The 60,948-nt window shown below is 28.1% G+C and overlaps 2 protein-coding genes across 2 annotated transcripts; both read right to left on the bottom strand.

Moving 5' to 3' along the window:
* Positions 1 to 572: 572 nt before the first annotated feature.
* On the bottom strand, positions 573 to 19,663 carry LOC129958817 (uncharacterized). The gene is made up of 2 exons (XM_056071514.1): positions 19,328 to 19,663; positions 573 to 1,935 (listed from the first exon to the last, which is right to left on the bottom strand). Exons 1-2 carry the CDS (start codon positions 19,333 to 19,335, stop codon positions 825 to 827), a joined length of 1,119 nt encoding a protein of 372 aa, XP_055927489.1. The 5' UTR covers positions 19,336 to 19,663; the 3' UTR covers positions 573 to 824.
* Positions 19,664 to 50,131: 30,468 nt separating this feature from the next.
* Positions 50,132 to 56,354, bottom strand: LOC129958645 (NADH dehydrogenase [ubiquinone] 1 alpha subcomplex subunit 2-like). The gene is made up of 3 exons (XM_056071248.1): positions 56,076 to 56,354; positions 53,493 to 53,599; positions 50,132 to 50,318 (listed from the first exon to the last, which is right to left on the bottom strand). Exons 1-3 carry the CDS (start codon positions 56,162 to 56,164, stop codon positions 50,227 to 50,229), a joined length of 288 nt encoding a protein of 95 aa, XP_055927223.1. The 5' UTR covers positions 56,165 to 56,354; the 3' UTR covers positions 50,132 to 50,226.
* Between the last annotated feature and the right edge of the window lie 4,594 nt (positions 56,355 to 60,948).

The following is a 60,948-nucleotide window of genomic DNA, read 5'->3' as shown; positions in this document are numbered from 1 at the left end:
ATCCAGAGAAACATTTTTACATAAGTAAATTCTTTGAATGAGAATGTATCACTCAAATATTCAAAGAAAATCTCTCTTTTTTTTTTCCAAAAATTACTTTTTGTTTTAATTTCTACGAGACCCTTGTGAAGAAAATCAATAACTTTTATACAAAAGTTAAAAATCAAATAATTACCATGATTTTTAGTGATATTCAGTTCATCCTTTTAAAAACCAGCTTATGCCATGCTTAAGTTTTATTTTATTGATAGTAATTTGCATGAGCATTAGTTATGTTTCAAGTAGAGAAAAAAAAGGAAAGATAAAATTTCAGTGCCATTTTCAGGAATCATGATTTAAATTTGAATATAGTATTCATTGAAGGTAATAACTACTCATTTCGGAAAGATGTTTTTCATTTGAAGGAAAGTACAACGTTAAGTTTTTGTAAGATTAGTTGATTTTTTATTTCAATAAATTAACAGTTGCAGTCAAACGTTTATGAAGAACACAAATGCAAATGAAACAAATGTGCAATTCGATAAATTATTTTTTTGTTTAAACTACTTAAAACATAAATGAGGTTCATTAAAAAAAGGGATGGAGTATATTTTACAAATATTTTATTTTTAAAACAAAAAATTAGTAATAAATAATGTAATGAATAACATAATATTAGATTCATAAATAAATATAGAATGATATTTCACGTTTTGCTCAAAAGTGATGAACACCATCTGACAGTATCTGAGGTTTCATGTCTTGTTTCTCGACACAACATCGTGAAACACCAAAATGGCACTACCATCCATTTTTATGAAAACTGGACAGTAAAATTAAATAATTTATTGAACTTCGGATTCCTTTAAAGCCCTGAAGAACAGTTCTGTTAGTTCCTGAATTTTTGCCATGTTCTGTGGATTCAAGTACCAATCTCTAGGCTGTCTCTTCAAATGAGCTGGGCCTAAATTTTGAAAGTAAGCGTTTTGATTTTGAGGGTTATTATCCAAGGGTCGTCGAACAGGTAAAATTGTCTGGGCGAAATTGTTCAAGAATCTGCTCATGTTGCTGAAAAACTGTAAGAATCCATTGAAAAGCAGCAAAGGGGCCAACACGACGCCTATTCCAGCCCCTACAGGTGTTAATTGTTTCAAGAGTGGTTGCATCAAAGTTGACAAAGACGATCCAGATGTTTCTTGGACACTTGAAGACGAACTTGATGTTTTGAGTGGTTTAGAACTGCTGCCGCTATTATGCGACGATGAAACTGAGTGTTGAGCCATTATATGGTGCATTGAAGATGGTAAAGACGAATGCTGCTGATAAATTTGTTCCATGGAATTATAATTAGTATGAGAATTTTGTTTGGTGTTCGAGGATTCAGGTTTTTTAGCCGAGGAGCTACTTTCTGAGCTACTAGGTCCTTTTTTCTGGGTATGAGTATTTTGAGCTATTGCCATCGCATGGAGACGGTATATGTCATCCATCGACGATCCTTGATCTTTCTTCTTCGTTGCCGTGGATGGTGTGTTTGCTGCATGACTGGGGGCTATTCCATGTGATGCCAAGCCATGCATTTGATAAAGTCTGTTCATGATTTCTAGAGGAGAGAGAGTTGTTGTTGTAGTCGGTTGTCTATTACTTTGTTTCCTCTTTTGGGTGGTAGAGGTCCTGTTTGCATTCTGTTTTGTTGCTGTATCGATTACCGGAGTTGTTGAAGACGGTGCATTCGTTGTAGTTCTCTTTGAATTCTTGGGTCGTGGAGTATTTCGAGAATTTGATTTCGAGGTTGTCGAACGAGCTGAAGCTACTGTCGTAGATGTTGCAGATACTTGTGGTTTTACAGTAGCTTTAGTTGCTTTTGCTGCAGCTCTCTTAGTTACGGAAGATGGTTCCACATTCTTTAAGAAAACGCTGATTAACAGGACGCTCCAAAGGAAAACTTTTAATCTCAACCTAAAAATAAAACGACAAATCAGTTTATTGAAAAAACTATTAATTGCAAAAAGTAACTATTCATTGTATTAATTTCAACTTTACTCGTTAAATGAAATAAGAAGTAATTTTCCGAATTGCTTACAACTTTCATAGCCAAATGATTCTCTTACATACTTAAGGTTAGCATTTGAATTAAACTTTATCAAAGACTTTTTACAGAACTTGATCATAAAAATATCTGACGCATCAAAAACAATAACATGGGCCTGATAGAGGGATTATTTTTATTTAATTAAATTGATTATACAAATGAACCTAATTTAAATATTGCCAGATATCTCTTTCGAAAGAAGAAATGTATAATTGCATTTAGACTAATATAATTTTATTTTACTTATTTCAGGTTAATTCAATAGATAATCATGTATTATTAAAGAATTCCGGCATTTTCTAATGAAAATGATTCTTATTAACTCTATATGCCAGATAGATATTCCCTCCATATATCTAAGATACACGAGCATAATTTGTATTGTTCTTAGAAATTATGGATGAACTAAAAATGAAATATTTCGTATCAGGTTAAATTTCAGTTGATGCAGAAATTGGTCCAAAGCCATAAGAATGCTACTGCTTTCTAATTGCAAACACGAGAATGTACAAGTGAATTCAATGACCAAGGAATCTAAAATTTGAATTCTGAAGTTTATATCTTAATAAGCAATAAGTACATAATTTTCCAAAAATACTGCTCATTATTGAAATTCAGATAATCCTTTTATTTTAAATACCATAAACAATTTATATCTGTATGAAAAATGTTAAGTTTCATCTTTATGACATCGCTAAAAGTGGCAATAAGAAGGCATAAGCATGCCAAAGTGTATTTTTTGTAAGTATTTTGATATTAAATTTAAATGATATTGATACAAGAAAAATATTAAAACAATAAACAGTTACCCGAGGAACATAGATGCTTCAGTGATAATTACGTTACTTTATTCAAGGCTAAAACTAATATGTGTAAAAACATTAATTATGTAAAATGAATAATTGAAGGATTTTATTATAAAATGAAATAATAGTCTTATAAACTCTTAAATAACTTTTGCTGCACTGTAGTTATTTTACTGTAGAAAAACCCAACTAATTAAAATTTTGCAAAATTAGAAATGTGCAATATAATCAAATTTTTATGCAACTATAATAAATAAAATTATCTTTGCAAAAGAATAGTAATAAACTAATCTTTACGTAATAAATAAAACTCTACTCTTTAACCATTTAACTGCGGAATTTATTTTTTAAGTCTGTCAAATCCCAATTTTAAAAGTCAAACATATAAACGTTAAGCGCAATACAAATGATTGCATAGTAAATTTTGTAAAAATAACAATAAAGCGAATAAAATTTCATTTTTTTTTAGATAAAAAATTACACAAATCAATCGCTTCAAAATGAATGTTTACACGAATGTTTACATGTCCAAAATGAGTGTTTACACGTCGAAAGCACTTAATTGCTTAAGTATTTATAATAATAAATAAATCTTTATGTAATAATGAAAAAAGAAAGAGATTTTTATCTTATCGTCAGACTTCATATAGTTAAAACTGATGAACGGCTTTCATAAAATTAGCTCAGAACGGAATTGTTTGGTTTCTATTTCTGTCTTTGTCAAAACGTGTTTCGCTCTGCTGCATTTGCTTTTTCTGAATAATAATTCGCCAAATAATGTTCTCAAATGGACCGAGACCTAAGCTCGCTTTCGTCACAGTTCAAGTACCGGCAAAAAAGAATCAAACACGTGTTTTCAGTTCTAAGCAAAAAAGATTATTTCGCTTGATTGAAGGGACAAAAGAAAGTGTGTTTCTAAGTCCAGAAATAATCGTTACATACGTAAGGTCTTCTTTTCTCTTGGAGGCAGTTTTCTAGGGCACTTTTGGTCGCACCCTTCAGGTCGCATTTTATTTTCAAAAAATTATGATGATAAAAAAGTATATACGGAGGCGTCTATGATAAAAGAAAAATTAACAAACGACGAGGTTATGAAATTTAAGCCAATGTATTGTACTATGCTTTCAAAATTTATTTATCTCTTAGTTTTGGAAAACGTATACTCATATTCGCAACTAAGCAGGTGGACTTTAAAAGCAATATCTTAACATTAATTCGCCAAATACTGGTGTTTTCAATATGCTATAAAAAAGAATTGTCTGTTAATTTGAATAATTAATGTCGCAGTTTGATGTCATGCCATAAATGAGTAAAAAGAAAACATTCAAGTTGGTCAGATAAGCGGTGGAATATCATCTAATCCTCTGAACTATAATGAGAAGATTATGGGATTAGCTGCCTCTTTCAAGGACAAACATTTAAAAAGTTTAAATGATTCAACTATAAAAAAAGAAGAGATTATAATTCAGATAATGTAGCCATGTCATAGAAATTTCTGTAAACTCTCAGGGAGATTCTAAATTGCCAGTATACGTCTTTGAAGAAAACAACGTATTTGGTAATAATATGAATATATAAATACCTTCTGTTCTAACATTAAGCAAGTACTTCCAAAATAATGCAAGCTATGACGATCTGTTTTCAATAAAATATGAATGATTCAATTAGTTCAGATTTTAGACTATCTTCATTTTTTTGTAATTAGTTTCTATGGAATGAATTTCTACTGAATGCCACAGATTCTCTGTGTCATTCAGTATCACATTCAAGTACAACGCCTTGCCAAATGCATCCTTCAGTTTTCAAACAATAGATGTAACTTTATGTTAAATTTGCATTACAATCTAAGTAAGAATTCATCGCATCTCAATTAAGTTCCTAAAGGAATTTAAGTATACTATAGTTTTTTTTTCCCTGTAGAATCCACCATTTCTCAAAGTGCCATATTTTAATTCATTTAAATATGTTCCTGTCAAAATGTAGAACCCCATTCCATGACATCAACCATAGTTATCAAATACAAACATTAACTTGTCGGTCATGACAATTTGCATATTTATATTCTTGACAGTTTGTTATCATTTGTCATGCTACTTGTCACTTCAAAATACCAATTAACTAAATAACTTAACATACCAAAGATTCTGTAAAACGCTTTGTATTTTAAAAGCACTTACATGAATGAGAAGACATGTTAATCTAAACTATATTCAGTAGGTTAGTGCAATGAGAAAAATTGTTGGAATTCTCCTTTACGAATTAGTTGCAACTGAGGAAAAATTTGCTTTATTTTTAAATCCTCTTAATTGTACTTAAATCCATAGCAAATTTTTATAGAAGTTACTTAAAATTTTTATACTTTTTAATTTCGCTTCTATTGGAATTCTTGTTAAAAAGACAACAGCTTTTAATAATTTTAGCCTATTATTCTTCTAATCTATTATACTTTAATAAGCACCATATTTTGTTTTGTAATTTTCCCTTAAATAAATTTCACGGATATTTTCGATGGCATTTCACAAGAAATACATCTCCAATGAAATTTAAACAAAAATATTTATCAATATTTATAATAAGAAATAAAGAACTTCAGATTGTTCGAGAGAACTGATATTGCTTTATTTGTATTTCAATAAAACCAAAGTGTTAACTTTTTATAATTTTTGCTTTTTTTCGCATCTTTTCAAATAGAGATGTTTTTTTGGGTATCATGTAACGTTGAAAAGAATTAACGGAAATTATCTACTCTTCTTGAAATAAAAAAAAATAGCATTGGAAAACCTTTAATAATTTTGAAATAAATATTTTCAAACTTCCACTTCTTTTTCTGACTATAATGAAAATGCAGTGCTTTAAAAAAATTAATCTTCCTTTCGTTCAATCTTTCATTCTTCAGAACCTTCCCTTATAAAATATAAAGTGTAGAATATAAAAGGAGCAGTAGTTAACAAATACATGTGTTTTCGCACATCACAGATACTACATAACTAAAATATTTCCTGTTGTGATTTTAATTACTACAAAAATATTTGAAGACATTATGCTGCGTGAATAGAAAATATGGGATGCGTCTTTTGCTTTTCATCAGTGCCTTTTTTAGGTGCCTTCAAGTTAATTTATTCAAGCTAATTAAGCAAAATATTAATAAATATTTTGTCAAGTTAATGATACTTCAAACTAAATGCGTGATTTTTATTATTCTATTCCGAAATATTTAGCATGCTTCGAGTTCCTTGTAATTTAAATGCCTCTAAAATGAACTTTTGTAATTTGCAAAAAAATTTGAATGGATATTTAATACAAGCACCGCAGAAAACGCATATTGTTACAATAAAGAAGCAATAATAGTTTTCTTTAACACTGGAAGCATGCGAATAAAGATATTTTAATGATTATTTGTAGGTAAATGCAAAACTTGAGTGGTAAATTGTAAAACTAAGCACACCTTAACCTAAGTGACACTTTAAGGTTGTGAACAGCGAAATATTCACGGATCAATAATTATTTAAATAAATAATATTATAATGAATATAATTTAGAATTATTTCAGTAAATCATATATTTTATATTAATTAAGAATGGAAACCTTTCAGAGACAAAAATGAATTTTATTTTTTTTAAAAAGGATTTTAAATTTGAACTTGATTACATGCTTCAGCGCCATTGGGTTTTAAACTGTTCCATATTTAAACTGTGGAAGAGTTAAAAAAAAAAAAAAAAAAAAAAAAAAAAGAACGGCAGATTCTTGAACTAAGAAAAAAAAATCTGAAGGAAAAAAAACAGGGAAATTTTTTAAAGCATACTTCCAGAAATTATTTTTACAGTTGCGAGTTTTTATCGGCATCCTTACATTTAATACAGCCCTGCATTTATGAAAAATGCATTCTTAAATGATGAAATACAAAATATATTAGTCAGGCTTGAAGCGATTCATTTAATACTTTATAAATATAGACGCGCAAAGCATTGAAACGAAGAATTTGAACTCTAGATGCACGAAAAAATTTAGTTTGATCTTTATTGAATTTTAATGCATTTCTTAGTTATTGGTGCATTTACAGACATAGTTTTAAAGGTCAAATATAGAAGTGCCCTTTCCAGTTACCGATGATGGTAGAAAAATACTAAAATAATACGCTTTTTAGGTTAGTGTAACTGCCTAATAATCAGAACTGGAACAAATCTGCACGAAAAAGCATCCAGCATTTCATTTAAATCGTAATTTTTATTTTAGAATACCAAAAATACTACAATTTTTAATTAGAGTAATTGTCTATCATAAGAATACGCATGAAAATAGCTCTAGTATTTCATTTTTGTATTCACTCAATTTCTATCGGTTGAAATAATTTACAAAAATCTCTACTTTGATAAAAAAAAATTAATAAAGTATTAATTGCACCATAATGAGTTAACCTCCTTTATTTTAAAAAGTCACTTTTATACTTTCTTTTAATCGTTTGATCGTTTATGGCAGGTGCGAATTTCAGCTGCAGATCTTTTTATCGAGAGGTTCTGGAGAAACAGGGAATGGAAAATATATTCAGCTGCTCAGTTCCATGTTTATTGGGATTTGTATAATTCGAATATTTTTATAACGATGATCAAACGGCGCTTTTAAAATCTATTATTTTTTAAACGTGTTATTTTTTTTTTCCTCCAAAATAACAAATAATGCTGCTGAAGCTTCCGCTAACATTTATGAAGTCCTTAAAGATATTACTTTAAATGAATAAATTATCCAATAAAAATTTGCAAAATTTTAAATAAAATTCTGTACAGGAAGATCGCTCAAAATGAAAACTGCAGTGGAAACGTTATTGCAATGGTAAAAATTAAACATTTAACACGTGACTGACCTGAATATAGTTACTATAAAACAACCACTCGAAACTCAAGCTGAAAGTATGGTTAGTTTTTGAAATGCATTTTAAACATCATAACCATACATACTATTAATGAGCACATGAAGATACTTTCTAACTTTCAAATTATCAAATTAATATCTATAATATTTTTACAATAACTTCATTTATAATTGCTAGAATGTTTTGTCTACATGCATTTACTATGCAAACTTTATCCAAATTGAATTATTCTATATCATTTTATTCATGTTCAACACTTTCATGAAAAGTTTTATCACAAGTTTATTTTATTGGTTCTCAACATTTTAAATTATTTTAACAAATATTTTTTAAACTTTACAAAAAATTATTTCCGTTGTAGAAAGTTTCTTGAACTGAATTTCAAAATTATAAGTCTTTCGGGTTTACATTTGCAACTAAAAGGGAAGTCGTAATAAATGGGCGGAAACCATCACTATCTAGTCATTTTTTTTCTGTATACGTATATCAAATCTCGGAGGCGAGATATGATTCAGTTACTGAATCTTATATGATTCGATTACTGAATCTTCATTGAAGTATTGTCATAATCTAATCAATAATCCATTGAAGTTTGTTAAAAATGTACTCCACATGACTTTTCTTTAAAACAAAATTATTTAAAGATAAAAATAATTAAGATTTTAAAAATAATTGTGCCACAATAAATATCTAGAAGAAAATTTGTTTCATATTTCTCCAGTTTATTGAAGTACTTGTTTCCGCGTCATTTATCGTCAAATATTTTGATACCCTTTAGTAAAGTCATATAGAAAAATTTGGTTAATCACATGTCTATTGCTAAAAAAAATCTTAAAGCAGCGTTTTATTCCTGTAATAAAAGGTTTCTCTATAAACACGCTGCAATATTACTTTGAAACATTCTTATTATAAAACATATAACAGTTAATAATATCAACAAAATCGTTCAAGCATGACGATGTTAATCTCAAGTTTACCTGTGACATGTATCTTGGTTCAAGACTTTACATTAATTCTTAACTTTTATCGTGTAACTTCACAAGTGGATAATCAGCTTATAAAGCATCTATAAGAAATTAAAAATGATTCTTTTTTTTTCTATTGAGTTATTTAAAATGATTCATTTACACATGCTTTTATTTATTAAACATGATAGGAGAAACATAATATGCAAGGAAATGGATGGCAAATTGATATTAGGCTAATTTGAATTTTGTTGATCATTTATCAGTCTTTTCTTATATTTGATATATGCAGAAGCATTTATTTCATAAACCCATGTTTTAAACTTTTTTCTCAATTTAGGGTACGGGGGGGGAGGGCTTTTCACGCCAGATATTCATGCAAGCGCCTGACAAGCCACGCCTTAAGGCATGACGCGCTATGATTAAATATAAACATCTTCAGTGGATTTATGAAATACAAAGACCTCTAAGCGATGTAGAGAAGAAGGTGACGGATTCAAATCTCTAAACATAATTTTTTGTATATAGCCCGTTTATCTTTAAAACAACTTCGACGGAGTTTTCTGAAAAAGAATCAGAAATTTCGATCAATTTTTATCCAAAAAATCGACAGGATATTTCACGGATGACTGATTGCTTTGATCTCGAGCACGTCTTATGATCAGTTGTTAAGAAGAAGATCAAAAGTGTGCAAAAAAAAAAAAAAAAAAGATTTACTGTTTTCAAACGGAATAGTATCTAAACTCTGACAATTATTAACATCCTTCTTACTAGAAATAAATGATAGAGGATGTCAAGAATCCTGATTACTGTACTTCTTTGTTGAGTTCTAAATATCACCGATAGATGGCACACCCGTATCAGTATCTGTCTATTACTGAAAAACCTTAGGAATCGATAGTGTTGCGACCGGGAGGCAACAGAGTATATCGCCACTTCTAGAAATCGGTACGGAGCCGAAACCTTAGAACGTTGCTGCATTTTAAAGTGAAATCTAACAAAAGGGGGAAATAAAATTGCATGACCCGAGCACTTTTTGCATTTACTAGGCCGTTCTGAAAGTCGGTATTTTGACCCTGTAGGAATTCTGTCTTCTCAGGATTTAGGCTGTCTAATTTAAAGTCCAGAGCCGAAAGAAATATCTCCCTGACACAATATACTCAAAATATAGATTTATTTAATATCTGCAGAAAATAATTTAAATATATGATTCTGTAAGCTATTTGTAATACTTTGTTCTGAATTTGACACTGATGACAGATTTTATTATTAATTTTAATCTTTTTAAAAACAGCAACTTCATCAATCACTCATGGCGTTATTTTTTTCACCTGAATAATTTATAATTGAAAGCAATACCATTTATAATTTTTACTTTCAATTTCCTTATCTTAGGGAAAAAAAATTAAATCCTCAAATACAAAAATTATTGTAAATATTTTCTTAAAAGTATTTTTTTAAATATTTACTGAAAGCATGAAAATAATATCGCTTTAAACTAAAAATTATTTAAAAATTAATTAAAATGCTCAAATGAAGTCGTTTTGTGTGCAAACAACAAACTGGATATTCCTGAGGTAGTTAAAGATTTTATTAAGAAATTGAAGTATAAATTCACTTTAATTTCTTTGCATCTTTCTAAAATCTACAATATAATCACATTACATTCTCAAAAATGGAATTTCTGTGGCGAAAAAATGTATCAACAATATTATTAGTTCTTCTTTTATAGACTTTCATTTTGCATTATGAACCTCCTTTAATATTCTCACTTCAACCGAAAAATAAAATTTCCATCCCCATTTTTTTTTTCTTGGTCATTGCTTTTGCTTCCTAGATTGTATTGAAACATTTATTTAGTTTTATAACATCAAAATCGTTTTATCCTAAATATTATTAGGTTTCGATCTAAAATTTAAATAAATTGTCCTACATAATATATTGATGTCTAATAATACCTCTGAATCTTTGACTTCAAAAATGTGCATTTATTATAACAACTTGATACATTAATGACGAATCGATTTCGTTCTGTCATAAATGAGACCTGATTCCAAGAAATTATCGCCAGTAATGTTATAGAAATTTTTTTTATAAATATAAACCATAGAAATATGTTGATATGAACGTTCTGAGAATATAGTACAATGAAGAAGAAAAATATGAAGATCGAATCAAAATGAATTATTAATATGGCTGTTGTTTAAAAGAAATTCACAACTTTTAATTTATAATGTATGTAATGTTCGCCTATTTAAAATATTAGTTGGTTTTCGTTTTTGCTATTTCGTTAACTTATTTATTTATACGAGCATGAGATTCGCTTCTCAGCATATTTTTAATAAGCGAACTGAGAAATATTTAAGCGTCTTTAATAATTTTTAATACAGATTTTTAAAAAATAACAATACATAGCAGACATAATAATCCTTAAAAGGCATGGCTTATTTTCCTCTTATTTTACTAACGGATGGCAAGCCCATTCGTCTGCAGCATTTCGTTCAGGATTGAACTATAGATCAAAAGAGATTATCAGGGGAAACATTTACAGCGAAAATGTTGTTGATAAAAAAAAGAACAGGTGTGTCGAAAGGTAACTGAATCGTGTCACGCCAGTGTTAGTTCAATGTCCCTCAGGAAGTCGGTGAAGAAGCGTGATTTCAAAGATGTTTCCTATCTGTATTATTTGATTCGCAAGAATTTATTCTTTTCTTTATATATAAACTTCTTATCAATTTCTTTCAAATTTTAATATTCCTCCTTAGCTGTGCTGAAACGAAATGAAGATTGATGGACAAACTATCTGAAAATAAAGGGATATATAATAAGCCCAATAATTTTAAAAACTTAAATTTTATTTTTCATTAGATGAATTTTTAAAATAGTTGAATCAATGAAAAAAGGTTGCTTGTAGCTTTTAAAAATTACGGTAATCTATTCAAAAGCATGCATTTCAGACAAAAAAAATATTTATAAAATATTGTAGACTTAATTCATACATCAATTTAAAAAGAATAAGGGGATATATAATATTTTAGGTTCAGCGTACCTAAGAGTAATTATGGATTTTAAAAAATTCAAACAGATTATAATGAGTTTTAATTATAATCGTTAAAATTATTTTATTTTTTTGCGAATAAAATTTTCGGAATTACCTTAAATTGTTACACTCTTTTTTGTACATTCGAAAGTGGAATATTCTTTAATAATGATATATCTTTCTGAATGCATAGTTTTCATAACAAATTACAAAAAAAAAAAAAAAAAAAAAAAAAAACCCTTGGGGAAAACTTTGTAATTCCTTATCGAAAGTTTTTCCATTCTTTTGATATTTCTTTTTAATATTTTTACGTTTAAAGCATGTGAAGAAATAACATTTTATAATAAAACATCAGTATGAGTGGTACACAAGCACATAAAAAGACTGCATGTTACACAATAACACTTATTTTAGAGTACTTATCTAAAACTTAAATCAGCTTAGATTTATATTTCTTCGCAAAAAAAAATCATCATTTTCTATTTAATTAAATTTGCTAGGAAATTATTTGTTATTTAACCATAAAGTAACTATATATATATATATATGCTAACCAAGTCATTTACTTTGTTAAGTTCATTGAGTTAAGTTTGCATTACGCAACCTCGCTTTCTCTGCCAAACCTACACATACAAACCGCCATGAAAGTTCATATTTTGGAGCTGGCTTTACCTCTGTTACCTCAACGACCTTATCTTTACAGGTATGAAAAAAAAAAAAAAAAAAAAATCACGAACATTCATCCTTGACCTTTGTGGAAATTTCTCCCCGTGGAGAACCTCACAGCAGTAGACCTTCCGCTTTTGATCTCAAATTACATAGTTCCATCCGTTAAATTGCATTTTTTTTCCTTCTTCCTCGTGAACTTCTTGTCTGTCCGTCACTTTTAAATTGTATTTCCTGGAGAGTTCTATAATTTCAAAATGTATCAAATCCCCGTTATTTCCCTCTATCATTTTGTAACATTCTCATCAACCGGGAAAATATCCAAGCAATGTAAGAAGTATCTTTCAGGGTATTTACTACAGTCACGTGGAGCAAATGTACTGATATAAGAATACTTTTATACTAAAGAATGGTAAAACGTAAATAACTAATGTTAAATAAACGATTCTGGATCATTTCTCTGATCTCTAGATGATAGGTTATCTCTGAGGAAGAATCTTTGATTAATGATCAAAGGACCTTGCATTCGGGTCTATAATACATCGCAAATTATACTTGAGATCAATAAACATTAAAAATATTGTGCTCATATTGTGTCGGAGTTTAAACTTTAAAAAAAGATCTGGTTTAAGCTCTTTTTTTCGAGAAGAATTGTGATCATTCAATTATCACAGTTTATTGTAAGCATTCTATTATTCGGCTATGATTTACAATGACCTACAATTCAATTAAACTGTCTTAATGTCTTAATATAAATTGGATGAAAACGTCCTATATTCTTTACAATGATATCTTGTATCTCGTTATTGTTCGACTATTGATAACCACAGTAGATAAAGAGCTCTTTCATCTACAATCAATTAAAGCATCTGTCTGATGTATTAATTGAATACATAATTGTATAGGTCTTGATGAAAAAACATAGATTTATTACTCTTAAAAACAACTTTATTTTTTTAACATAATAATATCGGTATCAGCAGAGTAACGAATGAATGTTCCGAGTAACGAAAACTTTAAAAAAAAATTATTTATATACAAAGACTGCATAAAGCATTAACTGTTTTGAAAAGCAGAAGACTTCAAGTTCGAATCGTTATCGCTGAAAATACATTTAATAAAGCTTTAAAACATGCACATAAAAGATATGCATTAGTCCTGTGTAATGAGGCTTTCTGTATGTGAGTTAGTGAATGCAATAAGTTGTTCTGCTTGCATATTATACCATTTTCTTTACGATTATCTGCAACTAAGTACTTCAAACTTAAAACTGTCAAACGCAAATGGTTCAAACTATCAGAGTAAAATTACATTTCCTTTTCTTTTAAACATTTTGATTTTTAAAGTGAATTGAGCATGCAAGTTCCTGTTTGAAAATAAGCAATTCCACTGTAACTGGAGATCATCATCATGATGCTCGCACAGGCTTATTCCTCTAAGAAGATGGAATTGAGTACGTTATGCTTTCAGGCTGATACAGAAAATAAAGCTTCACGTTTGTTTATTTTATAAGTGATAGTTCCCAGTAATATTTGCTATCCTAACAATTACTTCACAACGAATTAATCGTTGAATTTCTGTTAATCAAAATGTGGTAAGAAAATCATCAAATAAAAATAATTTCATTTTTTATAGGGTATGCTGCTATAATATTATACATATTAATGGTAATCAAGCATCTTGATGAGTATATTTTTTAGAATAGAAAAGTTTCAGCTTTTGAAAAGTAGAAGAATCGCAAGCAAGAGAAAAAATATTGTCTAATATTAATATACGATTAAACTAAAGAAATATTATCCTGACCTAAACTTTTTGGGTAAAACATTAAAAAAAAACACCTCTAAATTCCTTTGAAACTTGTTAAAGTTAAAATGCAATCTGTTCTCTTCTAAGGTATTATCTAATAAAAGTAGTCGTAATTAAATCTAAATAAACCTCATATGAAATACATATTACATGAAAATATGCAATAAAGGAATTTAAAAATATTTTTATTAATCCTACATGGTAATAGTAAGGTTAGAGATAAACGCAATAGCAGTCGATAATTTTCAGCAATCCATTAATTATAAATAAAGCATGGAAAATCAAAAATTAAGGAAAGGAATAATATTTATTAAATTCTTTCAAATAATTTAAATAAGTAACATTTAACAACCCAACAGTAAAAACACAAGATCAAAATTATTATTTTCTGCTAATAAAATTGAAGTACTTGAAAGTATGCATTTTAGAAATGTCTGCAAAAACATTCATTTTTATCACATATAATTGATCTAATTATTGCCAGTGCAATAATATAAAAATATGTGAATAAAGTATGCAAAAAAGTATCTAGAGTATTTATATAAGCCCTTTAGTCATTAAAAAAATAATTTTCATTCTGCATAACTTCTGAACCTTTTGGATGTTTGTATTATCTATCATTAATTCTTAGTAAAATAGTTTTAAAACACTCACCAATAATAATTTCATTTATCAAATTTGTATCTGTAATTTAAAAAAATTATACTATCGTTAATCAAATTGAGAGAATAAAATTTTTTAAAAAATTGCAAATGAGTAATCGTGAACTTTTTAATGTGAAAGCGAATTCAGATAATTTTTTAGCAATCATGTACAGGTTAAAACGAACAAGAACAAGTGAATGAACCCGGAAAATATTCATAAAAGTGTTTCTTCGTGAGTAACCAATTTATTTCATGTTTGAATAAATAATTGAATGAATTTTAGCTATTCTGTTGTTATTTTTGATTAAAGAAAGGAATTGAACTGTTATATTGTATATTTCTAAGACTTCATTCGTATTTTAGGATCTTTCAAATTCAAGAGAAAACAAACTACAGTTTAAAAGTACACCTACTTTTCAGGAAGCACGTAACATCTGCTCTCCTCTATAAAGCTCCAAACCCATATTTACTAAAACCCATCTTCTTTGCAATCCATCCATGATTCATCATCTGTTTGATTGACGTGATTTATTGGTTGTGTCGATAAATACTCGAAGCTGTGTATGGTTGAAAGAACACTCTTTTGCATGTAGTGAACCGTAACCAAAATCAGTTTATTAGGAGAAAGGATAAATGAATAGCCGGAGAACTGAAGAGCTCAGAATCAAAAAGAATTCGTCTAAGGTCATTCTTGAAAGGGATAATGCGAGACGGATAAAAGGATAATCACGTGGGGATTTCTAAATCCTGATAGGGCACATCTTGAATTATTATTTAGGATTACAGGCATTTTTAGTTTCTGAAATTGAGATTACGAAATAAGTATAAGTAAATTTAGAAAATAAAGGATAAAGGGATATTTTCATATATAGCTAAAGCATTTGTTTGAAAATTCTATTTTTTAAGTGAAAGTATGCTATATTTTACATTATTTGTTTCAATTAATAAAAATAAACTATATTTCTTTTTGAATAGTATTCCTCTCTTTTACATTAGTTTACAAAAAAATTGTTATCAAAAGTTATCAAATTGTTATTTGTTGAATTGAAAAGATTTGGAAAAGCACGCGATAATCATGAAAATATTTTGGAATACTGAGAAATAACTGTCATGATAGAGACAGTCGAACAGTTAGTTTCATGCATAACTTCATTAATTTTTTTTTCTTTCTTTCCTTGATCACACTTTTATTAAATTTAAAAAATATTTAAATAAAAAAATTTATAGAAACAGCTGAAACTATTTTATACAAAACTGTGTACATTTTTTTAAAAAGTCTGAAAAATGTTTGCATAATGTCCTAAAGTAAAATGAAAGAAAATTTCTGTCAATAATATTGAATATGGTTGTTTCTGACTGTGCTATTTAAAAAGAATTTATTGTAACATTACATCTAATATATAAAAATTTAATTTTGGATAACAAAAGAGGATGAAAATTCACAGGATAAAATATGTATTGTTCAACGCAAAAAGATAAGTTTAAGCACGCAACCAAAAATTGTAATAGATCGAGACGGAAGAAGATGCATTCTCATAATAATAAAAATGTAATCCATCCTGCATTCTCATTTACCCATCTCCTTTATTTTAGCATGTATATTGATTTTACGTGACTTGCAATTTTTAAGAGTCGAACTCTTATCTCAAATAGCCTGGAATGCTAAAAGCCACTTATGCAAACGATGTACCGAAGCATTAAACTCGTTCATAGTAGATCTTAGCAGCATAATGATTAATTAATTTTTTCTGCTGTAATAGCAATCAGAAAACAGATTAAAAAAGAAATATGGGAGATCCAAGGGAAAGACGAACGACCGTATTTTTATGATTATAATGTTTGAAACCCATCTATTAACTTGATGGATGTAGTTGTGAAATATCTACTTGAAAATGAGAAGAATGATAAGATTACATCAGAATTACACGTTTCAAGTATTGCACAACTAGGAGAAAACAATGACAAAAAACTTTGAGTTTCGTTTCTTGTAAAATTTATAAAATTCTACCCTCATTGTTATTCTCTTGTATCTTTTATATAAAACATTATAATATATTATCAGTCTACTAAATTTTAATCAAGCAATAATGCCACCCAGCTTACTTTCTTAATTTGACCTTCATAACAGAGCTGAAAAAACTATTTTAACAACAACTATATCAAAAATCCAGTAATAATTCTTACGCGTGATTGTTTATCCTTTAATTAAATTTCAAAAAAATCGGCGGAAGAAGTTGAAATGTATCAATTATAAGTGATTTTCGATGTCCCTAAACAGTTCATTCAAAATTTCAGATATTCATGTGACAGAATAACATATGAAACCAATAGGGGTGTTCCCCCTGAAACTTTCTCGCATACTCACCAGTTATGGTCTTATTTCTTCCCCCACTTAAAATTATGGACCTTGGATAAGATTGCAAATACCTTGCACGGCAATAGCGAAGAGTAATAACGAAATACAGATCTTTGGCGTGAATCAAACATTTTTCCTGGATATATCGCGTGAATATGTATTTTGAACACCTTTTTGCCAATCAATAAAACCAAAATCTGACACCGAACTACAATTGTAGTCACAAAATAACATATTGAATTTTATTGATTTAAGTCATTTCATTTATTAGTTTTGCGTTTACATGTATGCGAATGTACAAACCAACAGACGATCGATTCTTCAACAAATTTGGTTTAAAACTTGATAAGAATCTACATTTTAGATGCTAAACCTGTGTACAAATTCTTAGCATTTTGGAGCTATCGAGTTCACTTGTAATCGAACATCCAGGCCGGCAGACTTCCTGTTAAAGGATTTCGTACAAAATTTGATAAAAATCTACAAATTCTGTTGTAAGCCCATACACCAAATTTCATCCTTCTAGCTCAAAGAGTTTGTGAGATTTCGTGTTCACAGACATACAGACAGGTAAAATGCTAAAACTCTGTTTTTTGAGATCAGAGGGGTTCTAAAATTTGGAAATTCGTCATTATTTCGAGTTCGAATTTTTTGATGACCACAATATTCCCTTTATACTTCGTATATGAGAAACTAAAAACTGCTGAATAACAAAGTAATAATAGCACAACTTAATTGAATAGCATATGAAAGCTATGGAATGAGCATTAATTATCACGTCAAATTTTATTAATTTTAAACGGAAATGTCACTTGAAAAGTGACAGAAAAACGTGTTCCTTATCTTGATATAATCAAATTCAAATTAATTTGGGAATTCTTTGAATTAAATTAATAATTAAATAACAATGTACGCATTTCTGTAAGATAATAAAATAACAAACACTTCATTGAATGTAGTTTAAATTTTGTTAGTTAGAATTCTGGAACAAGCTAAAATTCATCAATGAATGCGACAAATATTATCCCGATGTAAAATTTTTATAGCAAAATGCATTCAAATAAACACTGATTTCACTTTTGACAAAGAAACAGTAGTGAAAAAGTATGTAAAGATGAGACAATATCATTTTTCGCCTTTTTGCATCCGCCGAATCAAATGTAGAAGAAAATGAATTCTAGCATAAGGACTGCATTTAATTCTTCTTTATATACAAAATTTTATAATAATAATTTACAGAGAAAAAAAGAATGAAATTTAAAAAATAACATTCCATAATATGTATTACATTTAAGTCTTTTTTATTATTATTAAACATATTTCTTTTTACAAAGTTAAAAACTTCTAATTTTGTTGTTTAGTAAAAAAAAGAATGAAATAGCTAGTTAGTTATTTCCTCATATAGGATGAATGATTTACTGAATATCAATTCACTCTTTTTAACTGCTGAACAAAGAAATCAAAAATGAATATACAATTTTAAATATGATATATTTAAGTATATACATGTTATGTCAGTTTCTTATTGAAATATATCTTATATTTATCCTACATTTTATACTCGACTTTGATTGAAGCGAAATAATTCAAAATTATTAATTGAATTAAAAATTTTTCTTATCAAAAAATTTCTTTCCAAATTACAACAATTAAATTGATCATGCCTCCCAAAAATCTCATGAATGAGTTTTGTTCTGCAAAATTGGATATAAAATCATCATCATTCACCTTTCATATCAGAAAAACTAAAAATTTTGATGGTGAATCGAATTAACAACAAAATCAAGTGAAAATGCAACATTAAAACATGCATTACAAACAGGATTATTTCTATTTAGCAACTTTCGTCTTGAAATACAAAAACACACATAGTGCAATTTTGTGATAAAATGTTGCCATTTTGATGAAAAATCGGTTGTCAATAAAATGAAATGAATATGCAGTTTTAAGATATGCAATACATGTAAGATTGCTTATGTTAAACAACAAAAAAAATTCTACAATTGTCACAAAAAGGAAGAAAATGAAGTAATATCAAATTATTTATATCTAAACTTGTGGAATGATTCTGCTTGAGAGAAAAATATTGAATGTTATTCATTATTTACCTTTTCATGTCGGGCGTTTTAATTCTAAATCAGTCGACTTCCTGAACAACACTGCGCTGCTTTCCAGCCGAAGATAAGTTCCAATACTGTTCCAGGTATCCGAATCGACAAGCGATGATGCTTGCCCAAGAGTCTTTCCCGCCGTTCTGCTCAAACAGGCAGCCCGCTTCAGGTGCACGATCCGACGGCCCCGCAGGCTTTGACCGAGTTGAGGATCTCAAGTTCGAGCAGCTTAAGCCGGATGCTTTAGAGAAATAAACAAGAAGCCAACTCTTTCCTAGGCCAATGTCAAGAGTAAGGTCACTGGCGACAATCCCGTGGATCGAGTGAACGGCGTTTCCTCCAATTAAACTCGAATCGCTAACGGAATATATAAGTAGACTTCGCTGACACATTTTTAAAATCAGAGTAGTGAGAAAAAAAAAACCGGGCAATGGATACTGGGAAGACAAAGATCAAGAATATGAGGTTGGGCAAGAAACGGATCCAAAGAAAAAAAAATTATACAATTGGTTCCCAAAGCTTATTCGTGATTTTGAATGAACTGATTTTTTTTAAGTTCCTTTTGGATCACTTTATTTCTCCAAAGATCGGTTATTGGTTGATTATTAATTATTAATATGTGATTGGTTGAATATTTATACTGCGACATGAATTTTATAAAAGTAAAACTAATTAAAGATCTAGGAGAGGAGAGGACCTATACAATTATCATTCACAGCTTTTCTTTCTTCTTTTTTTTTTTTTTTTTTCTAAGTTCCTTATGGGTCACTTCGTTTCTCCGAAGATTTTTTATAATCCATTTCTTAAGAATTTATATCGTTCATTGGCCTCCGAAACTCGGAAAAATTATTTAACTCTTTCCATCAAAGTATTAAAATCCTCGCTAGTTTATCTATGTTTTTCCCCTAAAATACCATGCGTGCTAATTGAATCAATACAAATATTATCTTCTTTCTGAAAGAAATGTACCTATTTGGTAAATCTGTTACGCAGTTTTAAATAAATAAAAAATTTCAAGGTCAAATACTTGGTAAACTTGTATTATTTGTACTTAAAAAAGTCTTATTATTCTGTAACTTTTCCATCTACTTCTTGTCCGAACATCAAGAAATGATAGGGTTACTTATACTCCTTCTATTATAATACTCATTTTTCGTATTTCAGAGAGTGGCTGGCCATGATCAGTTTTCTCACTCTAAATGAAGTAAGAAAATTTACAATTAAAATTAAAAGAGTAATACGATGATATTTGAGTTATTTTATTCAGAAATACAATTATTCTTAATATTTTTTTGAAATTCTCTGTTTGAATAGAATGACATTCTCAATTAAAGTTTCATAAAGAATGAAGACTAATCAGTGAACCAAATTAAAACTGTTAAATATAGTTCTATTTCGTCGTGGTATAAAATTATGAGATTCATACCCAATTGTCTTTATCTAGTTGAAAGCGTGATGTTAGTCAATTATTTTATCTGTCCTCTGTAAGTGAATATAATAATGCAAAAATTTTATGCATTCAAAGAATATTTTAAATATTGTAAGGGCTCTTTGTTGAATCAAAACCATAACACATTTCTAAAACGAAATTAGATTCTAACGAAAATTGAATAGTTAAGAACTTAACTTTAAAAAATGCAAATAAAAGATAGCAATTGCATAAAAATATTAAAACCGATTAGAAGCTGCCTTTTATGAGTATTTTAGAACATTGTTTTCTGAGTAGGGAGATGATATATTAAAAAGAATATTGTTTTCAAAAAAAAAAAAAAAACGCTTACTTTAATTCGAAAATACTGAAATTTTAGAACAAAGAGCGAGTTAATATTAAGACAACGAAACAGCCTTTCGCAATATTTCACATCAAAGAGTCTTTGATCATAGTTCAAAATTATTAAAACTTTCTCCAGAGATTCTTGAGATCCTTCAAATCTAGGTTCTAATTTAACAAATTAAGAAATCATGTTTAGCCATGCAAAAATACTTACATCTATACAAGCTTGACTGAACTGAAAAACGTGATGGCAAACATTTAAGAAAATCATCTTTTAAGTATGCCAAAGCAAATGAGATTCACAAAAATGGTGGAAATATAAGACATCAGTAAGAAATAACTGAATTTTCGGATAAAATAGTCGGTTGGTTTTAAGAAAATGGAGCTGCAGTTCGGAATATCCGAAAATGTAGCCGCAGCAAAAACCAGTAAGAAGAAATAAAAAGAAATTCAATGGCACGTGATCCCATCTACACGTGAGAAAGAAATCTTACGTTAAATAGCAATGGAAAATCCCTTTGTTGGACAAATTACGTTAGAAAAGGAAACAGAAACATCGCACGTGGAGAAACGTGTTCACCTACAAGTAAAATTGAGTTGAGCTTACTGTAAGTTATGTATAAAACCGAAGTTATAAATGTGTTCCGAACAAACAAGACTAAAGTGGGCCAAAAATGTCATGGCGTGGGACGCAGAAATGAAAACAATTGCTTTCGGACGAAAACAAATCTGAAAGGCCCTAATCGAAATGAGTATGACTGCCCCGATTTGTGAAAGGGTCTGGTAGCCTTTTCAGTGATAAATGTGAGGTGGATTAGTTGTTATTATGGGCAGAATTTTTCGATGCGGGAAAAAGTGACCTGGTTAGTGTATCCGGCCAGTTAACTTCTTCAAACAATGCAGAGCGTGTTTACGAACACTTCATCTTGTTTGATCTTTCTTGTATAAATGTATACGATTGATTTAAAACTCTATAAAAAATGTTTTGCTTGGATTTAGTTGAGACCACATTTAAATGATGTTACCTTTAGTAGAGATAAGATCTGAAGTTAGATAGCAATTGCTATTATGAGTAAATTGGATACAAAATTCGGCTCAAATTATCGTCAGCAGCAAGCAAAGTCTTGGAATCTTACACAAAGGCCAAACGGGAAGAGGTACGTAGAGTTCGTTCTTAACATGCACGTTCTATTTCTGTTCACAAAATTACCGAACAAAAACATTAAAAGAATCCAATGATTTCTTTATTATGATAGATAAGAGATAACTTTCATGTGAAATATCAGTTATGGAAAAGATCCATTACCCAATATTAATAAATATGAACATAAGAAAAATTTTAAAAATCAAAGAATCCTCTTTTTTGCATTTTTTAAGACAATAATATCAAGAATGAAAAAAAAAGTAATTTTGTACATTCATGGTAGCTATAATGTACCTATATTCTGACTTCTATGTTATTTTATGCACTCTATTTACAGCATTTCTACTCTAATCATGGCCCAACAGCTAATTTCTAAACCAGTAATGACAAGCATATACTTACAAGTATAAAAATTTCTCCAAATGACGCAAAGGACTATATTTCATGTTTGAGCCAATGTATGAACTTCTGAAAAAATACAATATCTAAATTTTTATGCATCTCCCCAGTCCAATCTTATTAGTCATATTTAACAAAATATTGCTAAGACACTAATACTTTTAATAAGAAAAATTACAATTCTATGAATTAAATTTACCAAATTATGTCACTTTGAATATGAATATTTTAGATAATTTCAACTGTCTAAAATAGTGAAATTCAAAGCTTAAAAAGTTGGCGAATTCTGGTAGCAGGAGACTTGAACTTTTTTGTTTAAAATACTAGTGTATTAGGAATAACTTACTCACTCCGCGAAATAGAATCGGGGGACTGTATAAAAATTTTAACATCTTAATTTTTTTCAGAAGTTTATTCATTGACTCAAATAACATAATTTTTCCGTCGTTTAAAATCGTTTACATACATGAAGTGTATAGAAAGTAGCTATTGGGCCCCGATTAGAGGGAACACCCTACTTAATTACATACCACATTATGTGAAAACATATACTGATTAAAATAAATACAAATATGAACTATAGAATCATAACTCATTTATACAATTACGGGACATGTCTCATCCACAGTGATAAATATATTATTTATTCTTTTATATTATCTAAAATTATAAATATTTCTAATTCTGGATCATCTGCTAATATTTTCTAATTTCGGATTCACCTGCTTCAATTCACATTGCGTGTTAACTCTTCCGTTTGACGTGAGCACGTGAGTCTTCTCTTAATCCGATTATAGATCCTTACCTTATCACCCACTGAATCACGAGAAAACTATCTTTTTTTTTTTGTATATTTGTGAATAAATTTCCAGAACAATGTGTTAGCGAGTGTAACCCACAGGCCTACTGTCTTATGCATGAGATAAAGTCTTCATAAATAAGTAAAGAATCGTTTATAAGGTCATACAAAAGGCTGATGCAAAACTACAAATAAAGATATAATCAAAATGTCAATAAACAACTTTAATTATTAGATATTTAATATTAAATATCTAATATTATTAATTTAAATTTATTTGAAAATAATAATCTGAAAGTTTTTAAGTAATTTGTAAATTATATTACTGCATACACTAAAAAAAATTAACTAAACATTTTTCATACAAGTGAAAAAAAAAACCATAACTTTATAGCCTATCTTGAGTATAAATTATACATTTCGCATTTTATACGAATCAAATGCATGCTTAATTAAAAAATATTTAATCATCGTCTAATTTGCTTGTTATCTGTGAGCATTAAGTATGACATTATGAATCGCATTAAAGTCTTTTAATATTTTCACTTTCCCATATACAAAGTATGGAGAAAGTATTAGAATCTTCAAAAAATTCAAACTCGAAATTTTGACGAATCCCCACGTCTTAGAACCTCCTGAGCTCAAAAAATATATTTTTGACATTTTGTCTGTCTGTCTATCTGTCTGAAATTTGGAACATGGATTTAAAACTAAATTCGTAAATTTCTATCAAATTCTGACCGAATTACTTTCACAAAAAATCTATCTGTCTGGTTGTTCGAATACAAGTGAATACGATAACTACGAAATGGATAAAATTTGGTACATTTTGGCCTGATGGATAAAATTTGGTGCATTTTGGCCTGATGGATAAAATTTGATACATAGATTTCTTATCTAAAGTATAAATCCATATCAAATTTAGGACCCTTATGGGATTGACCATCCTTGGGTCTGTATTTTTGCATGCATGTCAGCACAATAACTCATAAACGCAATGATTTAAATCAATGAAATTCGGTATGTGATCTTGTGATTACAATTTTAATTCGATGTTAAATTTTTGTTTCAATCGGTGGCCAGAAAGGCGTCCAAAATACCTATTCGCACTATATGTTCAGTAAAAATGCTAAATCCACGGCGTATATTTCTTAACTATTGTTCGCAAATGCTATACAAGATCCACGATTTTATACGAAGGGAGGGAGATAAAGAGTTTTATTAAAAATAATTAGAGAAAGTTTTGGGAAGATCACTACCTCTGGTTTCAGTAAGTGTTGACAAAAAAAAAATATCAATGAGTTCATAGCGTTTTTAAATAAAGGGAATAATTTGCTCACCGTTTTCTTCATCATCCCTTAAATCAGTTCTAGAACAATTTGTCTTCCATTAATTCATCAGTTGAGAATAATTTCACTGTCATAATAACGCATCACAGTTCATATATTCCTCAAAAGTAATCTCAAAACGAGAGAAGACAGCGACGTGTAACCGAAATTTAGAATCCTTTGCGTTGTATAAACGAAGTATTTTATCATTACAATATTTATGAAGGAATTGAGACTGTCATGATATGACGTATAAATGAGAAGCGTATAAACGGTGATTTACTGTATATTCAAAAGATAAAGATATGATGTAAATTCTCTACCAGCATTTGACATTGAGCCGCCAAAGTATTTCTATACATTTTTTGTTATTTATTCTACTAAAAGATGAAACCATCTAAACGGATTGTTATCGTTAAATTTTTTAAGCAAATTATTACATTTTAAGCGCTATTAATATTTGTTTCAATATTAAATTTAAAAAAGCAGATTAATTAAATTAAATTTATTTTTAAAATATCATGTACATATTAATAATCACGTATCTGAAAATTTTGATAGATACCACTAGTTTTCTAATAAAATATTTCTCTATTCCAAACTTTCTTATTCCATTTTCTAACTATTTAAAGAGTCGGTATGTTTTTGGAAGAAAGGAGGGGATTAAATTAAGTTTCTTAAAAGTAAAACAATACAAGGTCAATTGCATTTATCTGTAACTTACAAAACTGTTAATTTTGAGATAAACATGTAATCAAATGATAATTATATATCAAAGCAGCAATTTTAGCAGAATTAAAAAGAATTCTTCGTCGGACTTTTGAGGCATAACATATTATTGATGAATAGGAAACTTTTTAAACAGCTCATATTACAGCTAATTCTTTTAATTAAAAAGAAAGGAACTTGTTTCACTCGTCAATGAAGACAGGCGATCATATGATAATAAGACAACGAAATCAATAAAAATAAAAATTTAAAAATTTCAATAGAAATTTAAATTACTAAGTTGCATATATCATGGAAAGTGTGTGCTATTAAAGTCCTAGTTTTAAAGCAGAGAGAGTTATTGGAAAGGTTTCCTAAGATTTTGCGCCATAATCAGATAAAAAGAACGTCAAATAGGCACTGTATCCATTCTTAAAATTTCTACACCATACCAACGTGAAAATGTTCCCTCATGGATGATAGATTTACTTGAATCATGCTTGAACGCGCTAACATCTCTTCCTAAAGTCGCACCAGCCACCAAGAAGCCCTTTGTGTGTATCTCTTTCTATTTTTATTATTTTTTATATTTTTTCTTCTTTATATATAATAAAATCTTATTAAAGTTATCTTCTTTATTCATAACAAATATTTTTTCATCATTTTAAGATACCACTTTTATTAAAGATTATTATCTAAAATTGCAAAGATAATCCTACTAAAATGTTTAGTGTTATATACTTAAAAAGCCACTTTTCTTGGTTAAATGTAAGCTCCTCCACAACAAGCAATGCTGATTTTTAGGATACGCATACATAAAAAACTAATTTCAGTATTTCATTAAATCATGTAATTTTGAACAGTATTTTACCTTAACTTTTTCGAAATTCTTTTAATCTTAACCTCTTTCGTTAAAAAAAAAAAAAAAAAATGTTTGGTAGCATAATTTGATAACATTCTGTGAAAACATTGAAATCTCCGTCGCCATAGATAGGACAAGTAATCACAGCTAACAAACTTTCAAAGGAATAAAATCCAAATTCAAAATACAAATTAAAATTCAAATTTAATAACTCTTGTGGGTCTGCCAGGTAAAGACAGAAGACGAATCTTTACTTGTGTTTAGTTTAATTATATTATTTCAAATCCATACGCTGTTAAACTGGTTACAGAAGCATAACTAAAAGCTGGGTTAATTATTATTAGATCCATTCTTTTTCTTCTGAAGAAATGAATAATCAAACAGACAAAACTAATTAACAGTATAATAAGATAAGCAGATCACACTGTAAAAGAAAACATCTTACGATGCTTTCAACAATTTAATAACTGATTACGCAATGCAAATGTAATAACTGATTACGATAGTTTATTGTTTTATACGATACTACAAATGTTTTATACTTAGACTACAAAATGAGCATATCATTCTTAGACAAAAACAGACCATATCAACAAAGCATGTGTGAGAGAAAAAGGAAATAATGCATCAGCTTGAATTTTAAAGAAATATAGTTTTGTTGTAAAAAAAAAAAAAAGTGCTGTGCAAAAGAATAAATATAACGGTTGAATAAACGTTTTTTTCTTAACACTTGGCTTGTCGTCTCTGCTACATTTCGGATACATCAGGTATTTCAGTCGAAATTAAACCAAGCTGAACATCAGTAATTCTGGATATCTCAGAAGAATGACTTCATTTCAAAATTTTATGTAAATGCCCTCACAGGTAACCATTTCCAAATACTGAAAGGCATCCTTCCGTGTGTTTAAAAAACTAGCTGACAAGTATATTGTAGCCCTTGAAGAACAATATTACAACTCAAAAAATACGTTTCCAAGTTTTGATGTGCAGCGATTGTGATCGAAAGAACACCAGCATAAAAACACTTTGTATTTGTTTCTGTTGCTTCAAATTGGTTACTGTTAGTTTAATTAAAGTCGCCAGACATTCCAGGTTATTCGATAAATACCAAATTTTAATTTAAATAACCAAATTTAAACTGCCTTTTTTTATTCTACCACAAAATAATCAAAATAAAAATTTTATTTTCCATTTTTAAATTTTTTCCGAATATCAGAAAAATCATCCTTTTTAATTTTTACTACACATTATAGAATAAGTTCATCTTAAAAGGTTCATTGTGAATGAGTTGATCTGAAAAAGAATTAGGCATAGTAGTAAAAAATATTACTAATGCTCATTTCTCCCATGCATTTTTTTTTTTAATTTTCGTTGATAGATTCTTTAATTACTTCTTAATTTTTATTTTTATTATTTTTCTGTTTGTAAACATATATATTGTTCAAAATTTTTCCTAATTCTCCTTAGCCATCGTCCCAGATTGAAGATCAGAATATATAGTTATTAATTTAACTTACAAACTTTTTTATCAACTAAGACAGTATTCATTTAGAGAGACAACACGTAAAATTTAGACATATCGACTTAACAGATTTGTGGACTACGAAATGGTATCACACTCAATTCCACATATCGTTTTCTTATTAGTAATTATGATTCAACTTCTATTTATAAAAAAATAAGAAGAAGACATTCTAATATTCTAATAAATTAAGAAAAATTGTCGTTTAGAGGTTTAAATTCTGCAATAACTGTTTCAAATTCAATTTTAGGACTTGAAATTTTCTGTATATTTTTTATATGATACAGTTTGATAGAAGCTTCAATAAAAATTATGTATAAATAGAAATTCATAAAACTAAATATAAAATATGGCATTTTCATTACTTCGGTCGGAGAGCTTAACCTGTTAGTTGTAAAATTTGCAACAGTAGATCTTGAGCTGTTCCAACCAATAATTTAAGAATTTATAACGCAATATTAACATTTCAAAAGATTCTAGACAACAGAAATATAATTATTCCAATGTATTGTTACCACTAAAAAGTTGAAAAAAATGCATTTTTGAGATTCGCAAATGTATTCCTGAAATGTGCCGACATTACTAAAAAATTCTGTGAAGAACTGAAAAAATTAGAAGTTATTTGGTCTTAACTCTAATTCTATGTTCAAATTAAATAACTAAAACGATGAAAATTGCATTGAACAGGATGAAATATTAAATGGCTATTCGAAGAGGAATTATTTATTATATTTATTCATATTTCATTTCAGGGATAACGACGTGATAAGACAAATTAGGACAAATATTTTCACTTATCAAGCTAAAATCATAAAAAAAATAAATGTCATCAAATACAGATTTTAAAACCACACTTTTATTAATGTACTAAATAAATGAATTTTTATTTAAATTATTTTCTACTTTTTAACATTGAAACATATTGATTCTCAAACTCACTTCCAGGTATGATCATTCAAAAATTAGTTTAATGAGTGTTTAGCAAAAATCAAAAGCTAATTTTTCTAATGATTAACTGATATTTAAATTTTGAAAACATAAAAAAAAGTGCATTATCACTGAGAAAAAAGAAAATTTCAAAACTTTAGCACATTGGGAAGTGAATGAAAAATCGATTATAAAATTCCGTCTTTTCAAATATGAGTATTAAATAAAAGTATTTAATAAAAAAAAATTCCAGAAGAATATTTACTTTTAAATTTGATTTACTTTATTTCAGGGTAAAGTATCTTTGCACTTTTAAGATACAGAGCGGAGGATCTACCCGGTATACAACTTCATTAATAGATTCAGGTAGATTTTTATGGACTTTCAAACTATTGTTAATAACAGTTTCTAAAAGGAAGTATTTATTTTTAATAGATGCCTGAGTCCTTTTTTTGAAAAAAGTAACCACCGGAATATCCACTTTTGTAATATATGTATATATAGCTACATCTGTGTTTTGTTTAGATCTGGTTTGGTACAGTCTGCTCCTTCGTCCGTTCGTTTGTTTGTTCAAGTAGGATGAGTTAAAGCAGAAAATAATAAAAAAGGCATTCTTTCAAAAGCGGTTAGATTCGGCTTGTCAAAGTTGAAAGGAGGATTTCGTGCTCAAGAAAGGTTGTTAAAGAGACTAATTCTTCGCCTATATATTTCGATAAAAAATATATATATATTTATATACGATTTATATGTATCTAACAGATAGTGAATTTAAAACAAAGAATTATTCTAAAAAGTGCTGTAAAATATTAAATAAAAATTCTTAATTAAATTTTCTTATTTGAATTGTTTTCTAATTATTTAATCTTGTTCTTATTCTTATCATTTATTCATTAATTCGTAATTGTAAGTAATATGAAAACTCGAAATTTTTTTCTCAAATTAACTGCCATTTAAATTATAATTAAGTTTTAAAATATTAACATGATACATTGTCAATGAGAGAACACACAAGAGTGAAAAATTTTAAAATCTACAACATAAGAAAGTGCGCAAAAAATCGTTTACAAAATTTCATCCACACGTAAATGAAACAAATCAAGTTAAATCATAGTGTTTAAAAATGGATTAAATGCTTTAAATCCTTTGATAAATAGATAGAAAAGGAATATGCACAGATTTTGAGAACTGGTTAGAAGTATTTACACTTATAAACAAATGCATTTGTAATATTATTAATTCTTTACTTTCCACATTATAGAATTCTGTTTATTTGAGAATTATTGTGTTTTATTTCATTTTTTTTAATATAATTTGAATCTTTTTTCTTTGAAACTTCCTTCCATTGCTTGTGAATATCTGCTTCTTTCTGTAAGTCTTGTGTTACATTTGTCGGCATCCAAAAAATGTTTCCTCCAATGTCTCATAAAAAAGTTTATTATTTACTTGTAAAAGAAACCAACAAAGTTATATGAAAAAAATTTTTAACTTTTATTCAAATACAAAAAAAACACACACATTTGTGTGATTTTAGCAATTGTACATTTATCTAAGTAACATAGAAAAAAATCAACATTAAATAAAAGATGAAAATATTTTTAAAATTTGACTTGCTCGTATTAACTCTGTCAAGAAAAAGATTGACAAATGGAGCATTTTAAATAAAACTCCATGAATACCAAGATGTAATTGAATGTTCTGAAACTAATTCAAGTGTAATAAAAAATATTAAAAGCAACTTATAAATAATCCCAAGTTTTTATCTACGTAATACTGCTTGAATTATATCTTTACGTGTAGTAAGCTTTTATTTTTTCGCTTTGATATGATTCATCCAGAAAATTTTCAGAAAGCAATTTCTTGAACTTAAATATATTTTGAACTAGCTTTTTAATAAACAGGATCCAAATATTTAAAAACATTTTATATATTTATCGTCAGAAAGGAAATTGTTAAAGAGAACAGAAAATAAATTATTAATTATTCAATATTTAAAATTCAATAAATAAGAACCTACCAAAATAATAATACAGATATAATTATTTTTATTAAACAATAATACTGAATAAAATTAATTTTAATTTTTTATTAAACTATAATTTAATAAACATCTGAGCTTAACGAAAAATTTTTCTCTGCGTCATTTTTTTCCCTTCCTAATTTTAATGGAATCAATGCACGTGACGTCACGGTCACATAACAAGTGATAGAACTGCGCATGTCATCCACATTTAGCTGTCTACTGTCTTATGCTATGCTATATATAATATCCTTCGTATTCTATATATAATATCCTTCGTATTATTATATAAGATATGCAGTGCATTCTAAAACTGGCCCACGCATTTGATGTATATTCGCGGGAGCTTGAATGGACTCCATTAGAATCATATTAAAAGCTGTATGATGTAAATAATAAAACCCTGCTTCTATCTTTTTTCTGTCTATTTGTTTATCAAAACTATTTCCCTAAAGAATTGAAAGGCTGCAACTATATTAACACGTCATTATGTAATCCGACCTACTTACTATAACTTCTTCAAGGGGCCAAACATATAAAATCATCAGTATTCTAGTACATACAGTATCAAAATTCTAGCAGGAATTCACGTAATCAGCATCACTTACATGGTGTCCAATCCTCTCCTACAGCGGAGGACCTAAAAATAAATTTTAATTTATTCTTTAAAGGTCCATTTTTATTCAATACTCTGTAACTTATTCAATCCAATGACGTAAATTTTAGTCTCCAAATTATAAAACTCCTAACCTTTCTTTTAATTCATATTTTGAAATATTTTGATAATTATATTAGAAATTCATTTGCATGTGGACATGTAAAATTAGTCGTCGATCACAGACAAAAATAAATATATCCGCCCCAAGAAACAACTACCACATAAACATCAACTAAGACATTTAAATTAAAAGAACTGGAAATCTTTTAATGGCAACCATGTAATATCAGCCAGTATAGCATTTGTACAATTTTGAAATGCTTTTAGTCCTTTTATACAATAGCCATTATGCTTCAAGTGATATGGAAGTCGTAGAATATCTGATGCAATATCACTTCTGCTGATGATTCGGATGTGATCTCTGGAAACAGTACGGTAACGAACACCCTATATCATTCTTTCTGCTATGCAATCAAAATATAATCACAAGGATTTATTTATGTATATTTGGGAAATAAGAAAAACTGTGAAGCAATCTCCAGCAACGGCCAGTAAACAAATCAGTAAAAACTTGCTATTGAACTGTTCTAGATTCTTATAGTGACAGATCACTATCTAAACTATCAATAGAACTGGTATAATTTCGGCTACTCTATCATTTTCACACCACTGGAAACAAATTTTATACAACGGTAGCAACTCCATCGAAGGTCTAGAAATATGTTAAGCTAGTAGCAGTGCTGTATCGGGTGTAATTATATAGTTGCCATTATTAAATTTCCAACACCAGCAAACTTTTATTATGATAAATAATGGAATGCTTCACTTTGTTAAATTATTAAGAATAAAATAGAATATATATATTAAATGCAGAAATCTAATTTTCATATTTACTTTCAAAGATCTGTGATAATCAGTATCAGCCGCTGCATTCTGGATAGATATTTTCGGTTTATCAAAATAGGTTATTTTCATAGTACTGTAATCGCAAATAACTTATTTCTGAATCTTATCTAGGAAAAAAAAAGAGAGAATGAATGAAAAATGTCGAACCTTTCTATATAATGCTCAAAAATTACTTAATTGTCTTAAAGCATTTTCCAAATAAAATTAAAATTCTATTTCCAACTTTTTATTTAAAATATATAAGTTAAATAATATCGAATTGAGAAGCATTGCGCCTTACAAATCTTTACCATCATCATAATAAATCATCATTATGCAAAATAAAAATGCATCTAAGCAATAACAAAGGGAAATAAAAAATCTGCCTTTGAAATTCACTTAACAGATGTTTTTTCAAACTTTGCTTTCAGATGAAAATGCATAAACATAAACGTAAAATTTTTTACCCTCTAGTGTATGTATGACATAATCAATTTATTTTCAGAGGATTTAATGAAATCAGAACGCGAGGAAAGGAACCGAATTCAAAGCTTTGTTTAATAAATTAGAAAACAAGCAATTGAAGTCGTGTGAAGACCTTCAAAATTATAGCACATGCTGCACATTGGGATTTATAAGTAATTACATTTTAGTTTAATACCTAATATTTTGAATTAATATATGTCTTCGTATAAATTAAAATCAAATTCATGTATTATGGTCACTATAACACTTTTCTTTCAGAATAAATAATTTAATTCTTAATTAACAATTAAACAGACTTAAATTTAACAATTTGGACATATATCTAAATTTATATACGTCCTATTTGTTCAGAACCAACGCGATTTTTCGTTGAAAAAAAAAAGAGAGAGACGATAGGTGTTTTATTATAAATATTATTCCGGATATTAAATTAATTAATTAAGTGTTATATTGCCAGAACATTTAAAATAAGTTATAAGATTCCAAAATTAGAAGTTTTTAATAATGAATGCTGCAATAATATTTAAATACGAATTTTTGACAAAAGAGAGCTTTAGTTTAGTTATATTAACGTCCCATTTTAAAGCAACACTAGGTCTATTTTGGGACGGACTTCGTAATTTTATCCTCGGTCAGATGATGAGGACGGCACCTGAACTGGCACCCCCTTCTCCACACCACACCAGCGGGAGGACGTTTGGCCCGGACGGTTGAAAGGGCACCAGACCCACTTACACGATGGTTCTTCAGTGAAATCGGGTATCGAACCTGAAACACTCCGCTTCGAAAACCGAGACCTTACCACCAGGCCGCGCGACCCGGGCATCAGAGAAATACAAAAGATACCGGTATGTTAATTCATACCAGTGAAATCGAAGGATTTTTACTATTAACTTTTCCATTCTTTTTCAATCATTTCCTCTATAACTTCAATAAGGGTCATTTTTTCCCGTTGCCTTTTTAAACATTTTTTTTTTTTTTTTTTAATTTGTAAAAAGGAAATTCTGCCTTCAAATTTATACTCTTTTTTTGCTGTACAAGATTTTTTTTTTTTTTAATTCACCCACTTTTGTGCATTTTCAGTGATAATATTCTATCCTATATTTTCAGAATTTAATTATCAGTTAATCAATTCTTCTCATTAAATTTCGATTCCTTTCTAACGATGACACCTTGGAAAAATAAAATAAAATTGATTTTTCCCTGTTATAGGTATAAATATTTTTCACTGTAATAGATTTTAAAACAGCATTACAGTTTATAATAAATAAATTATAAAATAAAGAAAAAAATGAATAAAATTAAAAATTATACATTTTACCTCACTAATAAAAGTATTTTTAAAGACTTTTTATTAACTTTATTTATATAAGCAGCACTTGTACCAAAACGTAAAAGTCCGAAAATATTGTACGATCAAATATCATTAAACTGAAGAATATGGTACTCATATTCTTCTTCATCCCGATACTTCTATAGACTGTTTCCCAGCTGAGTAAAAAAGAAGAACCATTTTACTTTTATGAATCGTTAATGATTAATTATAAACTCATCATCCATATTTGTGAATATCACAAAACTTTAAAGAATAAATTAAATTTTCGACTAATGTACTACAGTAAGCTTGCATAAAACATGGACTTTAATATTTCCAATGCTGCTACCCCATAATAAATTATATTAACAGTCACAATAGGAAGCGAATTGTTTTGTGTCCCTAAATACACTGACTGCCATATGCAAGATGCTAGTAATTAGCTGTTTTGATCAGGGCTCCGGCTATGAGTTATTGCATAAAAGCATTACTAAGCATTTTCCATGCCATAACTACTAGCCATGACGGCTAATCTCCACTGTAATTAGGTTTAAATGTAATATAATATAATTGAATACAATTTGTTTCTAGGAGCGGAAACCTACAATCAAAGTGTTAGTTTCACAGCTCCTTAATGTTTCTATCTTGGTAACCAAAATTATATATATATTGCCATGAATTTTGCCATGAAAAATTTGTTTCATTTTCAGCATCATTATGTATTACAATACTATTATTATTGTTTAAAAATAGTTGATTTAAGAGATGAAAAATCGAGGTTTGCCCAAATTTGTGTCTTGATGTAACAAATTAATCCTTTCAGTTTCTCCAGTGAAAATTCATTATTGAGCAAAAACATGTTTTTCTCGACAAACATATGTCAGCATATTTGCATGTCCTTAAGAACTTTCACATAAGAAATTTCATAGCAGCGAAAGGTTTGAAAAGCATTTCCGCTGTTCAAAACGTTTCTCATTTGTTGAACCAAAAATGGGTTTATAAAGATGAACATATTTAAAATACATGTACTAAAACCAGAAAAATTAATTACATAGTAAAAAATGGGCTGATTTTGTTTAACCTATATCCAATAACTCTATATGTTTTCTAAATAAAAGAATGAATCCTCATCTCATACATCTCCAATTTTTGATATAAACAGCAACGAGTCCGCTAGTTACAAAATTTGAGACAATTTATTATGAAATTTAAACAATGAATGAATTCATAAACAAGAATATTTTTAAGTCAATTATTTATGTAATAAACCCTGTTTATTTGTTTAAGTCAGGATTTACATTAAACACTTCTTTAAAAAGAAAATGCAAAACAATGCTTAATATATGATTTGTAAATGACCTCTTTCACTTATAGATTTTTATATCAATATTATCGTTAATAAAATATTTTCAGAAGCTTTTAAAATTTAAAACTGAATTATGTTATTAACAAAAAGGGAAACTAAATTTAAAAGGAAAATTTTCTGCATAATATTCAAATAAAAGATATTACCGATAAGTCACAGAACTATACATCTATTTTAACTTTAAAAAGAAAATCAATAATAAAGTTTTTAAATAAAAAATGCATTTTTTTTAAATCATAGAAGTTTGGGCAGACATTTTTATTTAGTAATAATTAAATATAACATGCTGGTAATAGCAAAATTTTAACTTAATTATAATTTTGAATTCGTTTTCAGATTTATTGTCCACATAAAATATGTTTTGCTTTCTGTAGTATCCTTTTTATATTTTATTTTTGAATCATAATCTCGTTTTAAAAGATTAAAACTTTATATCTAAAAGTAGAATTTACAAATTGGGAAGCAACTTGTAGTCTTTCCAACGTAAAAATATAATTTTTTGACTTACTTCTGCATAAAAAAATAATTAAAATATAAAGTTTGCAAAAAATCAATACCTTGACTCTACCAAGACATTAAAGGATCTCAGCTTTTATATCTTAACTAGTAAATAAAAACGGTGAGAATTTTTTTTCTTTGAAAAAAAAATCCTCGTTCAAGCATTTTTAATGCTTTTCCATTTGGATATAAATATCATAAATGTAAAAGCAAGAAATTTTAAATGTAGTAAATTTTTATAACAATCATCAACTTCTTTTGCCAAGAAATTACAAAACATAACTTTGTTGAAAATGCATGAAATTTTTAAATTTATAATTCATGCTTTTCGGAGATTTTAATATACGTCACTAATTCACGCTCGTTAATCATCAAAAACTAAAATTCTATATTAACAGATTCACGTTAATGCATCCAGAATTGTCAAAAGTCTCGTTTGGGAAAAGATTGTGCTTGACAGAATCAGACAAGCACATGAATAGCGTTAACTTTGGTTAATATACCATAATTCGTTCTTTCATCAAATCTCTATTAATCTGTTCATGGTTCAATTAAGACATGAATTTACTAAATTTTTATGACTTACTTGTCAGGCTCCATTGAATTTTCTTTCCCATCAGCATGAAAATTACCGTAGGAATTATACTTCAAATCTTTCAACTGCGATAGATTTTGAAATAATTCAGAAATTTATCAGAAAGCACCATTTTCAGTTGTTCATAAATATACCAAAAACATTTCAACATATTAGTTAATTATTATGCTATAATTATCAAAATAATTTTTCAATTCACTACCAAAAATTTGAGTTGCACTGTCAGTCAACGATTATTTTTTATTGTATGTAAATAACTCTAAAAATGTTAAACATAAATTTAATGTAATAACATCTTTCTACATAAATTATTGTTTTCAGAAAATTATGCATTATTCATCGCAAAAGTATTTGATCAAACTTTTACGAAGTGCAAATGTTTTATCAGCACGTTTGCTATCGTGATTTACACCTTTGATGTGGATTATTTATCTAATTAGATGAATTCGTCATAGCTATTTCTTAATTATAGTAGAGAAGGGATCATCTAATCAGATAATAAGTGTTAAGTAGTTTGATAATAGGTGTGAATCACCAGCGAGTCATGCGGCAATCAATTTGCTCACATTGTTGACATAATTCAGGTTCACTTGAATCATTTTGAAAAATGAAGATAGCGGCCGATATTTAGAAAAAGCATTTCTCAAGTTATAGTTACTGAGTTGTAACAACAGTAAGAGATGACACTCAGATGATAGATAATAACATTGAAACATTCGCCGCCAGTAATTCACCAGCAGTTTAGGAAATTTAGAGTCTGTGCTTTCGAGAAAAGAAGTTATAATGCTGTTGAATATCATAACTTAACATAGAATAAAAATATAACTTAACAGAGAATAAGAATATAACTTTATAAGAATAAGAATATATTGGAATGAATAAATGTAAAAAAATGTAGATCTTTGTCAAAATCTAGTATTATAACAAATGACAAAACGCGTTTTTATAATAATATAACTTAATATATATAATCATATAACTTAACAGAGAATAAGAACATATTGGAATGAATAAATACAAAAAAAAAAAAAAAAAATTGTAGATCTTTTTCAAAGTCTGGTATTACAACAAATGATCAAACGAGTTTTACCTATGCATTCAAGAAATCATTAGGTCACGATGTATATATTTTTAAGCACTTTGATGGAATTAAAAAATCGATGAATAATAAAAGAAAAAAACAGAGGTTACTCTTATCTCAGAAACTGGCCCGTATTTATATTGTGGCATTACAGAATAAATTAATAAGCTGCTTCTTATAATCCTTGATTATAAGAAGCAGCACATCAGTTTTAGTTGATGAATATTTGATTCGTTTATCCAAAACAAAAATCAAAGAAAGCTAACTCCCCCTCCCCTCCTTCTTTAAAGCAATCTATATAATAGCTCAAGATTTTTAGCGAAATTTTTGAGCTGATGGTGAAATAATCATTAGATGAAAACTTGAAAAGAAAGTGCACGCGTTGTTTTGCTGACAGCACTGTGAAAAGGAAACCATAGAATTTTCGATTTATTTGTTGTTTCAAAATGCCTTTAATCTCTGTTCAAAGCTAAATGATAATTGGGTGCCCCGAAGAGAAAGCGTAACACCTGCCTCAGTTCAGCAACTTCTTTGTGTAAGATCGTTACTTACGGCAATCATTTACGAGAGAGAATCTTATGCATTGGACAAAAGACAGGAAATGAGAGACTGCAGCTGTAATATAATGAGTAAGAATAATATGGATATTTAGGTTACAAATATATCAGCTGCTTGTCTGTCCAAAAATAAGATCTAAAGTGCTTCTAAAAGCATCTTTCCATTCTGCCTTGATAACATGCGGGCTTTCTATAGCATAAAATTAGTATCTGAACTACTAGAAATTGCATTTTATTTCTTTGAACTATTTTGTGTTCTTTGAAGAATAAAGAGTGTTTTTAAAATAGCATAAGTTCATGAGAAAAAAAATTTAGCATTCGATGATTCCCAAAGTGTGACCGTGATTACTAGGACAGTTTCAACTTCCTCATTGAATCTCCATGAAATGCTATATAATTTTCATAATTTTACATACATTTTTAATTCAATTTAATAGGTCGCCTATTTTTACAGGTAACCTATCACGGCTTATCAACTAGATTGAGAAATATGCTTACAAAATTGTAATATCGATCATTTAGCATGGATTCAAGATTCTCTAAATGTCATCGTTCCATCTGCATTTATTGCTGAAGAAGAAGATAATGTAGTTGAATTGTATCATAACAATTCATTAAAACAAAATTTTTCAGCATCAAATCAGTTAATTCGGTCGTCAGTAAAAGATGAATATTTACATCCAAGCGCTAAAGTTCAGAGAGTTTTAATACCGTTTACAACTTTCAGTTTTGGGTTCCTATCATAACAGATAATTAAGTCTAATTTAATTCCATGATTTGAAAAACTGTGCAGTGATTTACAGGCTCACCCATCCACCTGATGACTATATTTAATAAAATTTGTTCAATAAATTTTTATATAACCCAAAATGTGCTTTATTTATTTTTATCAAAGCTATATAAAAACTAATGACTATTTGGGGAAAAGTGCTTAAGTGCTTCTTGGAGCTTTACATAAGGCGTCTTGAAAAATTTGCATTTACCAAAGACATCGAGAATCAAAAGAATTTAGAAACACTGTCATACATTATAAGAAAGATAATATGAATCATAAGAAAAAAGAGTGTTTCATTAAATAAAAACTTACATGGGTAATTAAACAAATGGTAATTTTATAAAATTTAAATTGGAATATTTCATAAAATGTTTTCTTACATGTTCTCAAAAGATTTTAGTTATCTATGTATACAATTTCGATGTTATTAGAAATTTCGTTTAATCGAGTTGTTTCCGTAATTCGAAAGAAATTTAATATTTGCTGGGAATAAATACTCTTTGCATATGAATGAAACAAAATATAAATACTTAATTGAATATAATATGATCACAGTAGAAATCTGTTTACATTCCATTACTGTAGGAACTAACATTACAAATTGCTTGAATTTATTAAAAATTTACAAACTCATGTATTTCGCTATCATCTATGAAGGAATTTCGATTTCAGTTGATAATAAGTATATAGAGAGTCTAAATTTTTATGCGAAAATATATTAAAATTTAGGTAAAAATCGTTTAATAAAAATTTATTTCGAGAAAATGTATCGCAATAACTATTTCAATTTTATTAATATAATTCCGTTTTACATAATTAATGAAGATATATTACAAGTTTTACATGAAATTCTTTTAAAATTTCCGTAGTATAACATGTTCCGATACGAAAATGTTAGTACTATGTCAAGAAACGTTTCTCTGTCCAGAAGTGCCGGGAAAAGTTTCCTGGAAAAAAAATATGTCACAAAATTGCCCCTTTCCTTTATAATAATAATGCATTAAGTAATGAAAACGTACTTAACCTTCTTCTAAACGAATAATTTGCGCACCATTTGCTAGATCCATTTAACGAGTTCAAAAATGCTATGCAAATCAGTCATAGGTAATGATGAATACTCAATAGATTATTCGCTAGCTTTTTTAATTATCAAAGAGGTAGAATTATATGTAGGCTAGTAGCCACGATCCAGATTCAACCAGATTTAATAATAATTATAATAACTATAATGAGGGGAAGGGGCATTTTCCCTGGAGGATTTTACGCGAGAAACTAACCCATGCCTGGCAGATACAAGGAAAAAACCAGCCATGATAGAAAAGTCGCTCTTGATTAGTCTATTTCATAAGGTTCAAGGTAAGGTTCAGATATTGCTTTTAGCAATATTCTGCGATCAATGCACGGAAAAAGAAAAGAAGAAATAATTATGCTTTTGGATCAGGAATACAGGTGAAAATATTTCAGGGATTTTTTTTTTTCTTTTTTTTTTTTTTCTGTCAAATGTATGCAAAGGCACTAGAAAAATGTAAGTTCCGCTTTCGAAATGATTTTCAAATAAAATTTTTCAACACAGTGAAAAAGCATTTTTGTTGGTATGTTCGTAGATCCTCCATTAAGTTTCGACAGTTTTTTTAGAAATAAACTTAAAGAACTATATCCTTTTAGTGTTTTGATGAAAATTAGAAGCATTGAAATTTAAAAATATAAGTTTGATAAACAGCTGGTTTCTATTTTTAATTCCATCTATAAAAGCGATTTCGCTAACAATGAATGAAAGAAAAGATGAAAAGATTATAATAGGATTTATATTAAAGCTATCTTTTATGTCTAAATGATTTCCAGGAAAAATAGTAGTGCAATTTTGGAGTATTGTAGGAAAGATTTTTAAGTGTGTCAATGCTTATCTTATAACAATTTCTTTTCTTTTTTTTTTTCATAAGATTTTTAAAAAAAACTTAGAATAAACGCTTCTAACTATATTGTTTTTTTCCAAGCTACAAATAATTTTGGATAATAGAATTAATTCTTAATGTACAGTTGAAATATTTTTTTATATTTCGTTAAATATTATTTTTTATCCAAGAAATATTGAAAATCTGGAATATTCTATACTATTTTAATGTTATTAATCTCCAGGTACTCTCCCTGCAACTGGAATGCTAGTAATACTAATTTGCAAGTTTAGTTTAATTTTCTTACGTCTTGCTTTCAAAAGGGCTATTTTGGGATTGCTGTTAATTAGCAAAATTAATAAAGCTTACACAATCTGTTGGCGTGCCTATTGCGTTTAAAATGTTGGAAAGTTGATTCAGAGTATGATGGTAAAACATTTTTATTTTTTTTTTCGTACGATGCGATATCGAATTCATGGATAAAAATTTCAGAATGGCTTTCGAACAAAAGACTCGGTAGTATGTGTAAAAAGTTATTAAGCGTTACACAAAATAAAGATTTTTTCAACTATTACAGTCCGCTGTTTATCGACCAAATATTCGCGCAGACAGCTCATTAACCACAATCATTGGATGTCATACAATCTAATGAGAATTCAAATCACTTGATAAATCAGGTAGATTAATTCTTTATCTTATAATTATCAGTCTACTAAGACACATTTGAAGTAATATTGTAGACAGAAAATTTTATTTTCCTAGCTCCTTTTCGTTATGTTGTCATCGGCCAAGATAGAATTTCATCTCATTTTCTCACTATCCTAAACGCACTGGGTATCAACATATTCATTAATCTGGGCATGCCTGTTAATTATCGTCTATGCTTTAGATTTTAAGCTACTTAAAATTTATATTAAGTAACTTTTAATTCTGTTTATTAATTAGCTAGTTATTTAATAAAACGAATTAAGTTATTTATTATTAACTATAAATGGCAGAAAATCCTCTTGCTAACATAGCGATAAAGATATAAAGGCACGAAATTTCTCACTGCCATTTCTGTCGTAAAGAATAATAATTTAGATGAAAAGCCCGGAGATGGAAATTAACAAAGGATATGAAAATCAAATGAGTTAAAGTACAGAAAAACTATGAATGCAATATATAATTTTCTGATAAACGCATAGAAAAAATTTGAAATTGTATCCGCACACATTATTCCCATGATTAAAAACGCTCCAACTGATTTCTCAGTGTATTCACTCGCTAGTCAACAAATAAAAGTAAAGTAGTCATTAACCTCTTCAGTCCTGACTTTTTCTAAACTGGTTTAAAAATTTGATTTTTAGATCTTTTACCTTTGTTGCATCTCAATAGTTTGTGGAAAAAAAATATTTGCTGATCAAACAATTTTAAGTCCCATAATTTTAAGGTACACATATGAATATCTCAGGTCTTAAACAAGTTAAAGCCTCCTCGACAAAAAAAAATTATTTAATTTTCCCGGTTACTTAATAGCTATACTTTTCTTATTCTAAGGCCTTATAAATAAAAATAATACAAAATTTATCATATTAATAATCTATTAAACCTTATTTTGAATGAAATTTCATTTTTTTTTTAAATATTACGTAAGTAGATACAGCATTTTGAGCACTTGACTCTTCTCCTAGAGTTACATCCTGGATACCTGTATTTTGATACATACTTCGTCCATGTAATGTTGTAGATGGCTTGACATATCTAGTCTTATTTCTTTTTAATTGGAAAGGGACAATTTTTCTTGCTCTTTTAGGGGTATTTTCACCAGATGGCGGTAATGAAATCTCCAATGGTCTTGTAGTTGTATTTCCATCATTTGATGACCCTTCTTCTATTAATTTGTTTTCATTGAAAGATGATTTTTTACTTGTTCTTGATTTCCTTTCTTGCTGATATCTCTATTGAATAGTTTGTCAATACGAGGAACTTTTATTTTATATACCCGTATAGAAGAATAATAGCAGAAATATAGCAGCAAATTTCAAAATACTTTCTATATGCCAGAAAAAAAATTAAATTTGCAGAAGTAAATGGAACTTAGAGACGATCTGGTATATGCCAGAAGAGAGAGATAAGGGCTTATTTCTAAAAAATATAGTTTCTTATTTACTTAAAACTATAAAGTGGGATTAATTGCAATATATATATATAGAAATAAATTCCATAATTTTTTTCTATAATTATTGTAGCTTTCTTCGAATTGAATGTGACAATAAACAAATATCAATACAATGTTTTAAATAAAGGATGTGAATCAATTAATAATTGACGAATATGTTATCCTTTAGGTTAGTGATAAAAAGTAAATTATCAAAAGAGGTTTGAAAAATGACGATAGCTTTTAAAATGATTTAAATCAATTAAATTCATTTACTATGGAAGTAACAACGTTTTGCGATATTACATGGCATATTTATAGCATGTCACGGATAGAAGAAGTAGGATCAAACACAATGCATTGCTAATATCCGTAACTCAATACAAAATAAAACGTGTGATCATAAAGATATGAGCTAGAAATATATATATATATATATATATATATATATATATATATATATATATATATATATATATATATATATATATATATATATATATATATATATATATGATACAAATATTCCGAAGAAACTTCATCAGAATTCATTTGGTCATTTGGATATTCTCAAATGGAAATGCTCATTGATAAAACTATATCAACGGTTAATTCTTACTTTTGTAGTTTAAACGAAAGCCAAAAAAAAAAATCCATAATTATTATTTTATTGTAAATCAAGGCTTTCGTATAGACCATGAAATCAGGCTGTATTTTTAAAAAATTCCAAGACATTCAGAAAGCCAAATATAATGCAAAAAAATTCGTGTTCCAACAATTCCTTTTCAAAATTTTCTTCCATCAGTTTGAATTTTCTTTTGCAATGAATTGTTTATATATATTCACAAGGAAATTCTAATCGTCTACACTCGTAAGAGATTTAACATTTGCTTTATATCACCAAGACGTATATCCTTCAACTTTGATTATGTGTTCATCCTATTTCCATGAGTTGAAATTGCATTCATCTACATTTGTTATAAATAAGAATACCTAAATCAGATGAAGGGCGTCAGATGATAAGGGCCAAAATATCAAAATTCAAGTATGGCGTTTTTGTGTGTGTGTGTTTTCGTGCGTTATAATATAGACGCTTATTGTTATACGAGGGGAAATGAACGAGAACAGTCACGTGATAGTGTAATAAAACCATTACTTGAATAAATCAATGAAACAATTACGTGATGGTGTAGTAGCACCTGGAAACATTTGACAGTTTGAGATAGAGAATAAATCCCAGTTTCGTTCCATTCTTCAAACTGATACCGAGTCTGCACAACATCATTGGCTGTGGTAGCAGTAGATAACAGCTGGTATTTCTATCTATTCAATTTGTTTATAACCTCACTTTTTGCAGTTCCTCACAATTTTGTTTTGTATTTAATCTATGATGCCTGAGTTTATAATCTTTTAAATGATTAGCTATACAGAAATTTTAGAAGCATGGTAGCTTGGTTTTCCTATGATGGTGTTTTCCGTTGCAATGTATTGTAATTATTCTTGGTCTAGTTTTCAACGTGATTAGCGTCTAGGTTAGTGCTATAAAGTCTCCATCTACATCAGGAAGTGACAATAAAATTACTCCTGAAAAAAGATGAAAAAATTTTGTCGTCCAGAAACTTACTGTTCCGAAGAGCGGGAAAACAAGAGATTTCATGGAGGAAAAGCATGTCATGAGTCATGCTACCATTTAGACGAATAAAGCTTCTTCTGGCAGACAAAAATGTAAAAATAAATGGAATGGTTAAGTCTGAATGTGAAACAAGGCATTTTCTGCCCAGCAAAAACCTTCATTTTCAATTTTTAATTGCAGACAAAGTACTTCTTGCCAAAATGTTAACAAAACCGCATCAAAGAGATATAGGGTTAATGCTTATTCATGTTATAATGAAAAATGCTTTCTTACTACAAAAGCCATAAACATGAATGTTCTAGATTCCAAAAGAAAAAACTTAAAATGAAAAATTCTAAGACATGAAAATCTAGAGGCAGGCGAAATATTTACATAAATTCCTTATGAGTACAAAAAAAGTATTTAAGACAACTGCTATAATAAGTGTAAAAGATGCTGAAAATGAAGGAAAGTAGAATGCATTTTGTATGCTGCTCTGAATGCTTTCAAAGTATACGAGTAGAAGGGAAATACGCTGCATAGATTTCCACCTAGGCAGCTGCCTAGACTAAGAAAGGGAAGCAAGCAGATCGATAAAAAAAATTTCAGAAATAAATTAGTAAATATAAATTCTAATAATTATAAAATATCAGAAATATATTAACAATTTATAAAATAAATTGATCAAGTTCCTGTAAGATTCATTACATTCATTAAGTTATAACAATATTCATAAACACCAAAAGTTGCTTCCATGACATTTTGTAGAAATATGGATGTCATATTTTTTTATTGAGTCATAATAAATAAAGTTATTCATCTTCAAAAAATCAATCATAAAAAACAAAAATAAACCATTAACATGTTAATTAAGTTTAAAAATCTATTGGAATACGAAACTAAATTGGCCATTTTATTAAAAAAAAGTGGCCTCATGATATTCACTAACAGGCACGGAAAATGCTTAAATCCGTTGCTGGTTGTGTACGTTATAAAATCAAAAAAATTAAAAAGTCGATTCTTAATTTTCAATTGTTATGCTTGATTATCATCAGTTGAAGAAGCGAACAAATTAGTTCTTTAAGAGCAGGCCAACTTATTAGTCTAAGATACTAAATTAGCAGATAAAAAATAAATTTAAAAAATCGTGTAAAATTTAGGAAAGAAATATAACTTTTGTTAAACTCAAAACACAGTTATTAAATTCTCATCTTAAAACTAATGATTAAAATGTCATGTCTAGCGTTTCTAAATCCTATAATGTAAAAAATAGATGCTCCACTGTAATAAAAAATATACTCTTGAAATGTGACAACCAACTGTTACTTGGAAAAAGTTAATAGTAGATTCGAAAAGAAGAACATATACGACTTTTATGTTTGGCATATCTAAACCAAACTGCGTGAAATATAAATGCGTTCAGTTCTAAGCTCTAATCATTCTTTGTGTCTTTTTTTAATAGTATATCCGTATAAAATCCCAAGATATAAGCCCTCACTATTTTTTTTTATTTCTTTTCAATCTCTGTGTCGACATCAATAAAGTTCGTAAAGTTAAAAGCCGAATTAACAAGCACGCACCCTTTCTTCCTTTATCTTTTTTTTTTTTTTTTGAAAAAAAATTTAATATTTAATCTGACCCGAGACTCTAAATTTAAAAACAAGTTAATAAAAAAAGTATATGTCATTTTTCACTATAAAATTAAAAAAAAATTAAATCAATTTTGCATATTACTTTTTATTTCCATGCGATTTTTTTTTTTTTGGTAATCTTGCCGCAATAACTAGTAACTAATGCAAAACACCTAAATGATTGATATTTAGCAGTTAAAATTTGCCACTATCGAGTTATCGGAATCTACCTGAACATTTCATCGAAATAAATACTCAGTCATTTGCAACTAATTCTATATATCTCTTTTAAGAAGTAAGAAAACACTTTGGCAAATACTATGATTTATATATTAATGCTTTTTTTATTGAATAGGTAGAAAAAAGTGTAAATATTCTTACAATCACAAAGAAAATAAAAAGATAAAGATTAAAATGTAAATAATCATAAAATATAACATACAAATAGAAATCAGATTATATGTTTTTGTACCTAACGGATATTAGCAATGACAGCGTTATGGATTTTATCTAAAACATTCACTAATTGATATTTACTATTCAAAGCGATTAAAAATTGTTAAAAAAAAATTTGCTAACTAAAATTTATTAGCAAAATGAGAACAAAAAATTGTAGGGTGGGGAATAAATTTTTAATATTTTTTAATTATTAAAAATTTATTTCCCACTCTGACAGAAGTTCAGGTATTTGATTTCAAGAGTGTTCATAGCAATAAAAAAAATGCCATCTATTAACTTTCATTACATAAATTTTATTAAATTTATTTAAATAATTAATTAATCGCATGTCTCTTGTTTTCAAGTTTTGCAATCGTTTGTCTCTTTTGCATGATGAAACAAGGTGTCATCAGCGGCGTCCTTGTAAATAAATTGCACTTCTGAAAGTTGTACAATCAACATCGAATTTTATTAGGTTTTAAGTTATAAAAAGTAAAAGACTTAAAACCTGTTTCAGGAAAACAGGAAAAAATGAGATTTATTTAGTTACTCGATCATTTCTTTAAACTTTTATCTGTACCGTTTTTTCCCCCTCTTTTAACTATATTGTCTTTTATTTTAAAATATTCATTCTTATGTTGTACACTCAATTCAAAATTAAGTAACATTATATGCAAAACGTATGCCACTGCATTCCTGTGCAGTCTAACTGAATTCATATGATTGTGTATCATTTGATATTGATCAAATTTAATACTTTTTGGAGGTTATCTACAGAGTTTAAATATAGCTAAAATCTGCAGATCAAATCGGACAGATAAAATTAAAACGTTAAGATTTATACATTGCTATCAAGGTATTGAACAATCACATTCTTATGTTAGGCGAGATGTATCAAATTATCAGTTGGAGTACATGAATTAAAATACGAAAATATATAAATCTACTAAGAAGGCTATTTACAAAAATGAATGAAAAAAGAGAAGAAAAAATAATTCACTCAATAAACAACCATCAGCAGTAAAAATTAGATTTTCATAAAAGGCTCTCAATTTTATTCCTCTGACAAAGTGCACTGAAACATCTTAATCAGGTGAACACTCTACACCTTCTCATTACAGTCATAACAGCACAGGCTAAACAGATAAAATGTCTGCCCCACATTCAGCACTGTCTTATGGTTTAAATATGCATTTCTATAGTTAAAAAATACTATACACTGTTTCTGTAACTATCTGTTTACAGAAATCTATTTTTTAAAAGAGCTCCTAAATGTGCATTATTTGCATCAAATATATGACAATTAATGAAAAAGATAACCCAATGTCTGAGGGGAAACGAAGTTGCCCCTCAGACATTGTCCTTTATGAAGCCGACCTTAAACCTCTCCATGTTAGAAGGCATGCTAACCTTATCAAATATTTCAACAAACTTTCCAGTTATGGCATTCAAAACAACACTTCAAAATACCTAAGAAATTGGACTAACCTCCAGAGACTCAAGAAAAATAGTCCCTTTAGTCAAGTCTTGTCTCAGAATATAATTCCTAAAAATGTAGAGCCACATTCTCTTCACTCCTGTATGAATCCTACTGAAGAACTTACCAGGGTTCACTTTCATTTCAACCTCCCTGTTCACATTAATAAAAAGGAAAATGCGTCAGAATACCTGACAATTGGCCTTGGAAGTCATTAATAAAATCCCTAAATGTGACATTAAATTGTATACTGACAGCAGCAAAATCGACAATTCTGCAGGTAGTGGCATCTATATTGTAACTCCTCAGTCTAGTTTTTCTCTATGTCAGCGAAATCCAGACTTCTGTTCCGTTTTTAGAAGCGAACTTTTAGCAATCGATGAGGGACTTAAGAAAATTTTACACGAAAATAATTATAAGAACCTTTGGATTCTTACTGATAGCCGCAGCTCAATGGAACACCTTAACAATTGGACCTATGTTGGAGATAAAGCAAGTTTGTCTATTCTTCAGAAGTTGAAGCTGATTTCACTTCAACATGATATTCATTTCCAGTGGATCCCATCTCATGTGGATCTACTTGGTAACGAAATAGCAGACAGGCTTGCAAAGAAAGGAAGCAGCCTAGCGACTTCCTCTTCTGCTGAGCTCACACACTTAGAACTATTCTCTCAGGCGAAATTCCTAAATAAGAAGAATTGGATGGTTCCCCCTACTCATGATTGGTATAGAGCCAATAAGCCGGGGCAGTCCTTAAATCTTCCTTGTGATAGAAAAACCAACACTTGCCTGTCGCGCCTTGCCAGTGGCCACCTTAAATGTCTTTTCTTTTCTCAGGGTGAAAAGTTTTACCCTCTTTGCCCGAAATGCTGCCAGCATCAGGCCTCTGCTGAACATATTCTGGACTGTCTAGGATTTCATTGGGGAGAAATTTATTCTTCTCCCTTCCTCGTTTTTGACTTTCTTCTTGTCAACGGATTTTTGGATTTGGTCTGACTACGTCAGACCATGGAGATTAGCAGCAACAACAACAACCTTATGTTCTGAATGCTTTTATTTATATTGAACAATCCTCCTTTTATACACATGAGAATTATATATATATATACTAAGACATTTAGTACCAAGTGGATTTTGTCATGGCAGTTTTTTTTTTTTTTTTACCCATAAAGTTTGTATAAATACTAAAATCATGGAGAGATACGAAATAATAATGCTTCTAATTATAATCCCCACCAATAAATTCAATAAGGGAATTTAGCAAAGAAGTTAGTAATACTAAGTAATTTTGAAACAATATACCCAGATAGTTAAAGGAAACCAAATGTAAAGGCATATCAAATTATTCATACAGAATTAGCAAAACCAAAGGATGGATATGTGAATTTTCATAGATCTAAGTAAAAACATAAAACAAATTTCAAAATAAATCCTAAAATGGTAGTAATGTACTCATACTCAAAGTTAATTCTATGCTTTAATTAGTGTTGGTGGAGATAATGACATATTATATCCACAAACATTATCATGTCATCAAATGAACAATTCATAATTTAAACAATATTTATTTTAGAATAATCTCAATTTGAAAAAATCTGAGCCTTAAAAATTATTTGCCATTTTGAGAACAACAAAGACCAGATAAGTATAACTGTAATAAGCAGAGCCTAGTATCTCATTTTACATTTGGGAAGATTCTCAAGGTCTATGAATATAATAATTTTTAAATGTAAAAAATAAACAGTACGTATCAATAAAATTTACCAATTATCTCATAAATGAAGAAAATGAATGTATTCCAATTGTTAGTGCTTATTTTAAAATATTAAATTTGATTTTAAAATCATATAAAGTTAATATCAGCAAAAATGTGTGTATCTTCAAATGAATTAGAGAAACAAAAATGAAGAACAGCTTATTAATAAATAATATATTTTAATCTATTGAATCCATAAATCTCAGTGTCATTAAGCAGTTGCTACAGTTCTTTGATTACTAGCAATAAATTTATCATGATGATGCATTTGTTAATTTTCTTAACACTTCTAATACTTCATCACTTTTGTTGTTGCTGAGAGATATGCTAGTTTCTTTACCAAAATCTGAAAAGAAAATTCACTAATAAGTTAAAAAAATCTTCAAATTATAATTTAAAGAAACAAACAATTGTCAGCTCATGTATTAATAAGCTGACAAACAAGAAAAGGATGGAAACATTTTTTTGAATAAAAGTTAAGACCCTTATTTCTGTTAGCATGAAAAAATAATAATAAAATAAAAAATAAATCATAAACTTGGATTTATGATTACATTCTACAAAGTTAGAACATAATAACAAAGGTCAATCACCAAGAACTTAAAATTTCACGTGGAAAAATATGAGCTTAAAATAGTTTTTGTAATTCTGTCTGCTAGTTGAAATGGCAAGAATGAAAACTTCTTAATGGGGCATTATTGACATTCAACACCAAAAAAAGTCATGTTTTAGTTATAAAGGAAAATATAACAAAATGTCAAACTTATCTTCATTCAATATTTTCAAAAAGACAAATCATAAATATAAAAGGATTTAAACATCATAATGAATAGTATTCTTTGTATTCTTAGAAATAAACTGAATTTTAAATATCCTTCAGAAATAAATGTATAACATGACACTAAACATTAATAGAAAAAAAAAAACCTTATAACCTACAAAAACCTATATTTATTTTTTTAAAGATTAATTACTCATATTAAAATCCCATCAGGGCTATTTTGGGATTCATCATGCAATTTTGAATAGTGATCATATAAAGAGGATGATATACAAATAGGCATTGCATTCAGTAAATTTCCATGTCATACTAATGTGAGAAAATTTATCCTCAACAGCAGATTTAACATGCAGATCATCACACATGTGGTGTTGATCTGTTGCACATAAAATCTGTAGTCGAGGTATTGGCTTTCGAACTGACAATCATCTAAACTACAAATGAATACCTTCAGTAGAATTGCCTTTCAAACCAGCAATCTTCTGATACACAAGTAAAGAAATAATCACCAAACTTATCAAAACTAAATTTGAGAGAGGAACAAATAAAGGGCTCAGATTGAACTTTTATATGAAATAAAAGACCTAATACAATAAAAATTTTAAATAACTTCATTTAAAAACACTCTTATAAAAATGAATAAAATTTTGTACCAAATTCCAGATTACAGTTAAAAAAAGAAGAGTGTCAGGGATTTTTTTTTTTTTTTTTTTTTCTGGAATAGCTATGACAATTGTACGATATAAATGCTTTAAATCAATTTAACAACAACACATCTTGCTTTCATCTGCAGCTATCTCTATGAAATTTTCTAACAAGTTAAAGAAAAAAAAATGAGTTGTTTAATTCAAAAATTTGCTAAATCCTGTAAATAAAAAGGCAAGTATCAATGCAAATCATTTTAAGAATTTTCAGGAAGTTAATGCAAAGAAACTTATTTACATTTAATAGCCACTAGTGAGAAGAAAAATACTGAAATTGTTGATTAGTATAGTTTTGATCATAACAAAAATCCATAAAATTTTCATCATGACATAAATATAAAAAATAATAAATTTCATAATTCAATAAAAAATTTGCAACTTTTATTAAAAAAATTTATTAATCATTAAATTAAACTAAAAAAAAAACCAAAATATTTTATTAATGCTCGAACAGAGCAAGATTTTGTTTTATGGAATTTTTTCAAGATTTTGTTTTATGGAATTATTTAAATAAATTATCAGATTTGTAAAAAATTATACAGACATTTCTTTAAACAGCACAGAAAATTCCTAGTGAACTCTTTAGAATAGCAATAATTTTCAATTATAAAACTCTTTGCTAAAAATGAATTTTAAAAAATATTTATGTTTAAAAGAAACATAGTAGATTTTATACAATGAAAATTCAATTGCTTTTAAAAATCATTCTTTGGCATGGTTAACTAGTAAATTATACAGAAAACACTACAAATAAAAGAAAAACGGTATATCAAATCATTTTATATAATTTGTTTGCAATATGGAAATATATATATTTCACAAGTATCACATATTAGGCTGGCATTCCTGATAATTTTCTATATCATTGATGCAGAAGAGAAAAAATTATCACTTTCAGCATCAAATTTCTACATAAGCTATGAAATAACTTTGAAAACATGATATTTTTATGAATTTGTAAAAGATCACAACTGAGTACCAAAAATGGTGTCTTTACTTAATAACAAGTAATAAGCTTTTCATTTGACCTATAAGCATATGTGAACCAAAATATGGTAAAATTAATATCGTGAAGAAAATTCATAATATTCCTACAATTCATTACACCTAATAGATACAAATAAATGAAACTCTCAAGTGTTCATTGCTCTCAATCTCAGAATACTGCCACTGCTATATCAAAATGTCATGAAGTAAATTTGCTTTAAAAATAATAAATATTGATGTAAAACAATTATACAGGTAAACTAAATCTTTTCTCATATTGCTGGATGTGATTAGCTGACAATTTGAGTTAGAGATTAAGAAACAAAATGCCCCATGTAGTTACTTCAGCTGTTATAAAAAAAAGGCTGCATATGATGTTTTTTTTTTTTTTTTTTTTTTTTTTTTTGTTATATACTATTTATATTTTGATATAACAGGGATAATGTGATACATAATTTTACAAAATATAATTATTTCAAGTTTAATTATTTTTCTAAATAGCAAAAAGCAACTGATGCAACTGTACACAAAATAAGATAGAAGAAATGTTTTAACAGGAATTTTCACTGATGAGCTAAAATTAATATGCACTATCTTGTTCTTCATTGTCCAAATCTTATATATTTAACAGAGTATACTTATCTAAAAGTAACATGTTCATCTAATTTTTACCTTTATTTAAGTCTGGTTGCAATCCAACATATATAAATAGATTACATTAATTCTCTTGTAGATTTGCAACACAAATTAAGAAAATATAGAAGAATATAGTACTAAAATTGTTATAATTTTCAACTGGTACAAATAATTTTTTTTTAAAAAAATTGGTATTTTAAAGTTTTTTTAACTTAAAATCATATTACAAAATTTAATTCAAATAAAAATAATTCATTTTGATTTTCAGTCATCTGCAGATCTGAAACATGAAAAATAAAAATTAAACCCAATTCCAAAGTCTAGGCCAAGCACATAAAAATTTCTTCAAATTTTATTAAATGAGAAATTGCAAAATAATTTTTAAACATAAAAAACTGCATGAAATTCTTACCATATCTGGCATATATTCGAGGTTCAATGCCTTCACATTCACGAATTAAAATAGGAAATGTTGGATTTAGCTTCTTGATTGGTACATAATGCTTGCGAATAAATTCTCTGAAATATTTAAAAATCATGACTATAAAATCATATATCATAAATGTTCCATTTTAATATAAAATCAAAAACATAAGAAATGTGGTTTTCATTTTATATTTCACTTTAACATAAAGGATTTTTTTATGTTATTAACATAGAAAAAGCACTCAGAAATAAACTGTATTTTAAAACTAACGCAAATTTTTAACTATCCCTAACACTTATTTTGAATTTTAAAAAAGATGATAATATAAAGAGCTGCTAGCTAAAATTCTAAATGCATTATTTTAAAAGAAAAAAAAAATATTCCATAAGATAAAATAATTTACTATGATTCAAATCTGATAATAAATTATTATTTATAGAAGTTTAAAGGAAAGAAATATAAATTTATAAATCTTTATTTATAAATTTCACAAATTAGAAATAGAAAATACATCCTGAGAAACTAAATAATTGCAAGAATTTCTTTTCTTTATGATTCATTTATTAGATAATAAATTATTCAAGCTTATTACAAAACAGCCGGACATGAAAACGATAGATTTGAACCAGATCATAAGGTTTTGCTTCAATATTGATACTGTCACGAGTACATAATGACTGAGACCTTAATATTAGAATCGACTTAATTATATTTTTAGGACCACAATTCAATTATAATACTTCAGTTTTCTGCAATATATTAAATATGGTTAAATTATAAATAAATGATTTTTTAGTCCTGAAAGTTTTAATCCCATTCTCACTTCTTCAAAATAATAATAATAAATAAAGTAGGAGATTCAAGAATTTTAAATACAAAAATTTATTATAATTCCTATGTTGCAAGAGTTTTCTGCTATGTGAACAGAATATTCCAAGTGAAATTAAGAAACTAATTTAAAATAATGTCCTTATTTACAGAATAAAGTGAAAATACTAATCTATATTATTTTCACAGAAAAGGAAATATACATGATACAAAAGTACAGTTTTATTTAAATTTTGAAAAACTAATAAAGTATTAACAGCACTATGATTTTCTTTATATTAAATAATGGACCCATGTTTTTATTTATTTATTTCAAATAGCATGCCTAAATATCAGGAAAATTTCTTAAGTCACCTTGTTATAGGTATCAACTTAACCCTTTAAAGCTGATGTCATCACTTTCACAAAGTGTTCTAGATGGCAATATGAGTAAAAATGAATAACTTTAAATTATTGATTTAGATAAAATGAATAATCTTTAAACTGCTTTTTGTTTTTCCTTTATATTCATTTAACTAAAAATAATAATTCGAACTAGTGAGAGTTAAGGCAAGATTTAAATGGCATTATGCGAATTGACTATGTAATTCACAGAATACTTCAAGAGAATGAATATAATTAAAAAGGAATAGTGTCTGAATTAGTGATCAATAAAATGACTTCAGTAAAACAATTTTTTTAGCTATTATTTAAAGGATAGGTTATAAATATTAATACCACAAAGCACACCACTTAAGAGTAAATTGATTGCTTTTAATTTTATAAGAAAAAGGTTTAAAAAAAGAAAAATAAATGTTTTGCATAAGATATATATGTACAAAATTCTTTAAAAATATAAATCAATGCATATGCTATACTAATCTTTTTTTACAATAGTATTTAGATATATTTACAGATAATCTATAATTAAGATCATTTAAAAAAGCAGCATATTTATTTTTTATATAGAACAGATGCAAATTCCTTAATAAATCTAACTGTGGATTTATAACATAATAAATAAAAGCCAAATATCCAAAGAATAAGTCAAAACTGATGGTTATATATATATATATATTAATTCAAGTAGCTAAAAATGAACTGATAATCCAAGTTATACTAGCAAAAATTTAGAAACTTACAAATACAAATGAAGAAAAACAAATAAAAACAGAATAACAAGAGTAATTGGCCTCAAGTGCATAATGCGATTTTTTACACCCTAATCGGACATTATAGGCTCAGTAAATGCAAATGGTGCCAATTTAAGGTTTATTTTTCTGCCCCTCCCCCCTTTTTTTTTGGAGTTGGCTTCAAAAAATGACATGAATGCACCAACCCTTTGTCACCAATGCTCTTATAAGACTAGTGACCAGGGCATTTATCCCAATCTTTGCACATCTATCACTATGCTTCTGAACAAAATTGCTGCAATTGTATAGATGAAAAACATTTCTGTCTAACAACATTGAGGAAATATACATATATATTAATCTTTTATTAGATAATCATGTTTCAGAAATTTAATTTAAAAAACACAATGGCAAACTTGGAATGTTTTTGCATTTTTCTATTACAAAAAAATTGCTTAATTTTGCAACTTACAGACACTTTAGCGAGAATTTTCTCCAAAGAAAAAAAAAATTCATTCATTTGAAAACCTCGAAACTATAAAAAGCGAATAAACAATTCAAATATTATTCAACAATACTAATGTGAAAACTATTAAGATTCGTTCTGAAAAATATTTTCTTTTTTTACCTTATTCCTGAACTTTCGTTTGATTTTTGACATAAGTGTATGCGAATTTCCTTCAAGTATGAACCCAATTTTATAGCTTTAGAGGTCATTGTGTTTTTATATGTAACAATCAAATTGATAATATTTTAATAGTAATAAAATTCAACTTTCTGAGAGAGAAGCGAAAACTACTTTCAGACGGTTGATATTATAAAGCAAAAAAATAACTTAGCTTATATATAATAATCATTAAAATCCCGCTATTGCAAGATTTTAATTTATGATTGTTTTGAATATGCTTTGTTGCCAAACCAATTGATAAAATAAAGTTGGTAAATAGTAGACAGTGACTTACATGTAACGTTCAGTTACAAAAAAAAAAAAAAAAAAATTATAAGAGTAGATAAGTCATTACTATTTAACGTTTTATCAGCGAAGAGCAAGAACTATTTCACGTGTTGAAACGTGAAACTTTAAAGGTAATGTTTAGCTCGTTTGCATCTAGAGCCAGTTAAGCCTTTTAGGGGCCTTTAGACAATAATTTAACATCAGTTTGATGAGGCTGAAGGCTACATTCCCAAACAACGGAAATATGTTCTAATCATTCCGATTCCGAAACTAAATAAAAGCAAAACCTAAGTTTCTTCCTATCAGCCCATCACCCCTACCTCAGTTTTTTGCAAAGTCTTTTCCACGCTCAACGACTTGTAAATTTATTATTCTCGTTTCCAAAGGAGCGAGTTGAATGTCAGGAATCTCAACACCACAAATAACAGCATTTTCAGTATATTTTATCATTGTTGCACAGTAATCAATAAGTTTTCTGAGGCTCGATTTAAAGCATGCAACGCTATTCAAACAATAGCTCTAAGAATCGCTAGGTCTCCAAAAATGAACCCCGAATATTGCCCTCCTGGAAATTGTTTCATGTATAATTCTCTTTGAAAAAAATCAAGCGACTGGCTTCATTAAATAAATAATAGCTTATATTCCCCATTTCTTAACCAGCATTCCCATAATAATCGAGAATTTCAATTAAGTACCAAAAACAAAAAATCTAATTCGTTTATTCTCAAAAACTTAAACTTATCTTCCAGCTAAATAATCACTGTGCCTGAAATCTCCTTGACAAATTCTAATCACTTAGAAATTTTCTAATGAATTTTAAATTTCAAAATAAAAATCACCCTTTGAAATTAATAACTATTTAAAAGAATGCATTCGGAAATTCCGTCCTGATCATTTTGCTATTGCTACTGATACATTCAAAACACTCCAACCACCAACACACCTCCATTGCTGGATTTTCTTCTATTCAAAAATTCATGTTTCGAACCCATCCTGTCAACTCCATTTTTACTGCAGAAAGTTTAGCCATCGCTAAAGCACTAGATTCTGTTATCCTTGCAAAAGATTGCCTGATTTTTTAGAGACAGCTCCTTGAAAAATACCTCCATCCAATCACCAAAAATAACTTCCAAAGTATAAACTTTCACACCAAGCTAAACTAAAGAATATTTTTCCCGTGGATATCTGGTCATTCGAATATAATCTGGAATGAGCTAGCAGATCGTTTGGCTAGAGAAGTTACAGAAAATACACCTCGGATTAAATAGATATCTCTTGCATATATTATTTCAACCTTTGAAAAAGTGATGAATCAGATCACAATCAATAATTATTCAAACAGCAAATATTTTATCTTAGAAGACATTTTAAGCATTGAAGCTCTCTCTCTCTCTCTCTCTGGTCTAAAAATTGGAGGGAAGATGTTGTTTTGGCCAAACTAATCAGCAAAACAATTATAACACCAGGACTTTTGGATCGTTTTAATCTCCAAATATCTACTAACTTCATAGACCCTGTAAGGTTCTCTTTTACCTAATCTCACTGTTTTGTTGTGCCTCTTCATATGAACTTCAGAAACCAGAATATGAACTGAATCGCATGGGCAAAACTGCTCTGCAACTGCTGAAACTTTTTTTTTTGGTGTACTTGTGTTGCTGAAATTACTTGCTCTCTGAATTTGGAATCGGGGAATAACATGAAAAGTAAATTTGGAATTTGATTAATACTTTTTGATATTTTATTCGTTCTTTTAAAAGGTGTTTCTAAATTTTTTTTCGTAGCCATAAATATTTTTTTTCTTATTTATTGTTGCTACATTTTATATTGTTTAATTAAAATATTTTTAAGTGTTAGTTTTGTTTAAATATAGAAAGGGGAATTTTACAAGGGCTTTTTAATATTTTATTTGTTTATATGAAATTTTACACTTGAAAAATTTAATTTGTTTTGATTTATTTGATTAAATTCATGTCTTTGAATCTTATCAAACTACAAGGTGGAATTTTTAAAAAAAAATACGGATTCCACATTAATATTTCATAGCCTAAAAAGTCTAATTTGGGTGAGCAAGTTTTTCGCCAAAGGTGGCTAATTATTAAAAATAAAGAAGAGCCAGTAGCAAATTTCGAAAAGAAACTTGCAATATTTATCAACCATAATTCAAATAAATGGCAAAATTTTACAAGCTATTTTGTTAAAACTTCTGAAAAGAATTTTTTCCACATGTCAATGATTATTGATGAATATTAATTAATAAACACGATATTAATAATTATTTCAAATCCTTTCGCAGTCATTTAAAAATAATATATTTTGACCGTAATTATAATTGGTAAATAGAAGGACGTGTTTCAATTTTTTTGAGGATGGAAATGGATAGGTTTCTAAAATATTCTTCTAGATTTACAAATGTTCTTACTCGCATAAAGTTCACTAAAATTGTTAAAAAGAAACTCAATAGGAAAATAAAAATTCAGAATATAGATGTCATTGAATATTAAAATAATTGGGGAAGTTAAATCTCAGTCTGTAAAAGGAAAGGTTATGTGGTAAGAAAAATTGCCGATGTTTGTGTTTTATTGGGTCATTGTTTCTTTAAATGCCCGAATATTGTGAGGCACTGTGCAACCATTTGTATTACTGTTATTGTGAAGACAGTAGCAACTTTTGTAAACACATTCATGATATATATTTACTGTATTATAAAACTAAAATGTATGCAACTGATGATTTTCATAAATTTTATAATGAAGAAAATAGTTCAAAAATTAATTCTATTATTTTAAATCAAAAATTAAAAGCTAATGTTTTATATACTACCGTAATGTTTTATGTTCTACTGATCAAAGAAGGCAAAGTGCAAAAAATTATGTTCAGAGATATCAGAATTAATGGAAATTCCTCACATTAAAGAAATATTTAATATTGTAATGAGTTGTTTGAATACTTTAGTAGTTGGTGTGCATGGGGCTTTGAAGCTTAAAAATAATTCTTTTTCTGTTACACCATTGCATCTAACCAAAAAAAAAAAAAAAAAAAAAAAAAAAAAAAAAATTAATCCTTAAGTTTAAAAACTTTACAACGAAAAAAACAGGAACAGCCCAGTTTGTGAAAATAGTATTTAAAAATTGAATGAAGTACTTTTTGATGAATCTAATAATTTTATCGAGCAAGAAACAGATAAAATATCTTGTACTTTGAAAATTCTGGCTGTATTAGTCTTGATATGTTTCATAGATTTGGTAAGATTAATGTCACAAATCTTAATGTTAAAATATGAAATATTAATAACATTATTTATTAATTTTACATGCTGAAATCTTAAGATCCATAAGTAAGAGAAAGAAGGTATATCAATATAGAGAAATATCTTAACGCAGTATTGCCCAATTAAAAAAAAAATTGGCTGTATAAACTGTAAGTAGAACATTTAAAAATCTCAAAACTATTAACTGTTTACACTCTTTTAATGTTTAATCAAAAAATTTGCTCAATTCAAATAGTCACTGGCAGATTTTCTTCTCATACAAAACAGATTTTAATTGTGGTGTCTACATTGGTTACTATGTGTATCAAAATTTAACTTGCCATTCTCTGAAAATTTCAATACAGTTGCTTTTCAGATTATTAATGTTTACACAAATCACTACAATCTTAAATTTTAAACTAATATAATTTCTAATAGTTGAGTGGAAGTGATTGTCTAGATGTTTCTTTTGCTTTCCCTAAATCTCGTAACTTTTAGGAAGTTCCTTATTGATAGTTTCAGTAACATTAAAATTATCAATACTGGATCGAAGTGTAAATGGAGAATATGGCTACTGGTAAGTATATGGAATTTCAGTCAGTAATACAATTTAAAAGTTTGTGATGCAAATTCTGGATATTGTGCATGCTTTTGTATGTGATTGAAGGTGTGAAAAAATTGGTAAGCATTTATGTTTCTACTTGCATTATTAAAACCTTGTTTTGTTTTATTAATTGTCTTGTGGTAAGGAATAACATACCCAATTGTTGGATTTAAACGATTGTCCAGATATTTTCCGACTTTCATGTAAGCTTTTAACTTTTAGGATATTTCTTATTTATAATTCAATTTCAATAACTATTAGATCCAAATTATCATTGCTGTATTGAAGTGAGAATGGAGATCCTGGCAAGTTTATGGAATTTAGATCAGTAAAATAAATTAATAGATTGCGATGTGAATTCAGGATATTGTACATGCTTTTGTATGTGATTCAAGAGGTGAAAACATTGGCAAGTAAGCATTCATATTGCTGCTTGCATTATTAAAACCTGGTTTTATTAATTTAGTCGTAATAAAGGAACAATATTCTCATTGAATGGGTTTAAGCGTTTGTCTAGATGTTTTCTGATTTTCTCTTAAGCTTTTAACTTTTAGTAAATTATTTGAAGAATTTTAGGTTCAGCTGAAATAATCAGTTCTGCATTAAAATGGAATGGAGATCTAAATTTCTTGAATGTTCAGGAACTCTTTACCTACCTATTTATACTTTTTTTTAAATGTGAAATGTGTATTTAG

Source organism: Argiope bruennichi, chromosome X1 (genome assembly GCF_947563725.1).
Source record: "Argiope bruennichi chromosome X1, qqArgBrue1.1, whole genome shotgun sequence".
Taxonomy (NCBI): Eukaryota; Metazoa; Arthropoda; class Arachnida; order Araneae; family Araneidae; genus Argiope; species Argiope bruennichi.
The sequence above is the reverse complement of the archived record's forward strand: the minus strand, read 5'-3'. Positions and strand labels throughout refer to the sequence as shown.

Bases quoted from the DNA above. Each gene is read 5' to 3' on its own strand.
- LOC129958645 (XM_056071248.1), bottom strand. From the start codon at position 56,164: ATGACCTCTAAAGCTATAAAATTGGGTTCATACTTGAAGGAAATTCGC. The intron at 53,600-56,075 runs GTAAAAAAAGAA...TAAATATTTCAG, and splicing joins AACGAAAGTTCAGGAATAAG to AGAATTTATTCGCAAGCATT. The intron at 50,319-53,492 runs GTAAGAATTTCA...TTTTCTTTTCAG, and splicing joins TCGAATATATGCCAGATATG to ATTTTGGTAAAGAAACTAGC.